Source organism: Lycium barbarum, chromosome 4 (assembly GCF_019175385.1).
Source record: "Lycium barbarum isolate Lr01 chromosome 4, ASM1917538v2, whole genome shotgun sequence".
Classification (NCBI taxonomy): domain Eukaryota; kingdom Viridiplantae; phylum Streptophyta; class Magnoliopsida; order Solanales; family Solanaceae; genus Lycium; species Lycium barbarum.
In genome coordinates this window covers 141,635,464-141,707,552 of record NC_083340.1, presented here as the reverse complement: position 1 = coordinate 141,707,552, position 72,089 = coordinate 141,635,464, and the positions used below count along the sequence as shown (strand labels likewise).

Genomic DNA, 72,089 nt, shown 5'->3' with positions numbered 1-72,089 from the left:
TATCATTTTCCCTCATGTCGCTCAGGCTTCCAGAACTATTTTGAGTTACTTCAGCATTTACTTTCATGTCAGCAAAACTCATGATACGTCCTGTTTTGATTCCATCTTCTATCATTTCCCCCATCTTAATGACCTCAATAAACGGTTTGCTCAGTGCCGGGAGCATGTGTTGATAGTATTCTTCAGTTTGGGCTTGGAGAAAAGTATCTACAACCTCACCTTCTACCATTGGAGGCTTTACTCTATCAGCTTGCTCTCTCCACCTAATGGAGAATTCCCTGAAACTTTCTGTAGATTTCTTCTGCACCTTGGTCATGGACATTTTATCTGGAGCAATGTCTATATTATACTGAAATTGTCGCACAAACTCTTGAGCCATGTCATCCCAAATGTGCCACTTAATGACGTCCTGATTAGTGAACCAATCCGAGGCTATTCTTGTTAAGCTGTCACTAAAGTAGGCCATAAGCATTTCGTCCTTACCTCCAGCTCCTCTCAATTGATTGCAATACCTCTTCAAATGGGCCACAGGATCACCATGCCCATCATACTTGTGAAACTTCGGAGTCTTAAAACCAGAGGGTAAGTGAACATTAGGAAACATGCACAAGTCTTTGTATGAAACATTCTTATGACCTTCCTGACCTTACAAGTATTTTATGGATTGCTCCAAGATTTTCATTTTTCTAGTCATTTCTCATCATCCACGGTCTTATCAAGTTTTTCGCTGTTAACGGGAGGCTCAAGGTGAGGGTTATAACCATATGGGTTAGAGACATTTTAAGTCGGTTCTAGAGTATAGGGTTGAGCATCAGGGGTTTTGAACATGGGCCCACTGTTAGATGGATCACCAGGCACAGTAAGTGGAACTCGGGTTGAGGTCGGCATATTTGGGAAAATATCGGTGAAGCCAGGAGGCGGTGGAGGAGGTGCCTGACCAATCATCCAAGCCCGATACATGTTTGTTATGTGTTGTTTTAACATTCTCACTTCTTCGGCTAACCTCGAGTTTTGGTCAACCAACGGTGTTTGAGCGCTAGCGTCAACCAACCCAGTGTCCTCGTTAGTCGCTATTGCCTTTTTGGTTTTCGACCTTGTGTTGTAAGGATGAGTTGCCAGTTTTAAAACCACAAACCAACCACCTTCTAAAATCAAACATTATGAATAAAAAATGATTGAGTTAGGGAACCGCGTGCAAGTCACATATCCACGATTATTAGTTCTAGAATGATTCTAAGGGTAACAATGTCATTTTGGCATCATCCCCATTTTCGCTCAATTTGGCCTTCCTCTCTTTCATTTTTTGCTTTCCACACCTCTCGGTTCACTCATCTTTCTTTTTCCTTTCTTTCACTACTCTTTTTTCCTTTCTCTCGCCTCTTTCACTACTCTTTTTGGATTTTTTTTTTGAAAATAATTCGATCGAACCCGACTTGGGTTGCCTACGTATCATGCTGGTGCATGAATCAGATCTTTGCGTAGTTCGGGAAGTTTCGGCAAAAAGTAATCAACAAAATTATTTCGAATTTTCTCTCTTTTTTTCTTCAAACTTAGGAAAAGAAGAAATTATAAAAACTTAGGAAAAAAAAGAAATCTTTTGGATTTTGATTGATCAAAAAGAATGAATGCTAAAGGATACATAAAAGATTTTTTTTTTGGATTTTGATTATAAAATTTCTTCCAATGAAACCCCGCTAAAACTACTACTCAAAGTAAAATATTTTTGCATTTTCCTTTTTCTTTTTGGATAGGGAGTTAAAAAGAAATCTCCCTCTTTTTTTCCTTTTTTTTTTTTAAAAAAAAGTAAAAAATAAAACTATCCCCTTTGTTTTTCGGATTTTCTAATACAAAATAAAAACACTTGTTTTTTTTTTTAAATTTTTGAATAAGGATCACCGAACCCGATATGGGCTGCCTACGTATCGTCGCCCCGAGGGACGGGAATCAGGTGTGCGTAGTTCGTCCAGACTGGACTGTTGAGTTTTCATTAGAAATAAATAAATAATAAACTCATCTCAAGCTGAACTCTTCTTTTCTTATTTTTAGCAAAAGCCAGACAAATTAGAAGTTTAAGAAAAATAGGTGCGTAAACGTCAAACGAATGCTTCTCTCTCGTCTGTCTCACTAGTTAGCATAATCATGCCTTCCAAATAATATTACAAATAGCACATAAGATTCACATATTGGCCAGATAAAAGGGTCACCTGTCCTAGACAGCCCAACCCCTGCGTCGAGTCTCACTAAGTCGAATGCAAGTGATGCAGATAAGCGGAGCCTACTAGGGATAATCATGTCTGTGTTTCAGTTCTGCTAGGTTTAAAACCTAATAGAAAAGGTGTCTAGACTGGCTCACTCGAGCGGACAACTCGAGCCAGGGAGGGGCAACACTATCGGTAGCAGTGCTATTTCGACTTCATTGCTTATCCAACTCTACCTAACATGTGTGACTAAAATCCTTCACCGGGCACCAAAATACTCCGGCTTTATCTTGACAAAAGTAGGATGCATAACTGCATTCCTGTGACTGTGTGTGAAATGTTTTCAGAGATTCAGAGGAGGTGCGCGAGAAGACAGTTTATAATACAGTTTAACAATATTAAAGCGGTAAATGAGCGGCAATTAACACACTAGGCTCAACAACACATAATAAATCCAAATAATAATAATAATAATAATAATAATAATAATAATAATAATAAAAGCCAAATATAAGGCAATATCACAAAGCTCGAATTCTGGTTAGTCCCCAGCAGAGTCGCCAGAGATGTCACACCCCTTTTTTTGGGGGTTTTAAATTTGAAGTGACGATTTTGAAAGGGGATTATTTATTTATTCAGAGTCGTCACTTGGAATTGAGTTTTGGTGTTCCAAGTCACCTAATGAATCCCTAATCAAAAGGAAATGACTCTTTTATTATGGTCCGCGAAAACAGAAGACCGAGTAAGGAATTCTGTTGACCGGGGAGAAGGTGTTAGGCATTCCCCGAGTCCCGTGGTTCTGCACAGTCGCTTTATTGACTTATACTTAGCTTAAACCAATTTTGGATATATTATGAATCTGAGCCTTGATTTGCTCATACTTTTATTGTTGAACTTTTTATTGGTCTTAACGTGGATGCGTAACCGCATCGACTTATACTTAGCTTAATCTATTTTGGATAAATTATGAATCTAAGCCATGATTTTCTCGTACTTTTAATATTGTTGAACTTTTTATTGGTCTTAACGTGGATGCCTAACCGCATTCCGGATCTTTTAAGCATCTCAAAATAAGATGCATAACTGCATTCTTACTCGAAATAAAATTAATTATTAAAACGAGTTTGGCCAAGGTGCGTAACCGCATCCTTGAGTTATTAAAAAAGGTCTCGAAATAAGATGTGTAACCGCATTCTTAATCGAAACAAACGTCTTAAAACGTGCCTAAAGCTCGTCTAGCGTTAAAGGCAATTATTTGTCTCTAAAATCCGAGACTTAAAATTATTGGTTATTATTAATATTTATTATTATTTCACTCTTTTGACAACGAGTTTTGAATAAATTCGTGACTCATCTCGCTCCCTCACAATTGGCTCTTTTCTTTTATACTTGAAAACAGGGTTTGAAATAATTCGCACCCCATCTCGTTCAACTCACATTAATTAACTAGGTAGGTCTTAAACTCTTGTCTAACCCCAAATTACTTTCAGATCTATCTACAAATTACAACCCATATTATTAGAGCACCGTTCAAGAAATTCTCGTCAGTAGAACATATAACAGACAATTTAACAATTAGCATATATATATCTATTGAACCTAAATGAACACCCAAATTAACGTAATTAAATAATGATTGAAATAAAGGATGGATCTTTTGCATAATAAAAAAAAATACTTCCCACTGCTTTCATCTTTAAATAAGCAAAAACACAACAACAAAATATTCAAGAATAACCAAGTAAAAGCATTATGATTTAACAATGGAACTTACTAGGATTTAACTCTTTCGTAGCATTATCTTTAATTCATTAGGCAAAACTTATCAGAATTAACTCAAGGACCCAGCAAGCAAATTAAACAAAAATATCAACATAGCTAGATAAGATAATTAGAGACCATAAATTTTTAACATACCAAAGCAGTAGCAATAATACAGAAACTGAAATGGCAAAGGTAAAAGAAGGACCTTTATTTGAACTTATTCACGTAGTGAAAGGAGAAATTCCAAGCCATGCTTGGTACAGCAGCAACGAACCTTTTGATTAGCAAAAAAAAAAAAAGGGGAACCACGACGGACAACCTCAGACAGAAACCTCAATAAAAACCCGACCTTTTTACTCAAATCAAAGTTAACAAGACTTTAAACTCAATGACGAGCCGGTGTAATGGTGGTTTGCAGCTGTGTTTGGTGGCTTTGCGCTGGCATTGCTGGGTTTAGAGGGTGATCTTGGATTAGTTTTAGGTTCTGTTTGGTCCTTTCAGTGGTGTTTAGTGGTTAGGTGGGTTCTACATGGTTGGTTTCTGGTGTTAACAACGTAGATTTCTAGAGCTGTGTTTTAATGGAGTTTTGGGTCCGTAAAGAAGATGGTTTCAGGTGGGTTTGAGTGGCTGCTTGTTGGTGTTGCTCGGTGTTTTTTTTCTTTTGTATCTTGCGGCTAATCTATGAATGTGTGAGTGTTATGGAAGTGGCGGCTGATCCTCTTTTTTCTAGGGTTCTGTCCAATTTATAATATGTTGGTAGGGTGTGAAAAAAAATGAAAAGGTTTTGGGTCCATGAGCCTTGGAATGGTGCACATGGATTTTATAATGTAAAGGGAATTTGTTTTTTATTCTTTTTTGTTATTTTAATAAAAAACATATATCTATAAAGGGTGCATGTGACATATGTGTGTAGGTGAGGTATTTAAAATTGAGTGGTCCCCACCCCTTTTCTTTTTATCTGTTCCTATGCGTGAAATAACATATGATTAACAAATGAGGACATAAAATATTATTCTTACTAAATTAAAATAGCAAGATTAAAATATGTACTTACTCTATATTTATTAAAACTTTTAACTTGGAAATTAAACTAAAAATAGATAACACATTTTCGGACATTTTTGTACTAATAAAAAATAAAATGAAACTAAACATATATCCTAAATTGTGACTCTATTTTTGTTATTTTTGAATATTCAAATAAGACCTACTAAACAAAAAAAAAACTAAATAAAAATGTCCAAACCATATTTAAAGGAAAATTTAGATACTAGAAGATGAAACACCTCGGGAAGGGTCAAAAATCACGTGTCTACAACTATAAAGGCACATATTTTTTAAATATTAATTTTAAATTTTTTATAATTAAATTTTATTTTTAAATTAAACTAACTATGTAATTACACTTGTGCAACCAAACAACACACTTGTAATTACATTAGGACAAACAAACACTGTAATTACATTAGGACAAACAAACAGGTCGTTGTAATTACTATATTGTGTAATTACTAGGCAGTGTAATTACTAGGGTAGTAATTACACCAATTTCAATTACCAGGTGGCTTTCCAAACAGGCTCTTAATGAAATCATTAGACCTCGACAGTGGCGTTATGATTGATAATTATGTAAGTAATTGGTTACAATGAACTAGATTAGGTATGATTATATGAAATACTATGGCATTTACATCATATTAATTTCATAAAAATTAATTAAATTTCATTTTAAGGTGATTCACGTCGGAAAAAAAAAAACAGAGAAAAACGAAAAAACCAAGAATGAAAAACTCAATTAAAATTTAAACTAATCCGACTAGTTGATGGGGTTATGTGAAATCTACTCATCATTAAATACCAAAGGGTGATTTTGCACCCTGGAAATGTCTGATCATTTACACATTTTAACTTTACGGGTGACCTCTTACCGCCCTGTTCTTGTTTGGAGTGGAGCTAATAACCCCTAGTAAATACAAAACCAACCTTGTGGAGGGTTGTTTATTGCGCGCTCCACCACATGTCAAATTAAACTTTATTCTAATGGCGGAAATGGAGGAGAAATTAAGAAGAGGTCATGAACGGGGTAGGTGCGGTAATGGTAGAAATGGTGGTTTCCTGCGAATTCAATGATAAGAAAGAAAGAGACACATGACTGAAGTTTTAGACACACATTACTGAAGTTTTAGCCAATTATTACACGTACTTCAACCATGTATGACTGAAATGCAGGCATACATGAGTTTTTTTTAAAAGAATGCTAAATTGGTTTGTTAAATTTGTTGTTGTTTTGACAAATTGATGATTGAAGTTTGTTTTTAATGATATATGAAACTTATGTTTTAGATTTGAGCTTATTTGGAGTAAATTTGTGTGTTGAATCATGTGTTAGATTGTTGAAATTCGAAGAACAATATTTTTGGTAAAACACTTCAGACACTTGTGGCTGAAATTTTAGCCAACTTATGAGTGAAGTAAAGACATACATGAAAATGTCTCTACTTAGCCTTGGGAACCTAGTAAAACTTCAGTAAAAAAATGTCCAAAGTTTGGACCTTGTGAAGTTCACAAATTCAGTAAAAAAAAAATCCGAAATTGGCCTTCGTAAGCCATATCAAACTTTAGGTAAAAATGTTTGATGTTTGGCCTTTACAAGGCCACATTTCAACAAAAATGTCTGAAGTCAGATGCGAATTTTCAATTTCAGTCGCGTATGTCTGAAGTTATTCCCAAAGCGGCTAAACTGCAAAAAATAATAATTAATAAGCGGACACAAGTTAAATAGCGGCTCCAAAAGCGAATATTTGTGCACTCCGCCCTTTCTTATGTGTAATTACTGATTGTTAGTTCCAAAAAAATCCCATTACAGACTCCTAGAAGTCCACATATTATAACCAACGTATATCTCTCAAAGTTTCACAAAGTTCTCCTCAGATTGTAGTTGACTAGAAAGCTAAAAATGGTGTATGATTTAGCCTTCTTCTACACAGCTTTGGCAGTTGGGATTTTAACACTTTATAGTATACTAAAGAGAGCAAATGGGTGGTATTATACAATCAAATTTAGTTCAAAGAAATATCACATCCCTCCTGGTGATATGGGCTGGCCATATGTTGGCAACACACTTTTTTACTTCACAAGTTTCATAAGTGACTATCCAGACTCATTCTTGTCTTACTTTTTAACTAGGTAATTAAGTTTCTCACTCATTCATTGTGGTAATTATTTGATATTCAAGGGTGTGTTTGGTATGCAGGAAAATTTTCTACGCCCGAAAAAACATTATTAATAATATATTATCTCAACTATCCAACACTGAATACAATTTAGAAACTATTCAAATGGACTCTTGGTATGAAGGAAGATTTTCTTTGTTCAGGAAAGATTTTTCAGAATATACAAATTTTGTCCCGCAATTTAACACTATGAATTTTAGAAATTATTTTGTAGGACTAATTGTCAATTTTGAGCGATGCAAAATCGATTCTTTTCTTTCTATTTCGTCTTCAAAATCTGTGTTTTGGTTTAGCTTTATGAAATTTAAAAAACTAGTAGGAAATAAATGAATAAATCATAAAAGCAGCTAAAACTGTAGAGACGAACAGAGAGGTATTTAACGAGAAAATTAGCTCACACATATTTTTGATGAAAGAAGTAGTCAATTTAGAGAGAAAGAACAACATCCATATCATAGAGATAACTTTTATTGATCTCTTCCTTTTTATGAATGGAATGCATTTCAAATGGACTCTTGGAGAAAAAAAAATACGCGAGAAAATTAATGCCCTTTTTGTCCCCCATACTTTTAATGGAAAATAATTTTAAAAAAATGTATTTCAATTTCGATTACCAGAAAATGACTTATTGTCGTACCAAACACACCCTGATGGTCAATTATTCATGATATTTTGTACTAAAGAACATTTTCATTTTTTTATTTTTTTTATTTTTTTAAAAAAGGTTTGGCCCGGGAGGAATGTACAAGGGATACATATTTGGGAAGCCAAGTATTATTGTCACAAAGCCCGAAATAACTAGGAAAATCTTGATGGATGAAGAAAATCTTGATAGAGGTATGCCTAATTATATGAAAAGGCTAGTGGGACTAACAACTTCTATCGAAGAAGACAAGTGTATTCGTCGATTAACAGCTCCAATAAAAAGCCACGGATTTTTATCGGACGCCTATTTTGATCATATGAACGAAGTCATGAAAACTTCGTTCGAGAAATGGGCTGCCATGGAAGAGCCCATTAAGTTCTTATCTGAGATGAAAAAGCCTACATTTGAGGTGTTTATGAGAATTCTTGTAGGTGGTGAGGTTGATCAAGAATTATTTGATGCTGTGTTCAAGGAGAATAATTGCATAATTAGTGGTGTTTGCAGCTTGCCTATTAATATCCCCGGATTTGCTTACAATAAGGCAATCAAGGTACGATATGTTAGAGGGACCAAAAGTGCATCACTTCAATTAATTTAAGGTTTAATGTGCTTAGCTATATAACAAAAGGATATATCATGATTTACCCGAGAGACCAAAAGTGCTATTATTCCTAATTAATATGTTTTCAACATGCTCTTTACGTGCAGGGCTAGTTCTTTTTGAATACTAACCAAATACATTGAAATTCTTTGCCTTTTTTTTAATAAAAATTGGTGACAATGCGACTATAACCTAAGACATTTTCTCTTTGTGATACCATACGTGGATAGTGTGACTATCACAAGCTAATTAAAACTGCATTTTGAGAGGGTTTATTAACATGCTATTTGTGGTTTTAAAACACAATAGAATGCACATTGCTTTGTGTTATAACATCAATTCTTTGCTTAATTTGAGTTTATATTCTTTTATTATCGTTTAGGCTCGAAGAGCACTAGCTAAGATACTTCAACAGATATTAGTAGAAAGAAGAAAAGCCATGATAGCAAAGGATTATAAAGCAATGCCTAAGTCCAACATAATTGATATGTTGCTAGATGATGATGATGATGAAGGCAAAGGATTAAATGATGAGAAGATCATCAGGATGCTAATTTTGTTTTCATTTGCTGGTTATGAACCGGTTGCTCTAATGGCTACAAAGGCAATTATGTTTTTGGAAAAACATCCCGAGTTCTTACAGAAAGCAAAAGTACGTACTCATTACTCCGTTTCATTTTATATGACGGTATTTGCAGAAAGAAAAAGTACATACTTATTACTCCGTTTTATTTTATATGTCGGTATTTGCAGAAAGAAAAAGGTATGTACTTATTACTATGTTTCATATTATATTATATGACGATATTTTAAAAAAATTCTCGCTTTACAGGAGGAGCAAGAGGATATAGTTAAGAGAAGATCATCTTCAAATGTTGGCCTTAGCTTTGGCGAGATTAGACAAATGAAGTATCTTAGTAAGGTAAAATATCTAAATCTTCTCTTACTATGTAAAATAAGGGGAAAATCCAAAAATAGCTATTTTTCGGTCTACTAATTGAAAAATAGTCACAGATTCAAAAGTCATTCAAAAATATAATAGTAGCTGATTTTTAGAATCCATGACACTATCGAATATTTCAAACTGAAAAAAGTGGAACTCCATCATAGGTCGTGGACGAAATCCAGGATACTGTCATGGGGTTTCACTTTTTTTTTTTTTTTTAAATCTGAAATGCATGAAAGTATCATGGTGTTTCCGCATCAAAAGTGGCTACTTTTCGACGAATTTTCAAATGTTGGCTATGTCTAAAGAAATCGATTTGAAAAGTGGATAGCCTGTGCAGTTTTTATGTAAAATAATAACTTCTTCCGTTTCCACATAATTTGATTGGATACAAAGTTATAAGAAAGAAATAAAAACTTTTGAAACTTGTTGGTAGTTTTAAACACGTTATAACATTTGTGTTGCAATAAGTTTCTCATTAATGTTAAAATGGGAAGTGTAAGTTGAATTGTTTCCAAATTTAAAAATGAATCATTATGCTCAGAACATACTAAAAAGAAAATAAGGTCTCACAAATTGAGATGGAGAGAGTTGTAATAAAAGTTATATATTTACACCAACAATGTGTACTTTCTCCGTCCCATAATAAGTGTCGCCTTAGTCAAAAAAATTTGTTCCATAATAAGTGTCACCTTAGGAAACCAAGACATAAATTGACTAGTTTTTTCCAATTTACCCTTAGACAATAAAGTAACATCTAAATGATGATTGGAAAAGCCACATAGTAACTTGGAATTGTTGGATTACCAATATCAAAAGGTTTACTTCTTGTGCATGCTCTAATCAAAAGGTAAAAATAATTTAAAAAATAATTTATTTTATTATATAGGGGTAATTTGGTAAACTTCACATTGCAATATTAATTTCTTAATATGCGTGTTTTTGACTAAGATGACACTTATTATGGGACGGAGGGAGTATTACTTAACTCTTTCTCTTTTATCCTTTCAAGATCAATATCAAACTCTTTTGGACTAACATACATTCTTATTTAATTTGTTCCTATATCTCTCTCAATATTGAAAGGTAATTAATGAAACACTGCGTATTGCTAGCAACCAGACAGTATTCCTTAAAGACACAAATACTCCTTATAACATAAATGGTTAGTACTCAGCATTGACTTCTTCTACTTATGAGTAGGATTTTCCTGGTTCGGTTTGAATCGATTTTTGATTAAAATTAAAATCAAATCAAATATTTAATTACTCATTTTTCAATTATTAAAACTAAAACGAAACCAAATATGATAATATTTGTCACTTTCGTTGTTATCGGCTGGTTCGACTTTTTGATTTTTAAGAAATTTAGTACTATTTGAATTATTAAATTCAAGCCAAATTAAAACAAATATCGATTTATTTAATTGGCTTAGTTCAATTTTTTATGTGAATCGATTTTTTACCGAACCATGAACACTCGACTTATATGTATATCCTCTTCAACTTCATACTTAATTAAATCCAATGATTCATTGGTTTATCTCTTGTATGTGCAGGGTACACCATACCCAGGGGATGGAAGTTTTTTGCATTGGCATGGAATATTCATATGGATCCTGATATTTATGTCAAACCTGAGGAATTTAATCCTTCAAGATGGGATGTAAGTGACATGCCTTCAATTAATTGTGTTCATGAAATTTTCTTCACTTATTTTTTTATATGAGAAATTTTCGGGAGCGCATGCTAATGGTATATATTCCCAGACCACACTTTATGACATTATACGTGGTATGTTGTTGTTGTTGTTGTTGTTGCTGCTGCTGCGTGCTAATAGTATACTCAAAATTTAATTAATGAATGATTAATGGGTTCTCTATGGGATTACACTAGGTATATTGTAGTTGAATTCGATCTTTATAGGGGTGTATTCAATGAATAAGCTCTGAGTTCTAGGTTTTCGCTTAGGCTATGCATATGTATTTAAAAATTCACTAGATATGTACAAATAATAAACTATGAACCTAATAAATTTGATGAAAGTGGTAAAATTACAAATTTGAACCTATAAAATTCAAATATTAGATTCATCTTTGGCTCTTTATCCTTCTAGAAATTTTGCCCAATTGTCTCTTTTTGGAATAGTTGTTTAGCAAATGACCTTGTTTTTATTTCTCTTGCAAACTTATGGATCATTTTAGACCATGATTTAAAGATCCTTCCTAGCAAACTGAAAATTTTATGAAAACGTAGTTTTATGATCTAAAATTTTGTAGACGAAATAAGACGATAGTCTGATGTTTTATCCGTCCGAAGGGCTATATTTTCATAACTTTTAACAATTTGAAAAAAAAAATATAAATAGTAACCTAAAAAGGATACATTCACGTAAATCCTCCCTAGCTACCCTTTTACACTTAAATATCAGACGTTGTTACTCAACGGCAGAATTTAAACCCATGACATGGCTTAACTCGTATGTCACAAGCTGCGGTCTTACCACGAAACCAAACCCTAAGGGGCATAAAAAAAAATCTTCATTTAGCCAACATCCATGTAATTATTACTCATAATTACCCTCGGGGGCATGAAATTTTCTTCAATAAGCCAATATCCATGTAATTATTACTCATTAATTAGTGATTAAGTGAAATTTTTACAGGATCTTGAAACTAAGCCAGGCTCCCTTCTTCCTTTTTCAATGGGCCCCAGAGCGTGCCCAGGATCTAACTTGGCCAAGCTTGAGATTTCAGTAATTCTTCATTACTTTCTTCTTTACTACAGGTAAATAGCTCTTAATTTACTGACATCTAAAATTCACTAATTACGATTTCTTCTTTTCAATTTACGTGACAACATTATTAATTATTTAGTTAAAAAAAAATTATTTGACCAGATTTTTTTATATTTTTTTAGATATTTTGAATTATTAAAATTTTATGTAATTTTCAAATATATTTTCATTTTTTAACTGAACATTTCCAAAGAGACTAAACTATATAAATTTTATTTGGAAAACTTAAAGACATCATTGTGAAATTTATACCCATAAATAAGTACTTTGACTCTCATACTCTGAAATTCACTATTTATTATTTCTTCTGCCCTAATTTATGTGGCAATTGAGTACTATATGTTGACTTTTTATGTAATTTTTAATTTATTTTTATTTTTATTTTTACCGAATATTTCCAAAGGAACTGAAATATATGAATTTTATTTCCTGAAATTTAAAGAATTTATTGGGAAATTTATACCAAAAAATAAATAGTTTGTCTCTCGTACGTGTAAGTCGTAACTTTGTCAATATGAATTGAGACAGAGAGAGTACATGAAACAAAAAGAAAATATCAATTACGGATTAAAATCAATTACGGATTAAATCATATCTCAATTTAATTAATTAATCGGTATGGTTCATGCAGGCTTGAGCAGGTTAATCCAGAGATTAAGACTTATCCTACCGAAAATTGTCTTGTGAGATTCAAGAAGCTCTCAGTCTAGTAATTGTAATTAATTTCAATCAACAACTCATCGCATTAGTCTTTCATTGTGATCTTGAAAACAACGAGTTTGTATCATTGAATGATCTTATCAATATTGAATAAAGTTGCAGTCTAGTTATAAACAAGAAATAATTCTAAATCTAATTAAAAATTGGATACTTGCGCTCAATGTTTAAAACATTGGTTAAACATTATGGGTGTGTTCGGTACGGAGGAAAATGTTTTTCAATTTTCTCATGTTCGTTTGGTCAAAATTTTTAAAAAATATTTTCTTTAAGAAAACAAGTTTCTTAAAAATGGAGAAATTGACTTCTTTAATCAAAGTAAGAAAAACAAGTTTACAAGTGGCATTTCACCAACCACCCTACCACCACCCCCAACCAGTCCATAACCCCACACACAACCCCTCCACCACCTCCACCCCGTGGGGTGGTGGGGTTGGGGTGGGGTTTGTAGGGCTTGAGTGGGTATTTTTCGAAAAATATTTTCTATCAACCAACCGAACATGAAAAAATAAATAAGAAATTTGCTTATTTTCCACTACCCAACATAACATGAGAAAATAAATAGAAATTCAATTATTTTCCAAGAACACATTTTCCTCCATACAGAAAATACCTTATGTGTCAGAGCAATTCTATGTCTCTTAATTTGTACATATTACGCAAAAAACTGGTGAGAGATTATGTCTGAGTTTTTTTTAAATAGTTGTTTGTGATCTCCTATATGAGCTTTCATGTGATTATAGAATCATAAATCGACTATCCAGTAATGTAAAACATAGTGGGGTCGTTTGTTTTTAGGCACAAATCAAAGTTAATATTGGTATATACTAATCGGTATTGCTTTATATTATACTATGAGATGATATACGCCCGCGCGAACTTATAAATGATCCTTTTCTAATATTTAAATATTAAAAATAACAAAAAGATATATTATATTCTTGTAAGAATTAACACACTGAGAATATTTTAACATAAAGTTTACATTGTCACATATCTCAAGGACCTTTAATGAATGTTAAATTATTAGTCTGAGATCACTTTCTTTTATCTTCTATATATTCTCAACTGTAACACATTTTTTTTTGGGGTAACTGAAAGTATTGTATTACCAAAGGAGAGTAGTTACAAACAAAACAAAAACCTCATGCTAACACCTGCCTGATCCTAAGCATCAAGCAGGAATCGCCTCTTTTACCTAGCTCTGTACATTTCAAAAACAATTACAAAAGAGGGCAAAAGTTAAGCTCTTTCAGTCTTTTAGCTAATCTAGTCCTCTTAGAATATTTATACACAACTTCCTGCATTACTTGTCTCACTATAGCTTGGTTAGTTGTCATCTTCTTTTGAAATATACTTTGGTTCCCTTCTCATTCCAGATGAAGTACACACACCCTGTCAGTGTCTTTCTATACACTTCATCCACTGCCTTCTTTGTGTTCCTGTGGTCCTCTGCCCATTGCTTCTCCAGTTGCTAGTTGAGAGATGGTCTATGGATTCCCTGCCAATGCAACAACTTGTCTCAAACTGTAACATTTATTCCTTGATATGATTGTCCTCTCAATATTAATTGATCTTTTATGATATAATCAAGCATCATTTTTTTGTATTTTCATGTACACGAAAAGTACGGAATCTTCAACTTGATAATGTACACTATACTGTCATAGTCTCATTAGCTGCCTCTGCAATTGTAAACCATATGCATATTGGTTGTAAAATTCTCTATTATATACATATAAGACCAGGGAGCTCTCAGTTAATAGAGCCTACCAACTATTTTTAACTCCGTCACATTTCGTTCTCATAGAAATAAAACTAATTTTGTTATTTACTTCCTTCATACAATACCGCCTTGAAAATAATTTTGTTGACTTCCTTCCTACAATACGGCCTTGTAATTATCTGACATTTAAAAACATACTCGAAATGAAAAAGAGAAAAGGAAAAACCCTAAAACTCAACCTCTGTTTAAAGGCAACCGTTCTCTTACTCTTACTCAACTTGAAGACGCTATAAGTGGAAGAAATGTATCCTAGAAAAAAGAAGAGGAACACAAGTAGCCACAATTTAAAAGGTTAGTAGTAAATAAAAGGATTTAGTACGGTGCCTATTATTTGTTTTTCCAATGTAGAACGGTTCTCATCATTGATAGAGCATTTTTGTTCACCATTAATAGAGCATTTGGATAAGAAGGAAAAGCAAACTTGTAGGAAACGTTTCGTGGGGAAACATTAAAAGAGAGGCATGCCATTTTATGGAAATTTTATTTTCCCAAACACGCTAGAGGAAAAATGTTGAAAAGGAAAACAAAACAGGTCTTGCACGATCAAATCTGAAAAGTAAATGGAGATGAAATTGAAACAACGGGAAGTGGGCGAAACTTAAACAAAAGGAACGGGTCTCGTTCCAGGGAATAAATGGAGTGTTTCAAAAAGGTATAACGGATACCCAATAATGAGGAAAGGAATAATTTATTTATAGTATTAATAGATAAAAAAAGGTGGAAAAAAGGGAAGCAATGCAAAAATCTAAGAAATTAATAAATAGCAATTCTTGCCTAAGAGATTGTCACGTCAGCGGACCTATGTCCTGCATTTATATATTTATATATATTTGATTTTCAACACTAAAAGTCGCATAAGAAGGTGTTGTTGTACGGAAATTTATGTATTATTTTATACATGATAGAAGGTGGAATAATGTAACACCCCGCATCTTGGAACTAAGTTTAAGCTCATATCATTAGAGTTCTAGTGGAAACACTGAAGGTTTGAACGTTTTGCGAAAATGGTTGATAGGCCTATTTCGGGCAGCGATAACTCCTTGATTGGTTTGGAATTTGGGAAAGTAACCCCAATGAGGTTGTAGTATGTAGAAATACCTTTCTAACGATGTAAGGACCAAGCCAATCAGAGATCGGAGCAAGGAGATATGATCGTCTCAATATGGCTAATAGTAAGGCACTTGAAATCCTATAGAATCGGCTAAGTTTTCGATACGTCTGCCTTCCAGTCAAATTTCATGAATATCCGTTGGGAATTTGAGAAAACTTCCTTGATGAAAGTTGTAGCCCTTTAAAATATCTTTCCAACGGTATCTTACGGGGGTCCAACGGACATCTGTGCAAAGCGTTATGCTCATTTTACTGAAGCCTGCTCGCTGGAAATTCTGTCAGCGTAACGGTGACGTTACGGGCCGTACTTCGTGTTACGGGCTGTAACAGTGGACCGTAACACACCAAAAATTTCCAGAACCTCACTGGAAATTTTCACCAAGTTACGGTCCGTCCTTTGTGTTACGGGACCGTAACAGTGACCGTACCTTGGTCCGTATGTACGTTTCGGGTCACCTGACTTCGGGAGGCCATAACCCTATCATAAATTGGGAATTTGGGAAAACTCAAAGAACGAAAGTTCTAGAGAATTGAAATACCTTTCCAACCATAGGTTGTGGGTTCACAGGAGACATCGAGATAGGGAGATATGGACGGTTTAAGACAGAAAGGTCCCAACCCGTTTTCAAGTTGGGTCAAACCCATTTCCCCTTAGTATTTAAGGAAATTGAAAACCCTAGCAGCCTCCATGTCACGACCCGTCTAGGGGCCGTGACGAGTACCCGATACTTGTACCGAGCACCCCTTGTCTATCGTTTTACCTTTACCTCTTAGCAAGCCATGTAAACAGAGCCATTTTTTTTTTAACATTAACATTAGCGGCGTCATTCTGAACATAGACTAATAAACTTCGTTATCACTTATACATCAACATTAACATGCCAAAACACCATATATCTAACTGTACTTAACTGACTGTACATAACTGTCTACGAGCCTCTAGACGTAGTACACTTATACATAGAAAGGGCTGAGTACTGCCGTGCCCGAATATATATACACAAAATAGTACCAAGGAAGTGAGGCTCCGGAATAACTGGAGCACTGTCAACACTGTTGGTAGAGCTTCTAAGTATCAAACCCGCCTGTCTGCTGACCTGCGCGGCATGAAACGCAGCGTCCATAAGAAGGGACGTCAGTACGAATAGTGTACCGAGTATGTAAGGCATGAATAGTAATATACAGAAAATATGAATCATGTATAATGACATAAGAGAGTTACAACACATGTCCTGGGATAGAAACATAACCTGTATATATATATACCCTTGGCAGGTGCTATGCGTACTTAGCTTTCCTTTAAGAATCTTTCCTTATTCATATACATATATATATAAAATAGGACATCTCATATTGCCGAGGCGTCGGCAGCCGATCCATTTAACCATAAATATACACATCCCGTGTCCGGGCATCCCGCGTCCGGGACGATATCATATCATGTAATGCCAACTGATCAGGTGGATATGCGTTCATAACGATCTGCCCTTACCTCCATTTCCCCCGTATACATATGCCTATATCATGTACATATATCAACGTCTATAGCTCTCTAGCTCTTTTATCATATACATATACGTGTGTCATGTAGGTACATCAGCGTCTATAGCACTCTAGCTCTTTCGTCATGTGCATATTTTAAAAATATATACGCATATCCTACATACATTTACATGTCTTATATGCATTTACGTATCCTATAAACATATATCTCATATGCACGCAGGAGAGCCCAAAGAAGCATCATGTAGTCATCGGAGTGACGTAAAGTCGGTAACCTCCGATTACATTATAGAATACTCGTGATCGCTTTGTCTCACCTTGAAGGAACGGGTATTTTAAGGTGAGACTATCAACGGGGAATAATATTAAAGTAAACGTAGAATGAAATCGGGGCATCATAGATGACAGTTCATAGACTTTGAAATCTTTTAGAAAATAAAGTCATAGCTAGGAAATATAAATAATATTCAAAAATTAGTTTATCATTTTCATGTTTATATAAGATACTTAACTTAGTCATCTTAGTCATAGAGTCGTTCCGGTAGTACGTATCATAGGCATATTCTCTTATCTAACATCATTGTTATCATTATCGTCATGGAAGTGCCCTCGTTAGAGGAGTCATACTATTTATCATTTGGTAACGAAATCGGGATCAAAGGTTCCCTTTGGATTCACTTCAAGTAAGTCAAGCAAGACTGTAAGGAAATATCCGAGAGTAGCGGGCCCACCTCGGGCCGGATGGGGTGACGTATATGATTTACATATATTACGTGTCATGTCATTACTTGTGAGGGTCCTAGGGTAATCGGGTCCCACTTATGCAAGTTCTAGGGGTTTAAGAGGTCTTTCCATCATTTGCACACTTTCTAGTTCAATTCTATTGAACAAAAAGTGAAAAACTTTAGGTGCGGATTCCGGGGAACCGAGTTGTCCCCGAGGCTCGTACCCAACTTATTTCAACTAAGACATGCCATAGAGAGAAGGGTGAAGCCTTACATACCTCTTTCCGCTTCTTTTTCTATTCCGAATTCACGTTGCAATCTCGTCAAAATCTGCAAATTGGTCACATTTACCCAAACTTTCATTAGGGTACTTAGAGTTAGAATCTTAAGGAACCACTTGGCTACCGAAATTTCGGCAGCACTTCCTCTGTAAATATACCATCCTCAACATTCAACATAGCCAAATTCTCATCAATCACAATCCGGGAATTCAAACCCGGCCAAACTATTAACATAATTCAACAATCACACTAAAAATTCACATATTCCATTGAAGGTGCATTCCAACACTTCAATTAACATTCTACCTCCTTCAATACTCTCCAATTCCAATGAAACAACAATAACCTTATAATACATATATTCCAACAACATCATAGTAATACCATTACATGTCTTCCATACAAAAACATTATTTTCAATTTACACAAACTTCCAATTGCCAATACTTCACCAAACTTGTCAAGTCTTTATTTGCGATATAACATCTACAACACAACGATTAAGATATTAATTACAACTCGCTCATTATTCTTTCACAACTCACCAATATACACGACTATACATCAAGTATACACGGCCACATATACCATGCACACTCACACGGCTCCAACATGTATACACCACTACAATCTCTCCAAACTCATTCAACTTCCATTTTCCACATATCATTCACAACAATAACAACTAAACACTAATTAAAATAATTGAAGCATGACTCCCACACACATATATCTATACACGGCCATATACTATATTTCTCTCCTTCATGAATTTCATCCATTTTAGCATACTACAACACATATAAACCATATATAACACATAAAACAAGATCAAAACTCACCTTTCTTCTTCAACTTCTCACTTGACTACAACTTGACAACTTGTATGATTTTGAATTTTTCTTGCTCCAACAACAACTCCACCTTGTTAATCACCCTTTACTTGGTAGAAAATGATTTTTGGAGAATTTTTGCAAATTTTTCTTGTGAAAATTGCTCTTGGCCGAAATGGCCTTAAGTTTTTCTCCTCTCTCTCTTGTTCTTGCTTTTCTTGAAATTTCTAGAACATTATGTGGAATAAGATGACTTAGTCATCTTATTTATTGACCAAATTTTATTTAATATGGGCTTGGGCCATAACCATGGCCGGTTGGGCCTCACAAATTTGGGCCTTATTATTTTTTTTGATTTTTTTTGGGTCAACTCGGTTTGGTCCCGAGTTGGGCCTAGCCCACTGACCTTTCGACCTTAAAACGTTCATATCTCCTTGTACCGACGTCACCTGGGCACCCACGACCTATGGTTGGAAAGCTAATTCAATTATCTACAACTTCTAGTTCTTGGTACTTTTCCAAATTCCAAACTTATAATACCGTTTTTCCCCCTTGAAGTCAGATCACCCGAAAACGTTTTCTTAAAATATTCGTTTGGAGGACTTCCACTTTGATTTGGCCCAAGGGTCCTTCTTGAGTTGTGTTTAACATCTCATATGTGATTCATATGAATTTTTCAGATGTCCCAAAAAAATCTCGATGTGTGGGTCCCACCTCAGCAATTAATCTGACGTTCAAAAATACGGGATGTAACATTCCCCCCCCCCCCCCCCCCCTTTAGAACATTCGTCCTCGAACGTTAAACTGGCCTCATGGTGTATCATAATACTTCGGGGAGGTCTCCTTCGTAGACATCTCACATGTCGCTTAGGTCGCTTTTATGTCGTAAGTTCATTGAGTAAGCTCTGAACGTTGGCCCCACGTTAATAAGTCCCCTTTCTGTCACGCTTTCTCCTCTTCCGTTAGTCTTGTCCGTCTCAGCCTACATGACTTTTATAGGGTTTGTAACCACTCCACACACTCTAATTTACATTGGACTACCTAGCTTCACATTCGTCTCTTGTTCCCACATTTGTGAAAATTTAGCATATTTCCCAGGGGGTCACCCATCATGGAATTGCTCCCACCTGAGCACGCTTAACCCAAAAGCTTCACTGAAATTCGGTGCCTTGATGCCGATATTTTCGTGTAAGCTTCCTCACATGACCTTTATTGCATGCTCTGGAGCAAGTCAAAGTCTTACAGTTCCCAAAACATTTTCGTAACACGTCCCTTCTTTTGTAATTACCGTTTTACCCTTTTGGTTCCCGATGTTCACCTTCCGCCTGTGTGTATGACCACCTCCTGGCTTGGGCTTCCAGATTCCCGATTATAGTAATCGCACCTTCGTCTTCATGCCAAACCCATAACCTTTCTGGAACAACGCATCTCACCTATTGCCGGTTTGCAATATTTCCTTTCCACGCGCCTTCCTGTTAGGCGTATCCATTCTTACATAATCTTCTTTACCATTCCTACTCTTCACAGTCTGTACGTAACAAATATCAATAATACTTCACAGAACATGCGGCTATATATTATATTCCCACCGTCCAGGACTTCCAGTTCCGAGTAACAGAACAATTATCCAGGCTTACCTTTGTAACTTGCCATCTCGTCACTTGTCTTCTTTCGTCACCACTAGGCGTCTACGAAAATCGACGGTTAGTATAAGGAATCTTATTTCCTATGACTGGGCTCTATCGCACGATCTGAGACAAAAAGAAGGTCAACATTTCCTAGATGCCCTCTAGCCTCCTGTATATAAGTGTGGCGCGCAACACACCCATAAACAAGACTCTACTGGACACGACTCGTAGACAAACTCCTAGGACCGAACTGTTCTGATACCACTTCTGTCACGACCCGTCTAGGGGCCGTGACGAGTACCCGATACTTGTACCGAGCACCCCTTGTCTATCGTTTTACCTTTACCTCTTAGCAAGCCATGTAAACAGAGCCATTTTTTTTTTTAACATTAACATTAGCGGCGTCATTCTGAACATAGACTAATAAACTTCGTTATCACTTATACATCAACATTAACATGCCAAAACACCATATAGCTAACTGTACTTAACTGACTGTACATAACTGTCTACGAGCCTCTAGACGTAGTACACTTATACATAGAAAGGGCTGAGTACTGCCGTGCCCGAATATATATACACAAAATAGTACCAAGGAAGTGAGGCTCCGGAATAACTGGAGCACTGTCAACACTGCTGGTAGAGCTTCTAAGTATCAAACCCGTCTGTCTGTTGACCTGCGCGGCATGAAACGCAGCGTCCCCAAGAAGGGACGTCAGTACGAATAGTGTACCGAGTATGTAAGGCATGAATAGTAATATACAGAAAATATGAATCATGTATAATGACATAAGAGAGTTACAACACATGTCCTGGGATAGAAACATAACCTGTATATATATATACCCTTGGCAGGTGCTATGCGTACTTAGCTTTCCTTTAAGAATCTTTCCTTGTTCATATACATATACATATAAAATAGGACATCTCATATTGCCGAGGCGTCGGCAGCCGATCCATTTAACCATAAATATACACATCCCGCGTCCGGGACGATATCATATCATGTAATGCCAACTGATCAGGTGGATATGCGTTCATAACGATCTGCCCTTACCTCCATTTCCCCCGTATACATATGCCTATATCATGTACATATATCAACGTCTATAGCTCTCTAGCTCTTTTATCATATACATATACGTGTGTCATGTAGGTACATCAGCGTCTATAGCGCTCTAGCTCTTTCGTCATGTGCATATTTTAAAAATATATACGCATATCCTACATACATTTACATGTCTTATATGCATTTACGTATCCTATAAACATATATCTCATATGCACGCAGGAGAGCCCAAAGAAGCATCATGTAGTCATCGGAGTGACGTAAAGTCGGTAACCTCCGATTACATTATAGAATACTCGTGATCGCTTTGTCTCACCTTGAAGGAACGGGTATTTTAAGGTGAGACTATCAACGGGGAATAATATTAAAGTAAACGTAGAATGAAATCGGGGCATCATAGATGACAGTTCATAGACTTTGAAATCTTTTAGAAAATAAAGTCATAGCTAGGAAATATAAATAATATTCAAAAATTAGTTTATCATTTTCATGTTTACATAAGATACTTAACTTAGTCATCTTAGTCATAGAGTCGTTCCGGTAGTACGTATCATAGGCATATTCTCTTATCTAACATCATTGTTATCATTATCGTCATGGAAGTGCCCTCGTTAGAGGAGTCATAGTATTTATCATTTGGTAACGAAATCGGGATCAAAGGTTCCCTTTGGATTCACTTCAAGTAAGTCAAGCAAGACTGTAAGGAAAAATCCGAGAGTAGCGGGCCCACCTCGGGCCGGATGGGGTGACGTATATGATTTACATATATTACGTGTCATGTCATTACTTGTGAGGGTCCTAGGGTAATCGGGTCCCACTTATGCAAGTTCTAGGGGTTTAAGAGGTCTTTCCATCATTTGCACACTTTCTAGTTCAATTCTATTGAACAAAAAGTGGAAAGCTTTAGGTGCGGATTCCGGGGAACCGAGTTGTCCCCGAGGCTCGTACCCAACTTATTTCAACTAAGACATGCCATAGAAAGAAGGGTGAAGCCTTACATACCTCTTTCCGCTTCTTTTTCTATTCCGAATTCACGTTGCAATCTCGTCAAAATCTGCAAATTGGTCACATTTACCCAAACTTTCATTAGGGTACTTAGAGTTAGAATCTTAAGGAACCACTTGGCTACCGAAATTTCGGCAGCACTTCCTCTGTAAATATACCATCCTCAACATTCAACATAGCCAAATTCTCATCAATCACAATCCGGGAATTCAAACCCGGCCAAACTATTAACATAATTCAACAATCACACTAAAAATTCACATATTCCATTGAAGGTGCATTCCAACACTTCAATTAACATTCTACCTCCTTCAATACTCTCCAATTCCAATGAAACAACAATAACCTTATAATACATATATTCCAACAACATCATAGTAATACCATTACATGTCTTCCATACAAAAACATTATTTTCAATTTACACAAACTTCCAATTGCCAATACTTCACCAAACTTGTCAAGTCTTTATTTGCGATATAACATCTACAACACAACGATTAAGATATTAATTACAACTCGCTCATTATTCTTTCACAACTCACCAATATACACGACTATACATCAAGTATACACGGCCACATATACCATGCACACTCACACGGCTCCAACATGTATACACCACTACAATCTCTCCAAACTCATTCAACTTCCATTTTCCACATACCATTCACAACAATAACAACTAAACACTAATTAAAATAATTGAAGCATGACTCCCACACACATATATCTATACACGGCCATATACTATATTTCTCTCCTTCATGAATTTCATCCATTTTAGCATACTACAACACATATAAACCATATATAACACATAAAACAAGATCAAAACTCACCTTTCTTCTTCAACTTCTCACTTGACTACAACTTGACAACTTGTATGATTTTGAATTTTTCTTGCTCCAACAACAACTCCACCTTGTTAATCACCCTTTACTTGGTAGAAAATGATTTTTGGAGAATTTTTGCAAATTTTTCTTGTGAAAATTGCTCTTGGCCGAAATGGCCTTAAGTTTTCCTCCTCTCTCTCTTGTTCTTGCTTTTCTTGAAATTTCTAGAACATTATGTGGAATAAGATGACTTAGTCATCTTATTTATTGACCAAATTTTATTTAATTTGGGCTTGGGCCATAACCATGGCCGGTTGGGCCTCACAAATTTGGGCCTTATTATTTTTTTTGATTTTTTTTGGGCCAACTCGGTTTGGTCCCGAGTTGGGCCTAGCCCACTGACCTTTCGACCTTAAAACGTTCATATCTCCTTGTACCGACGTCACCTGGGCACCCACGACCTATGGTTGGAAAGCTAATTCAATTATCTACAACTTCTAGTTCTTGATACTTTTCCAAATTCCAAACTTTTAATACCGTTTTTGCCCCTTGAAGTCAGATCACCCGAAAACGTTTTCTTAAAATATTCGTTTGGAGGACTTCCACTTTGATTTGGCCCAAGGGTCCTTCTTGAGTTGTGTTTAACTTCTCATATGTGATTCATATGAATTTTCAGATGTCCCAAAAAAATCTCGATGTGTGGGTCCCACCTCAGCAATTAATCTGACGTTAAAAAATACGGGATATAACACTCCATATTCACAAATTTCAGATTTTTAGAGAGAGAAAGTGAGAGAGAGGAGAGCTAGAGAGAGAAAGTAGAGAATCAACCAAGTTTAAGGCCCCGAATCCCGAAGCTCGTGAAGGATAAAGTGTAGTACAAGTTGTTGCCGTCATTCTAAGCTAAGGATCGAACTTGGGGGTGTTGATTTCGTGATTACTACTCTTGAAAGGTAATGTTTCTACTCTCTAATCATTTATGGTTGTGAATTGATGAATTCTTGGGAGAATAATAATTGGGTTTGATGAACAGAATTATATGAACTATGCAAGAGTTGTTGGATTGTTGACTTGGGATTGTTGTATTCATATGGTTGATGAAGAATGATGTTAATTACATCTAATTGAGATTGTAGAATTAGCTAGAATTAATAGAATGGGGATTGGGTGAAGAAAATACCATTAATGAGGGTTATAGAGCTTCATGCCCACTAAGTGTTTGATAAAATGCTTAGATGAACAAAACATGGATATTGTTGCTAATATAGAATCCCTATGGCTTGTATTGCTATAGATTGAAGTTGAAGGGATTGAAGGACATTGTGATACGCTCAAAAGCGGGAAGTTAAGGTATGTAGAACTTCCATCCACATGTGGGAATCTCTACGTTCTTCCCCATGATCCGTTTCGTAAAACCTATGAAGTTCAAATCCTAGAACATTAAACCCAACATATTGGTAGCCCGTAATTATGTATGTATGTACATGAATTCCGTATCTATGTTCGTTATTGTATTTCCTAATCTTCCATTACGGACATTAGGGATCCTAGCTTAATCCATGAATCATGAATTCTTCATCATGTTCATATGAAATTGTATGGTTTTATTTTACAAATCACAAGCATGTTTTCAAGTCAATTACAAATATATGATTATGAACTATTGTATTTCTCATGATCAAGTACATGTTTACAAGCTATTTCATGAAAACATGTTTACAAGTTATTTCGTGAAATCATGATTTCAAGACAAGTACAAGTAAATTCACGAAAGTCATGGGCTTTTTAGCCAACTATATTATGTTCATGTTTTTGGGAGTTGCACGAATTACCGAGAAGGCTCAGATAGCCTGAAACTATGTAGCCACCATAGGACAAGGATCGCTCCGCCCAGTTAGGATGATACCTTAATTTCACACTGAATGGTTCCATCAGGTACGTTATTACCTTATACCCTGGCAAGGTATAGGGGCTCTGCTGGTCCGGCAAGGTACCAGACTCCACGTATCCACGTGGTGATATCATGTGTCGGTTTATGAAATGCTCTCCCTACTTATCATGTTTTACTCACAGAAATAAATCTAATTTTGCTATTTATTTCCTTCATACAATACCGCCTTGAAAATAATTTTGTTGACTTCCTTCCTACAATACGGCATTCACTACTAAAAAAAACAGTGAAATTTGACCAAAATTTTCGACCACATGAGGTCGAAAAAGGCCAATTTTCGACCAAAATTTCGACCACAAGGCATGGTCGCTAACAGCTAAGGTGAAATTTTTTTCGACCTCACGTGGTCGAAAATTTTCGACCTCACGCGGTCGAAATAAGTTTTCTACCTAAATTACGAAAATAATTTTTTCGACCACCTGAGGTTGAAAAAAGTTATTTTTATTTAAATATTAATAAAAAAATTCGACCGCGCGCGGTCGAAAATATTATTTTTATATAAATATATTTTTAAAGTTTTCGACCTCTTGTGGTCGAAATATGAAAGAATATTAAAAAATAAAAAATCATAATTTCCACCACATGAGGTCGAAATTTAGCAATATTGTTGCCAGATTTCGACCTCATGTGGTCGAAATTCAAAATGTTTCCCAATTTTTTGACCTTATGCGGTCGAAATTCTAATTTCTAGGTACAATTTCGACCTCACTAGGTCGAAAATTATCAATATCTGGGTTGATTTTCGACCTAATGCGGTCGAAAATTTGGAAAAACAATTTCAGCATTCAACTGCTTTTATAACATCCCACCAGCCAATCTCATTCATCAACCAAATCAACAATGCAATTCATCAACACATCCAATTCATCAAAATACTTCTACAATCAAATTCAACCTCAAATTCCAATTTAAAGTACTTCTAATTCAAATTACAACTACATTGATACACTTAAACATCATAAATTTAAACAACCATAAACTACATTCTACAATCAAATTCACCTTCAAAGTATTCTAATTCGAATTAATACTACATTCAAACACTTAAATTTCATATACATATCCAAGAAAACATAGCAAAATTAGAATCCAAAAGTATACGAATCAAAAAGTCAACGCTGGGTGTTAGAGACATGATCCGAATCCTCCTCACTATCCTCATCCACAAAACCATGATCTACGTTGGCCTGTGACCTACATCGTCTACCATGGGAAGGTCGTCTATGTTACCCCAATTATCACACACCATCTACACAATAAAAAAAAAGGTTAGAAAAAGGGTATTATTCCTAATTCATAGAAGGACATCACATTTAGCAGACCCCAATTGGCTGGACCTAATTCCACTACTAAATACCAAACCTTCCCTGTATCTTGTTTCTTCTGGTTATTTCCTTTCTTGGATTTAATAAATTCTGCAATACACTACACACATTATGGGGACTTTGTGTTTTATGTTTTTATTGTTTCGATTTGATTTGTATTTGGACTTTAGTTGAAAACTATGGAACAGATTTTTTTCTACTTTCTTTATCTTAAGCAGAGATTGGCACCCTTCACTCTGCTCTTTGTGGCATGTTGTGGTTGGAACTTTTTAAATGCACTGCAGATCAAGATGTGAAATTTACATTTGTTTTTAAAATAACTACATATATAAAAGGTATTATACTCGAGCATAAGATAATGAGTGCGCTCAAACCTGCTGTCGAAGAAGTAGTCTCCTCAATGTAATTTGGAATTTAGGATTTTGTTGTTAAAGTACCAAATTTATTCTCAAGATAGGAGAAATAGGCTAGACAATTCATGCATCATTTGAGCCTAATATGAAAATAATTGACTAAAAGACCTTAAGAAAATAACACTACTAAAAAAAGGTTAGAAAAAATGAATTTGGGATATAGGAGCAACATGAATTTGGAACAGTCATAAATGTAGATAATGACACAACCAATCCCAAGGGAGAAGGGGACAGGGAGGATCATGCTTGAAATACAAACCCAATGTTTCTTCAATATTTAGTTATACACATATCTTTTTACAATTTTTAAAATTCCCAGGTTTTAGGTCTTATGTTTCATTATCCTATAGCTAGATCAGGACAAATTTGCATTAGCTTTATAGTCTCATAGGTGGTATAAAGACCACTTGCTCAGCTATACTAATCTTCCTTGAAGTTTATCAAACACAACTTTCTAACTATGTCCCATAAGTTAAACTAATCAGCACATGAAAGTTTTAAACAAACAGAGTACCAATCCAATATCATGACTTACAAAATCATGCTAAAATAATTTAAATAACTAAGCTGACCAACATAGATTAAGCACACCATACCATAGTTCCTTAACTATGTCATCTTAAAGTTCAGATGCTTTGATGAACAAGATTAATTGGAATTTCAACCTAAATAAAATCCATACAAATTAAAAGAAAACAACATAGTCCCTTCAACATCCATAGACTTATAGCAATCTATGATTATTATTTTTTCACCAAAGCTGGAGCTTTTACAGCACACTTAGTTAGCAAAATAAAATGTCATAAACAAGTCTTTATCACCATGACCAAATTAACCCAATGGCATAAAGTATCCCCTGATAACAATGAGGAATAATACCCTTTAAATCAAATTTCATACAGATCAAAACAAACAAAATATATATCAAGAAATGCAGATCAAACAATGTTGTACTTTAATAACAAACATAACAAGAAATAATCCAATAGTACCATTTATTAAATAACTCCAATCAGATCAGATATTATCAATCAACTTGTAAATCCTCAATGACAATAAAAAGAACTCAAATTCAAACAGATCAAGAAACCAGTGATTTGCCAACCAATCTCGATTTTTCTCCTAAAAAATAACAAGTATAAAAGCAACACTTCATTTTTCTTCTATTGCTATATTACTTCAACTTGACTAAAAAAAAAATCAAACTTTTCAACAACCAAGATCTGGTAAGCAAATGAACTGAAAAATCCCTTTATTTTCTGTACTAAATAACCAGTCCAATTTCTCGTGGAAAATGAATGAAAAATCGAAAAGGTTTAAAGATTTCAAGAAATGCTCTAATGAAAGAGCAAAAGAATGTGTTTTTTTCGTTTGAAGTTTTTTTTCCTCGTTTTTTGTTTTTTCTTTTCTTTTCTTTTACCAAAAAGCAAACAAAGAAATATTATCTAAATCATCTAATACCTAAAAGAAACATTGAACAATCAATAAAGTTAACAAATCTTCTAATTAAACTACAACTATACAAAGTAATGCAACTAATAATGATAAAATGAGATTGAAAAAAAAAAGGACTAACCCAGCTCGCTGTTCAGTCGGCGGCGGCTTGTGGCTACTCCAGTGGTTTAACTAGACGGTGTCGCCTACTTGGACAACGCCGGTGTTGGTGGGGTGGTGGGAAATTTGGGGAAGATGAGTTTAGAGAGGGTAAATGTTTTTGAAAGAGAAGAGAAAGTTTTGGGGGGAGATGAAATATTTTCATCCGCCTGTGTGGGTGTATTATTTATTGAAATTTTTCGACCGCATGTGGTCGAAAAAATTAAGCCAGATTTGAATTAAAATTTTCGACCTCATGCGGTCGAATTTTTTTTTTTTAATTTTTTAATTAATTATTTTATATTTATATAATTTACTTTTGTGCAAAATGATTTTTTTTTCATTTATTATTTGTACAAAAAAAATCGACCTCATGAGGTCGAAATCATATTTTCCCGTAAAAAAAACGACCCCATGTGGTCAAAATCCTACAGAAAATAAAATAAAAAAAATAATTTGGAAATTTCGACCTCATGTGGTCGATTTTTTTTCCACCAAAAAGTGAGGTCGAAATTTTTTGGTGGAAAAATCCCCTTTTTTTAGTAGTGCTTGTAATTATCTGACATTTAAAAACATACTCGAAATGAAAAAGAGAAAATGAAAAACCCTAAAACTCAACCTCTGTTCAAAGGCAACCGTTCATGAACCAATGTCGATGCCACCTTCGACTGCCACAAGACTTACATTGGACTTGAAAAATGCCATCCTTTCGACTTCGCCGGCGACTTGATGGCGTCATTTGCGCAGGAAACTGACGCTACGATCAGTGACGGAGCCAGGATTTATGTGCAGGAAGGGGGTCCTTACTAGGTCCGCCACCTGCTACGACTATTCATTGATCTTGATCTCATCATCATCCTGACAAAATCCTCAAATTTACAGTCAGTAAATTATTAATATTGTCATGATGAATACTCGCTTTTAATTCTTCCTTCTCTGATTCTCCGCTTCTCTTACTCTTACTCAACTTGAAGACGCTATAAGTGGAAGAAATGTATCCTAGAAAAAAGAAGAGGAACACAAGTAGCCACAATTTAAAAGGTTAGTAGTAAATAAGAGGATTTAGTACGGTGCCTATTATTTGTTTTTCCAATGTAGAACGGTTCTCATCATTGATAGAGCATTTTTGTTCACCATTAATAGAGCATTTGGATAAGAAGGAAAAGCAAACTTGTAGGAAACGTTTCGTGGGGAAACATTAAAAGAGAGGCATGCCATTTTATGGAAATTTTATTTTCCCAAACACGCTAGAGGAAAAATGTTGAAAAGGAAAACAAAACAGGTCTTGCACGATCAAATCTGAAAAGTAAATGGAGATGAAATTGAAACAACGGGAAGTGGGCGAAACTTAAACAAAAGGAACGGGTGTCGTTCCAGGGAATAAATTGGAGTGTTTCAAAAAGGTATAACGGATACCCAATAATGAGGAAAGGAATAATTTATTTATAGTATTAATAGATAAATAAGGTGGAAAAAAGGGAAGTAATGCAAAAATCTAAGAAATTAGATAAATAGTAATTGTGGTCTAAATTGTCACATCAGCAGACCTACGTCCTGCATTTATATATTTATATAGATTTGATTTTCAGAATTAAAAGTCCCATAAGAAGGTATTGTTGTACGGAAATTTATGTATTATTTTATACGTGATAGAAGGTGGAATAAGTAATTAATACATGTATCTAGTAGCGGAGCTAGAATTTTTATTTAAAGGGTGTCAAATTATAAAAAAGTAGACATACGGAAAAAAATCAAGGAAATTCAATACATAATATGTATACATAAAAAAAAATCTTTTTTACTTATCCACACAGTCAAATTTTCAGCAAAGGGATATCACTTGAATACATGTGGCAGCATGTATTAGTAGTACATGAATAAGGGTATTTAGAGAAGGGTAAAGATGCAAATATATCCCTCAATTTTGCGATTTAGAACAGATATACCTCTAGTTATAAAAGTAGTGTATATATACTCATATCATTACAAAATGATGCAAATATACCTTTATACCGATAGACTTTTAAAAAAAATCATTTAAGTTATTTTTTAATTATAAAAAATGGCACGTGACTTTAAAATAGTCTACTTATTTTTTTAGTAGACATATTTTTTTAAGCCATGGTAATTGTTTTTTGGTGTGTAAAATCAATAATGCAATGTAAAGTTTACTAAACTACCTTTATATAATAAAAATAAATTACCTTTTTCTCTTGATTAGAGCATGCATGAGTAGTCTTTTTGACGTTATGAATCTAACAATACCAAGTCATAATATGATTTTTTGTCTTGAATACATAAACTTGTCACTTTTTGTATAAAGGTGGAGTTAGAAAAAACTAATCAAATTTATATCATAATTTTCTAAAGTGACACTTATTATGAGGTAAATTTTTTTGGCTAAGGTGACGCGGAGGTAGTATTAATTTTCGTACAAAGTGCAGTGATTCGTCATTTTCTGCCTAAATAAACAACCCCACATCACTCCACCGCCACCGACGGCTACCTCTGCTACTGCTAACGACGACTACTTTCAGGTGAGTTCCATCCGTTTTCTTCTCAGCTCATTGTTCTTCTGTTTCCGAAGTTAGGGCAGAGCATTATATTGTTCTAGAAGTTTCTATCGGTGTATAGTGTTGTAAAGCTGGAAACTTCATACCATTTGCATAATTACTTAATCAGATATAAAAAAAAGTGTCTAATGCTGTTATAGACTGTATAAGCAGGGTTCAAGCCATAAGACTAGTCTAATAGGTGGAAGAGCTCGTGTGTTTTGGTACGACGGAAAATGTTTTCCAAGAATTTTTTTTTTATTAATTTTCTTGTGTTTGGTATGCACGTTGGAAAACGTCATTTTAAGATCATTTGCATATACTCAAAGCAAAAGCACTATGAAGGTTTTGAATAAAGAGTGCAACTTTTGGTGATGGGGAGTACGGGTTGGAAGGTGGGGGAGGGCTACCGGGGGAGGGGGTGGTAGTGGGGGTAAGAATTTTTTTTCCCTTTTTATAAAAGTAAAATAAAAAATTCAGAGGGGGGAGGGGTGGTGGGGCGGTGGTGGAAGGTGAGGGTGGTGGGGGTAGTGGGGCGGTGGTGGAAGGTAGGGGTGGTGGGGGTAGTGAGGTAGGTGGTGGAAGCTAGGGGTGGTGGAGGTAGTGAGGTGGGTGTTGGAAGATGGGGTAAGGGGTGGTGGGGGTAATGAGGTGGGGAGTGGGGTGTGGGGGTGGTAGGGGGAGGGGTGAGGTGGTTGGGGGGAGGTGGGGTCGAGTTTGTAGGTGTGGGGGGTGGAGTTGGGAGTGGGGCATATAGGGGTGGGTTGTGGAAATCGTTGGTGTGTTTTTATTAATCCAGAAAATATTTTCCCTCAAATTTTATGAAAAACATTTTCTCCTATTTTGAGGAAAATATTTTCCATATAAGAATATTTTTCAAGATCTTAAGTGCAACCAAACAAGAGAAAATAGGAAAACATTTTCTGTGATACCAAACACACCCATAAACCGATTAACATTTCTTTCTTTAACCGATGAGGGACAATTGACACATAACAAATGCTCCACAACTTGCTTGATTGTATTTTCCTCATTTGTTCAATGATAACTGTTAGTCCATTACTGGTTTGTTATGAGAGTTCTTACCCGAAATACGGTCATCATTACCCCCATTTCAATATATTAGATAAAAAAAGAAAAATTTCGATACACTAGGCGATTTCTTCGTCATTTGATGCTTGCTACTATGTATTGTTTCTTGTACTTCAATTATCTTATTTATCTGTGGTAGCTACTGCTTCCTTTTCTCAGACTGCTCTATCATGACTTGTTCGCTTTCTTTAGTTTTATTTTCATTTTGCTTTGAACTGCTTGTGCTTATTTGACATTTTCTTATGTTTTCTCTTGAGCCGAGGGTCTTCCGGAAACTGCCTCCCTATCTTCCGAGATAGGGGTAAGGTGTGCGTACACTTTACCCTACCCAGACCCCACATTGTGGGATTTCACTGGACATGTTGTTGTTGTTGTTGTAGGTGATTTCTTCCCGTTTGTCTAATTCTTTGTGGTCAGAGTTACCATGTACTTTGTACCTGGTAGAATAGTTGAGATGAGCGTTGGCATCGACCAGAGGCGAATTTATAGGCTAAAATAGGGGAACGTAAACCCATGTTCTTTCCGTAAATTAGGTATTTTATCTATATATTTTTTAAAATTGATATAATATTATCTACTGACACCATGCTACAACAACAACAACAACATTCCCAGTAAAATCCCACAATGTGGGGTCTGGAGAGGGTAAAGTGTACGCACACCTTACCCCTATCTCGGAAGATAGGGAGGTTGTTTCTGAAAGACCCTCGGCTCAAGAGAAAACACAACGAGAAAGGTTAGATAAGCACAAGCAGTTCAAAGCAAAATGCAAATGAAACTAAAGAAAGCGAATAAGTCAAAATAGAGCAGTCAAAAAAAGGGAGCAATAGCTACCACAGATAAATAAGATAATCGAAGTACAAGAAACAACATATAGTAGCAAGAAACAAAGGACAATAGACTATAGATCGAAACCGCGACTACCTACTAGCCTTCTATCCTAATCTGAGTCCTCCAAAACCTTCTATCTAAAGTCATGTCCTTGGTAAGCTGAACCTGCGCTATGTCCTGTCTCAGCACCTCTCCCCAATACTTTTTCGACCTACCCCTACCTCTTCTGAAATCATCCATAGCTAACCTCTCACACCTCCGCACTGGGGCATCTGTGCCTCTCCTCCTCACATGCCCAAATCATCTCAGCCTCGCTTCCCTTATTTTATCCTCCACTGATGCTACTCCAACCTTATCCCGGATATCTTCATTCCTAATCCTATCTCTCCTGGTGTGCCCATACATCCATCGCAACTTTCATCTTTTGGATGTGAGAGCTCTTGACTGCCCAGCACTCTGCCCCGTACAACAAAGTCGGTCTCACAACCACTTTGTAGAACCTGCCTTTAAGTTTTGGTGGCACCTTCTTATCACACATCACTCCTGAAGCAAGCCTCCATTTCATTCGCCCTGCACCAATACGATGTGAGACATCATCGTCAATATCCCCATTTTCTTATATAATAGACCCAAGATATTTGAAACTTCCTTTCTTTGGGATGGCCTGGGTACCAAGCCTCACTTCCACACCAGGCTCATGTGTCACGTCACTGAACTTGCACTCCATGTACTCTTTCTTGGTCCTACTCAACTTGAACCCTTTAGACTCCAGAGTTTGTCTCCAATCACTTTGCTACGTGTCTCGTCAATCAAGACTATCTCATTCGCAAATAACATACACCATGGCACCTCACCTTGAATTCGCCGCGTCAAACAGTCCATCACTAAGGCAAATAAAAATGGGCTAAGAGCTGATCCCTGGTGCAACCCCATCTCCACTGGAAAGTGTTCCGAGTCTCCTCCCACCGTCCTTACCCTGGTCTTGGCTCCCTCATACATGTCCTTGATCGACCTAATGTACGCTACAGGTACACCTCTGGCCTCCAAGCATCTGCATAAAACCTCTCTTGGCACTTTATCGTAAGCCTTTTCTAGGTCGATGAAAACCATATGCAGGTCCTTCTTCCTCTTCCTATACTGCTCCACCAGTCTCCTCACAAGATGGATGGCTTTTGTAGTCGAGCGTCCCGACATGAATCCGAACTGGTTCTCTGAAATGGAAACCCCTCTTCTCACCCTCATCTCCACCGCCCTTTCCCACACTTTCATAGTGTGGCTTTGCAGCTTGATCCCTCTATAGTTGTTGTAACTTTGAATATCACCCTTGTTCTTATACAAAGGAACCATCATACTCCACCCCATTCCTCAAGCATCTTTGCCATCTTAAAAATAATATTAAACAATCCAATCAACCACTCCAAACCTACCCTACCCGCACTCTTCCAAAACTCCCCAGGGATCTCGTCAGGATCTGTAGTTCTACCCCTGCGAATAGCACCCTTAACCTCCTGCACCTTTATACTCCTACAATACCCAAAATCACAACGCCTCTCAGAGTACTCCAAATGTCCCAACACAATGTCTCTATCACCTTCCTCGTTCAAGAGTATATGGAAGTATGACTGCCATCTACGTCTAATGAGAACTTCCTCCACCAATACTTTGTCATCCTCGTCCTTGACACATTTTACTCGTCCACCAATACTGACACCATGCTACAAGAAGCCTAATTGTGCACTTGGTTGTATGTCGAGTTATTTACCTAGAGTACTAAGGATCAATTCCCAATTATTACTACTTTTCTTTTTTTATTTTAGTGGTGCACCAATGTTCTAGAAATTCTAGATTCGCTTATGGCATTGATACCACCGAAAAAAAACTTTCTGGTAATGTCGCCCAAGACATGTGCGACTCCAAAAGCCCCAAGAACTTGAGTCTAGATGACGGTAATGGTGAAAAAAGGTGAGGTCGCTCCAGCATAGTGACTTTAGATTCTCAAATTTTTTCTTATGGCTAGTTTTTTTTTTCTTTGAGAATGGTAACATTTGTAACCTCAAAAAAGCACAAAGGCTGTTCTTTTACGACCAGTTTTTTACCTATATATTAGGAGACTCCCCTAGCTTAATGTGAGTTTAGACGGTCAATAATATCTGTAAAGATATGGTACTTGGGCTAATTCAATCCCAAAAGCTAGCTTATGAGGGGAAGATTGTCCAAATCTATAAAATCTGACCACTAGTCTATTATCCAACCAATGGGGGCTAAGCCACTCTAACGCCCCCTAATCCCGGGTACAACTGGAGCGTCGACAATATAACATGGGGTCTTAAACAGGGAAGGACCTGGCTTTGATACTACCATGTAAAGATATGACACTTGGACCTAACTTAACCCCAAAAGCTGGCTCATGAGGGGAGGATTTCCCAAGACCATATAAGCAAACCATCAGTCCATTTTCCAACCAATGTAAGATTCTAACCCACTCTAACAATAGCCAACGGCTATATAGAAGGCTCACATAAACCAAACCTTCTATAGGTAAGTTAAATATTTTTGTAACCAATGAAATATCTAGGATGGCGAATTTTAGTAATTATGAAAAAATATCGCTGCATCAATGTTTTCTGAAAAATGTCAGATGTTTATTTATATATTATTACGGCATGTATCTTATTTTTGCATTATAATAAGATTTCTATATGTACCGACTGATTATTTAAAGTTTAGCAATTTGTGTGTGCTGATTGTGTTGTAATTTGGTTGGTAGGTGTAAAAATGGCTGATATAGAACAACATGTAAGAGTTGCATTATACTGGGGTGGTAAAACAATTCATGATGCAGACACGGTTCGATATAGTTGTGGGCCTCGTGTTTTTGTTAAACTTCCGGTATCTCTAACGTATGCTCGTTTGGTTAAACTATTGCATCAAAATATGGTCTCCAGCATTGAAGACGTAAAACTTGTTATTTCTGGAAGGTTTCCATATTCAGTGGTTGGTCATAGTGTTTGTTACACAGAAATGCCTATCGTTGGCGATGAATCTTTGCAAGATTTTCTTGTGGTGCCTGATACGGTTCGATCTTTTATGGCATTAATTTTGCTTGAGATGTACATTAAAAGTGAAGTGGCGGTGGCTTCAGAACCACCCTCTAATGTGATGAATAATTTTTCGGATATTGGGTGTCATACTAAGGTTGCAACTCAAAATACACAACCACAACTTGATGTGCCATCAGGCAGCTGTGGCCAAGGCAATCAGAATGTCAGCACTAATTTTTCAGTAGGAACTTTTCCTTCATTCGGTGTTGGAGATGGTGAAGGTACTAATAGTACTGCTAAAATGGGAGATGTTCCTAAAGCATCACAAATACAAGTTCGTATGAATAGTGATCCTTGTTTGGATGGTTCGCATGATGATTCTAATGGTGACGCCCCACATGATGCAAATGAGTCGGTTGAGACAACAGATTCTGGAGGTAAAAGTGATGGTGATGAACAACAGCAAGCGGAGGATGTTTCTAACGGACCAGTTCAAATGGACGTTAACATAGGAGATGTTCCTACAGTATCACAAATACAAGATCGTGTGAATGGCTCGCATGATGATTCTGAAGGTGACGCCCCACATGAGTCACATGAGATAATAGACTCTGGAGGTAAAGGTGATGATGATGATCAACGGCAAGCGGGGGATGTTTCTAACGTACCAGTTCAAATGGACGAATTTTCATCACTCTCAGAACTTCAAGGTCGTCCTGAGGTGTTTGCTTCTACCTGTGAGTCTGAGAATCTTGAGTCTAGAGTATGGATGGACTGGAAGACAGACCTTAAGTCTGGAATGCTATTTGCAAGCAAGGAGGATTTGAAGAGCGTTGTTATATTGTGGAATTTGCAACACAACAGGGAGTTTTATGTTTTGGAATCATCGAGAAATGCTTGGAAGGTTGTTTGTGGGCAGTGGGAGTATGGATGTAGCTGGATGCTTCGAGGTAGGAAAACTCCATCAAATCTATGGAAGGTGGGATATCAATCAAAAGAAGATCTATGGAAGATTGGAAAATACGACGGGCCGCACAGTTGCCAAATGCAGGAGCCGTCTGAGATGGTTTATAATAGATCATTTAGTCGTCAAGCAGAAAGAATGAAAACTACCCATATTCGATACGCAATGGACATAGGTCATTCAACTTATCCTAATTCATGTGGAATTTGTAAAGAGACTGGGCATCACTGGCATAGTCACCGGTAAGATTTCGTTTTTTCTTTATATGTTTCGTTAATTAAAATCATTCTGATATATTGCAGTTATTATATATGAATGAAAAAGATTGATTTCTGCTATGCTTGGCTTATAATTGTTTATATGGTCTTGATGTTCTTTAGTTTGTTGTAATCATTTTACTTCAGTTAATTGCTATCATTTAGATGATAATTGGTAATTACACCAGCACGACATTATTTAAAGTACCATTATTTTAAGTTAACACATTAAGTGATGCATAATTTGAAGTACCATCATATCATATAAATCAATAAACTATCCAATGCATAATAATATACATAAAATATTAAAATTGCTCATTAGGCATTTTGTCCTCAAAAGATATATAATCTTCATTCTTTGTATATAAAAGGAAACTATGCCTCCGAAGTTTTGGTCTAGTGGTAAGAGCATAATGCATGATGTGCAGATTAGGCACATGTCACGGGTTTGAACCCTACCGTAGGCAAAAGCCTGATATTTTAGTGGAGGAGGGTGGAGAGGCAGACCTATTATTCATTAAGTTTCAAACCTTTCGCCATGGCTTTCGAGGATTTTTCGGTTATAAAAATTGAAGTAGTGAGATGGAAAAGCTAATATTACATGCTTTAGAAGACGTCAACTACTTTCAAGGTGAAGAAGAAGATTATTGAAATATTTTGGGAAATGTATAACCTTATTATGATTCTACTTTTCCATTGTATCTCACTATTGAGAGTGGCAAGGCAGACATAAGTTCTTGCCTGAAGAGTTGGATTCTGGAGTTGGACCAGTTTCTTGTGATAACAATCTTAGTAGTATTTTTAATGATAGTAGTAAATACTCCGAGTTCTTTTCTCCACCCAGTTTTTTTCGCCAGTTCAATTCAGTATCCAGAAGTTTAAAACATTGTCCTGAAATGAGGGGAAAGATGAATTGGCTTGAAGTGTGTATTGAAATTTGACTGAAGCTTATGAATGTTGGTAGATATGTAAATACAGTGACAGTGTTGGAAGAATATGCTTTATATTGATGAAAAGAGAGGAATAGGAGATATTTCTCATGGCTAACTCATGAACTAGTAATAATCAAGTTACTTGTTAGTTATTGAAAGAACTACTGAGATGCTCTTTGGAAATTTCATGAACTTAAGACTTAACTGTTGAAACTGTCCATCTTTTACATAAGGTCCTTTACTCCTTTTTGAGTAAATAATCCGTGTCAATCTTGTATAATACTTCTAATTGATTGGTCTTGTATCATTGCGATTTGCAGCACAGCTTATCAAATGTCAAGAAAGTTTTGGTCGTGACTGCACCAACTAAATCATTTAGTAAAGAATTTTCACCATCTTGGGGACTCATGTGCCTGTTTTCATGGACTCTGACCATATATGTGTTGCATCCTTTAAAGAAGATATGATGTATCTTGTTCAATCCATGAGACTAACTGGATGTCTATTTTTCCTTCTCCAGGCTAGAATTTAAGAAGAAAAAACTGAGAAAGTTTTCCGTATCAGCGCTACAAATAAATGATCAGTTGCATTCAAGTTAGTGTCGTCGCCTAATTCATTAGCTGCAGCCTGCAGGGGATATGCCAGGCATGAAGTTCCTCGCACGTTTTAGATCTTTACGCGTCTGAATAGATATTCATGGAATTACAGGGCCACTGCAATCTCGTTCATTTCAACCTGATTTTATTCCCCCACTGGCCTTTTTATCGATCTGTCAGCCATCTGCAACCTCATGGTAGTAGGCCTTGGCATTCCTAATCCTGATCTCTTGAAAATTTCCAGGGGCATAAGATTTATGCTAGCCCCGTTATCACACAAAGCCCTGGCAAAATCCTGCTGCCCTATGGTGCATGGAATCGTGAATGCTCCAGGATCTTCCCTTTTTTGCATTGTGGTCTTGGAAAGAATAGCACTAACCCGATGAGTGATACCTACAGTGTCGTGTTTCAATGGCTTTTTCTTCTTTGTTAAGAGATCCTTCAAATACTTAGCAAAGCCAGGCATTTCTTGGACAACGTCTAGGAAAGGAATGTTCATCGTCAACTGCTTGAGTTGATCATAAAATTGCAAGCACTTGTCATCTTCTGTTTTTCTCACTAGTATTTGAGGAAAAGACGGTGAAGATTTGAACAATTGGCTCAAAGGGCGAAGAGCGCCAGAAAGTTTTGCCTTCCCCCTTTCCTGTTTTTCTCCTTGTGCCTTGAGATTTTCAAGATTCTGCTCCTCTTCAGCTACAATAGGAACTTCTTCCTCTGCTTCTTCCTCCATAATATCATCAGATACATCAGGTTGCGCTTCTTCTACAACAATTGACTCAAGATCAATCACCTTTTTATTAGCACTTTGAAGTATTTTTCCACTTCTGGTGCTAACAGCAGCTACATGCTCCACAGAGTTTTCCCCACTACCTTTTGGATTTGGAACTATATCACTTGGTAGTTGTCCACGTTGAGGAGTATACACTTCTCTGGAAAGGTCTCTGAATCGCGATTCAAGTTTCTGAATGGAAGCTGAATGAGATAGTTGAACCTGAGACATTCCCTTGATTGTGCTCTCTGTTCTATCCTGATTCATTAGCATTTTCTGCATCATACTTTTCAGTTCCGCAGAATCATTAGACGTGTTACCAGCAGAGTTGCTAGCTGAATTATCTCTCCATTGTTGGGAATTGGATGCTTGCCCCCTAGGTGGAATGTAGGGGTTCGAGCTCTTGTTGCCATAATTATTGTAGTTGTAATTCCCTTGATTTGGATTACCCTAATCATTTCTGCTATAATTTTTCCCTTGAAATTGTTGTTGAGGCTTTTGCCATGGGTGATTACCCGGACCTTGATAATTTTGCCGTTGATAATCCCCTTGCGAGTTGTTGACATAATTAGCATCTTCATATTGTGGCTGCCTCTCTAGATAAGCTTTTTCAGAGACTTGGTACATTCCGGGAGCATGAGGTGGCATCTCCTCGACAACATTAACACCTTTGGCTTCTTTCTCCGTAAGCCTCTTCGATAATAAATCCACGGTGGTTTGTAATTGAGCAAAGGCATGATCTCGCTCATGATTTTCTTTGGCCACCGCGGCAGCAGAGGGACTACCATATGACAAAACTTCACTGTCACTCGAGTGCCAAGCTTGATTGTGGGTAGTAAGCTTATCGAGCAACCTGGTGATGTTGACAAATGATTTGTCCATGAAGCATCCCCCTGCTGCAGTGTTCACAGCAATTTGATTCACGGTAACCCCTTGTAGAACTTCTCGGTGAGGATAGCATCCGGAAATCCATGAGTCTGAGATTGAGCTAGATAGTATTTGAAACGCTCCCATGTTGCATATAATTGTTCCCCCGGAAGTTTTTTGAACTCAAAGATCTTGTCCCGAAGCTCGGCCTTTTTGCTTGGTGGGAACCACTTTTTCAAAAATATGTTGGCTAACTTGTTCCAGGTATGAATAATATTGCTGGGGAGCTTTTCATACCATTCCCTTGCTTGGCCAGCCAAGGAATATTTGAAAACCCGTAACCACAGTGCATCAACAGGAACAACACCTTGGGATTGTTAAGAACATACATGCAGGAAGTTCTTCAAGTGTCGGAGTGGACAATCCTCCGAAGAATTTCGAAAATAGCCTTCAAGTTTCAATAGCTGATAGATGGAGCTATCAATTTTGAAATTAGCATTTCCAGTTCTAGGAGGAACCACGACCGAAGCATAATCAGCTTCATTGATGAATTCCGCAAATACATTCTCATCCTCTTCCTCTTCTGGTGCAGGAGGGTTCACTTGGAGCCCCCCTTGGTTTCCTTGATTGTGATTGGGTCTTCTGGCCATGTTCACCTGGTTCACTACAACAGCAAACAAGGTGTGATGGAATAGAAAAAGTTTTAAAGAAGAGTACACAACAATTAGTAATTTCTAAACTGTATTCCCCGGCAGCGGCGCCCAAATTTGATACGCTCAAATTACACCTATTAATGGCGTAAAGCGGGCGTTGTCAAATATAGTAACCCAACAAGGTTGGGGTCGAATTACACAGGGAATATGGAGAGCAAAGGATACTAATCCTATGCGATACTAGTCTTTAAAGGCTTTAATCCTATTCCTGATAGTTTGAAATATTTGTTGAATAATGTAATTAAATATTTTGACAGGAATTGTATTTAATGCGAGATAGAGACTAAGGTTGTGTTCCCCAATTTGATTAGATATTATGCTTCAGGTTTCAATGTGATATATTTCTAATGGTTGTTCTATGAATATGCACTTGATCTCTTAAGGACTTCCTAATGTTTCCCAACAGTTAAGTCGTATTTCCTCTTTATGATTCTTTCGAATATAAAAGAGTTGCAATCGAAGAGTGACCAATAATGCCAATTTAGACTTGTTTTTATCCCTAAGTTAGTCTATTAAACGAGGGTTAACGCCTCGAGTCATTGTTATTCAATCTTACCAATACTAACTCTCTTTCCCAAGAAAAGTCAATATAATGGCTTAGGCTAATGCTTGCAATCATCACCCAACGCTAAATCACAAAGACAGAATAAATACTAACAACCATTATGCATATATCAATAATAGAAACCCATTCACATAATATCCATCATGGGACTCACAACCTTAGCTTTAAAATTAGCTACTCATAATTTTGGCTAATAAAGAAAGCTTAAAAGTTGACATAATGTACATACGATGCGAATCCAATGTGGAATGGAAGTGAAGTTGTTGCTTTAAATGCTCCAACCACTTCTAATATGAAAGACCTAAAGTTAATGCTCCCAAAAGAAATCTGACTGCTGAAATAAAACCCTACTTTAAGTATTTATAGAGTCAAAAATCGCGCCAAGTTTCTGGACAAAAACACCCTTACGCGGCATCGGTACGGACCGTAACACAGGTTACGGTCCGTCCTTCGGTTCGTCCTTTGTCAGCTTGCTGTTACGGCCATCATGCGACGGACCGTAACCTGTGTTATGGACCGTCCTTCTAAGGCGTAACGTGTGACATTACTTAGCAACTCTCTGGAAATTTGGCTGATGTTACGGTGAGATGTTACAGACCGTAACATGAGTTACGAGCCGTAACACCGATGGTTTCCATGAAAACTTTCTAGAAATTTTGGTCCTGTTACGGTTCAATGTTACTGACTGTAACAGGACTTACGGACCGTCCTTCATAGCGGCACGTATCCTTTCTGGTACGGATCACGTTACGGTCCGTAACATGAGTTACGGATCACGTTACGGTCCGCAACATGAGTTACGGACCGACATTTAGCTCCAATTTGTCCGTTTTTTCAGCATTTCATCTCATTTACGATCCTTAGTCAACCAACCCTATAAGACACAAAAATAATATAAGAAACACTATAAAAACACTTAAAAACAAGCAACACTTCTAGTTGCAAAGGCATAAAATGTGCCGAAATTCACAGCACATCAATCACCGACTGCATAAGGTGGAATGAGGTAGCTATAAAGAAATACGTGTGGAACATAGCCTAAAAAACAGACAACCTCTGGGTAAAATGGGTCCACAATGTTTACATAAAGGACAAAGGATGGTGGCAATATATACACCCCCAGACTGCTGTTGGTACTGGCGGAAATTATGTCATATCAGAGACAAATTTGCTACGAGTTATGTACAAGATGGGTGGCTAACTCTGACAGGGAAATACTCCATTGGCAGCGGATACAAATGGAGTAAGGGAGTGCAAAATCAATGGCCATAGAGTAGGTGGATATGGAGAAGAGGAATCCTACCTAAACACAACATCATCAACTGGCTAGCATTACATAGAAGATTATTAACCAAAGATCGACTAATGAAGATGGGAATAAGCCAGGATGACAGGTGTGTACTTTGTGGAACCGAGAGAGAAACCATCGAGCATTTATTCTATGGATGTGAATTTTCCAACAGATGCCTAGGGGAATTATTACAATGGCTTTAGAAAAGAACCCAGGTACTGGATTTCAACGGTATATGGAGAAGACTAGACATGTCAACACATGGAAAAGGGTGCAGGGAAATGGTATTGGGGGCCCTAGCAGCTCTAACATACAGAATATGGAAGGCAAGGAACTCAGCCGTATGGGACTCCAAAGTCCCAAGACCTCACATCCTATTGACTCAAGTTCAACAAGAATGCAAGGACCGCAAATACTACTTTCTCAGTAGAAGACAAAAGCAGGAACATAAGGAATGGATAGAGGAGCTACTGAGATAGAAAATACACTTGTACATGAAAAGTTTTATTTGCATACTCTAAATAGGGACTAAACTGGAAGATACAATGTAAATGTTGGTTCGTGAGGATTAATAAAAGTTTTTCTTCACCAAAAGTATTCAATCCAATGAATATATACACAATCTAACTAATCATAACTAACTAATTAATCACCTAGCCTAATGATCATTAACTGACCAAGGTACACGGCTTAACTAACATTTGAATAGTTAGTTACTAAGTTCCAATCTAGACAGTTTAGTCCCTAAGTTTATATACTTTGTACTCCAACAGTAGTCATTACTTATTAGTGACAACAACCCATGCAGGCTTTTGAGGGCTATATATCCCAAAACTCCCGTCATAATGCTCCCTTCGTCTCAAAATTATCTGTGATTTTCTTTTACACACCCTTTAGAAAACATAAATTAGGAGAGATTTTTTACTTACTCTTATTTATGTTTTAAAATATAATTTATCTTCATTGAATATATACTTTACTATTTATGTGCCATCTACATCAATTGAGGTGTTTGTAGTCTTTAAAAATAATTACTAATAAGGTAAAAATTAATTTTGTCTTGAATTTCTACAATGACAAATAATTTGAGAAAACGTTTAGCAGACCACGTCATGCTCAATCAAATAATGGACATTGACTACGATTGGATTATCTCCCCAACTCATGGAAAGACAACCTCATTACACTTCATCAAAATTGCAAATCATGACAGATAATTTGAGACAGAAGGAGTAATATTTATGCTAATATTCTCAAACACTGCGCTATATATTAAAGACGACGGAGGAAGCTATAGGTGCATTTGATTAAAAGGAGGCACAAATTCCAAATGCATGGTTGCCATCACTTTTTTTATGTTATACATGTAAACAAATCTGTGTATAGATGCAGGTGTTTTGAAGCTAGTGGGCTTGCATGCATGCAAGTTTATTACACGTAGTATATGTGCATGTAATCATCAGATTTTACAAGCCAAGTTTGTTTCTTTCAGTAGTCATCAGTAACAACAACCCATGCATGCATCTGACGCCAATATTCTCAGAAACTGCTCCATTATATTAATGAAGACGGAGGAAGCTAGGTGCATTTGATAAAAAAGAGGCACATATTATGCAAAGAGACAAAATTGCTTATCGATGAGTTAACATCTGTTAGACGTCCAGTTTACCTTCCCGATCACAATATTTACATATTTAAAAGTGTTCGTAGTGAATTTAAAGACATCATTGATAGAGAGAAGGTAGAGTCCGATCCATATTAGTTCAGAATGTTGACATATTTAAAAGTGTTCGTAGTGAATTCAAAGACATCATTGATAGAGAGAATGTAGAGTTCAATCCATATTAGTTTAGAATTCAAATATTGACATAATTTACAATTATTTATATTAATATATAGGAATATTTTGGAGTCCTAACTAAATAAAGAAGGCATTTCTATATATATATATATATAATAAAGTCATTCTCACGTATAGAAACAAGAAAGAGAAAACATAAAGAGTTGTGTTTTTATACTCAATATTGCTCTATAATCTTCTTCAATTATAACCACTCTTGTCGTTAGCTATTTCACCATCGTCGATGCGGAATTAGCATGCTAGCGAATTTCAGACCACGTGATTCTCTGAACAAGCGCCAACACAACCTGAATAATTACATATGCTTAGCTCCTTCATGGGTTAGCCTAAGAAACATCACATTTTAACTAAAGCACCAAGATCTTTTATTTCTTCCTAGATGCTATTTAATATTTTATGTCAAAATTTTAATATTTTCTATGTGTCTACGTAGAGTATCCGCTGCGATTAATGGGTGCTCAAGCACCAAAAATTAGTATATGTGTCCGCCCCTGGAACTGAGATAAAGGAGGAAATCGTGAAGGCAAATATTCGTCCACTGAAAATCAATGATCCTCTGGCTCGTGCTGTCAATCTGTAATGGTGTGAATCATCTCGCACCAAACCGTTCTCAGCGATATAATAACATGATTAACCTGGCAAAAGAACGTCAAATCATGTGTTACAGTCGATTGGGCGGGATCGTTTGTCATACTTGATCATATGGTAACTTAAATAAAGAATAATGTCAGTGCTAAATGGTACTCCTCAATAAGAAAAACTTTATGCTTCGAACGGTTCGAAGTTATGTTAAGATTTTGTCAAGAATTGTTTCAATGTTAAAGTATAGATGTTTTAAATATGCTTTTTATGTTCTCGTGCTTTTAAGAATTTATACATAATGCATTAATTCATGTTTCTTTAAATCTCGTTCTAGATTGAGACTCACTAAGTATCATTGTGGTGTACTTCGTTCCACTTATTTGGAACCTAAATTGACATATGTCTACGCAGGCCCATGATTTGCAGACGAGCAAGTTGTTGGGATCGAAATAACAGGGCGTCATGCAGAAGCTAATAATTTACAAACCTTGAACGATAATAAATCGGACAACAAAGAAAATATATTAAAAAACATAATATTGTAATATGGTTTGATCAAGTGACCTACATCTTAAAAAACCTAATTTAAAAGAAAGCATTAAAAACTATGGAGAGAATAATCTCTCCATAAACAAAACTCTTTAGTGACTACATTGTGGATGCTATTGTGTTTTTAGTTGTGGGAAGAATGTCTTCAATTTATAGATGTACAAAAATTTTCCTCCAAGACAAGGATTAGCCAAATATGGAAGAGAGTTATATTTTTCTTTCAAGAAAAATAAAAACAATTATGATAATACTTTGACTTTCCTTCAAAAGAAAAGTAAAACTCAAATTTGGTTAGAAAATCAAGGCAAAAAACCCCAACACTAAGTTACATGCTAGGACCTTCCCTTACTCCAAGAATTTTTGATAAGCTCCGCTTAATTTCATGAAGTCTTTCCTTTGTGTTCTTAGTCCGTATTTAGAGCCTGTTTGGATGGGCTTATGCCTATAAGCTGCAAACAGTTTATAAGCCAAAAAAAATAAGTTGGGGTAGTTTAACTTATTTTTTTTTTTTTGAATTATAAGCTGTTTTCAGTTTATAAGCTGCTTTAGATAAGCTAAGTTAAATGGGCCCAATTATTTTTTTTGAGCTTATTTTAAGCATAAAATGACTTTAAGCTAGTTAGTCAAACACTCAGAAAAGCTGAAAACAACTTATAAGCAACTTATAAGCCAATCCAAACGGGCTCTTAATAAGAAAGAGAAAATGAAGATGGTTAGTTCGCGCCGTTAAAATAAGGCACCGATTCCAATCACAGTTTGATAAAAAACCAGATCGTGACACTACCAGTATAGTATCAAATCTTAAGCATTAATTTAGGAGATTTACAAATTTCTCCTTCGGGAAAATCAGGTAAAGACTCTGCCAACATATAAAGAAAATTATTACTCCCTCAGTTCATTTTTACTTGTCCTGTATACTTAAAATAATATCCATTTTTACTTGTTCAGTCTGAAAAATCAAGAGATAATTTACCATTTTCTACTTATTTTACCCTTATTATTAATTGTTGAGTTGGAAACTTCAAGGAATTATTAATGGTTGCACAACTTTTAAAGTATATGTTTGATGAATTTGACATTAGATGACTTAATAATAATTAGAGGTGATACAATATAAAACAAGGTAAAAATACATATCATTATACAATAAGGTCTTTTGGCCACACTATTTTGGCCACAATGACCCAAATGAGGTAAATTCATATAATTATTTAGGATAAATTTAACAATTTATGCTTACTTAATGTCATTTCCATCCTTTTTTCTCAAAGTTTAATTTAAAATTATACAATAAAAGTTATGGTAATTTTTATATAAATATGACCAAATCTGGATCAAATTGGTGTGGCCATTTAGCAACTCTCATCATTATATTATGGAGAACAGGTTGTTTGAATCACCCTTGTTTCATGCAACAAATTCCACTGCATTAAATTGTTCCAAGTTCCAACTACCTTCGTGCAATCATTTCCATTGCATTGAATTGTTCCAGCTAGATTCCTTCAATTTCCATGCATAAGTTGTTATCTCAATTAAAACGCGCCACATATCCCACCACTAAATTTACTATTGTACTCTCTCCGTCCACTTTTACTTATTCTGTATTAACTTGACACATCTATTAAAACACTTTAAATAGAATAACAATTTTACTTAGTTAACTAAATATAAAAAGATTAGTTGATTATAAATACCCAATAAGTATTTGTCCAAAAATATAGTGCCTATTTTTCCCACAAGACCCCTTTCATCATAAATACACTCAATAAACAGAATTAGAAGTTTAGAACCAGAGTCCAGCAGATTATTGTCTGGTAAAATTGAAAACAACAGCAAAAATCAAACCACAAACCCGGTAAAATCGGCAACATCTATATTAATTTACTTGTTTTGATTGTAATATTTGAAACTCAATTTAGTTAGTAGGCCATTGTATATTGTGATTTCAAACCAGCGTTTGTTTATACAATTTGCAAAAAAATTTCAACGTCAATTTCATATCATGATTTCAAATTTCAAATCATCCAAAAAGGCATGATTTGAGATTGAAATCATGATTTCAAATTTTTTAAATGTAAAACTTGACCCATAAATTTATATTTTGTATAAAAAAAAATCCATAAGTTTGTAGATATATTGACCAACCATGTTTACCAATTATTTATATCAAATATTAAAAGATCTGTGAGTTGATAGTATGTTTATAACAAGTTTACTCTTACCAAATATTAAAGAGTAGTTATATTACAACTCATGTTCAATTTTCCTTTTTATTGAACTAAAGTTTGATCAATTGATGTTGTATTTTTAGAAAGGTCTTCTAGTAGTATATTAATTTTATTTATGAACTATGATTTGCTCTGATTGTATAAGTATTGAGAAAGTTTTGACGATTTTCATAACTTGTGGGATTTTTATCTATATGAGAAAAAATATAACCAGAGGAATCCAAATTGCATGTCCAAACAAAACTTCATCTTCAAATCATCATGATTTCAAATCATGTCCAAACGGCTCCTTAGTTTAGTTTTCTTTAAGAAAAAAATTGAATCAAACAACACCACGGACAACCCCCCCTACATGCACATATTTAACTTACACACTTATAATTAACCCAAAATTAATTAATACTACACATTCTAACGGAAAATATTTCAAATTTTGTTGCACGGATTTTAGCAATGACCTTAAAATAATACTCGTACAAAATATCTTAAATGCCTAGTCATACTATTAGTTATATAGATTGAGTTATATAGAAGCAGCAGGCATCCTTGTACTAGGTTATGATTAGGAATAATTTGGACCTATATAAGTTGAGCAGTGTCCAAATAGTACAAGGTTGTTCTGAATTTACATGCTCCGCAATAATTATTTTATCAACTGATTTTGAGTCGAAGGGGGTTGTCGTTTCTATTTGAAAAAGTAAAGAAAGTATTGTTTCTCAATCACTAAAGTGTGAGGATAGGGGTGTATAAAGAAAACCGATCAACGACACTCAAAAAAAAAAAGGATTCATATATTATGTTAGACGCCTTGAAACACAAATTAAAGGTTGATTGGGGGAACTGGTCGAACGTGTTGCTTAATCTTTCTACTCGAATGTCATGACATATGTTCGAATCTTCGTATTCCCTGGCATTGAACATGCATATGTACGAAATTGATATCTTGCACGACCAAATAACACTCTTGGGTTATTTCTGATTTTCGCCTAGATGATGGACTAGGTTACTTTATTTGTTCCTAAGTTCAGCTTGCGGAGTAATGATAAAACAGAAAAGTAACGATACAGTATTTTTATGTGAAATCACCCGGCTCATAAAGGTGAAAAACCACGACCTACACCTCTGCAAGATTTGTCCTAAACTTCACTACAACTGTGAGCCTTAAAAATTTCAGATTACAAAGCTTGCAACCTAGAAACTAACTCTAATCCCTAACTCAACAATCTACCGAGACTATTGAGTCCTCTCCAAGTTGCCCTCAACTTGGAGCTGAATTTGACCATAGTTTATACCTATTACAATGCTTCTAAGAAAGCTGAAAAGGTACATCTCGATAAACAATCCCAATACAAAATACTAGATTTGAAGACTGTAAAGCATCACACTATGAAACTGGTTTTTCAATCTGGTCCTTCATATCAGGTCTCACTTTAGTAGCCAATCAAATCTCTCAAAATTTCTTTTGCTTATTTGCTCGATTTCCGCTTTTCTCTCTATTTGAGCATGTAACCTTCTTCAGTAGAAGACTTGAAAATATATAGCAGCATGTAAGTTGCAATTCGGCTTAACATAAACACCTTCTAGGATAAGGACTTTGAGGAGAGATCGTGTTTGAGATGGAGTCAACCTCCTGCTTATCACACGGCTTGAGATATGGTTTGTAGGATAATTCTTTCAAGGATTCCTATATCTTGTTCGTAAGTCCGTACCTTGAGATCTCTTTATTCCAAGAGTCTTGCCACATTTGGACTCTACGATGGAACATACCAGTTGACCTGTTAATCATCAAAACATGCAAGGCCCAACAGAAATTATTCAATTAATTACATTATTCATTTTGGCAATTAAAAGGGAATTATTACCAAAAGAAAATATGTATTGTGTTGGTGTGGCAACCAAGCAGTTGTCTAAGCTGGCATCTATTACATCAAATTACTACGTATAGTACGTGCTACTGGAATTTTACTATTAGATAAGGTAATTTTTCAAAACTACAGTAAAATAAATCAACTGAGATAACGTCTTCGACATTGTAGGATCAACTAGTGAGAAAGATTCTAATTGAGATACTACTGACTTATGCATGGAATTGCAGGAAGTAAAGCTAGAACAATTCAATGCAATGGAAAACATTGTACCAGGAAGCAAGCCAGAACAATTCAATGTCCTTCCACCAGCAAGAATTGTGGTGGTGGAGTGGTAAGTACTTCAATCTTAATCAAAATTTTGAAATTCCAACTGAAAAATGTTTAGTGGCTATTCCCATTGAATGTCGGTGGGAAAACCTAAATACCTGTGTTTTCACACGGAAAAATTAGGAAGTTTTCCAGTTCCACCATGTGTTTTACGAGTGAGCTGGTTCGGTGAGAACGATTAAAAAAATCATGTTTTATAACAGAAATTTCCACTGAACTTCAGTGGGAAAAACCTCTGTTTCCAATAGTGATGAGACTTTTCGAGACGAATTCTAATTTATTTGGCCCCAATACTTATGCTAAACAACTGACGAGAAACCTAAAAAGAAATTGATTTGTTAGATTTGTTATTTTTTTGATAAATTGATGAATAGAGGCTTGTTCTTTATTATATATATGAAACTTTTTTTTTTTTTTAAATTTAAGCCATCACCATTAGGTTGTGAGCCTATGGTGTGGTGGGGGCAGGGGGAGGGGGGGGGGGGGGGGGGGAGGAGTTCGGCTTGGACCCCTACCATGTTAATTTATGTAAGTAACTTACAATGACTAGAGGGGCATATAGAACCTTGCCTCAAGTCGACAAAAGAGATTGCAAAACAATCTAAGGAAAAGATTAGTCTATACATTTTTTTTTCTTTAGCCTATACAAAGTCCTTTCCCAAAATAACAAAGAAAGTTATACAAAAAATTTACATTTCTTATATTTCCTTCTTAAAGTAGGGTGTTTGCCATTTGTCAAGTTGAAGTGGCCCCTTTGCCTCTCTAGAAGATCTTGAAGAGAGTGATACAAGGTCTTGTTTCCACTTGTAGATTTCATCTTAATTAGCCAATAAGTTAACTACTTGATTTGCTTCTCTAAAACAATGATAGATGACATGATTAGCACTGGTGAGCATACTTGAAAAGTACAATAGCTAGAGATGACATATACATGGAACTTATGTTTCAAATTTGAGCTTTTTTGAAGTTATTGGGAGTTGAATCGTGTGTTGGATTATTGAAATTCGAAGAACAATTTTCTTGGGCAAAAACACTTTAGACACATATGACTGAAATTTTAGCCTATTATATTTATGACTGACGTACAGACATACATGAAAATGTCTCTACAACTTTAGTAAGAAATATCTAAAGTTTGATTTTGTCAAGGCTGCAACTTCAGTAAAAAAAATATTTGAAGTTAGCCTTGGCAAGCCATCAGTCAAAAAGTCCGAAGTTTAGCCTTGTGAAGTCCACAACTTCAATAAAAAGTATCCGAAATTGGCCTTTGTAAGCCATACCGAACTTCAAGCAAAAATGCCTAATGTTTGGCATTCACAAGGCCATATTTCAGACAAAAATGTCTGAAGTCAGGCGCGGATTTTCAATATCAGTCGCAGACGTCTGAAGTTATTCCTAAAGCGACTAAACTTGCAAAAAATAATAATAATAATAATAATAATAATAATAATAATAATAATAATGATAAGCGGACACAAGTTAAATAGCGCCCCAAAAGCAAATACTTGCGCACTTCCCCTTTCTTATATGTAATTACTGATTGGGAGTTCCAAAAAATCCCATTATAGACTCCTAGATTGTAGTTGACTAGAAAAAGCTAACAATGGGGTATGATTTAGCCTTCTTCTGCACAGCTTTGGCAGTTGGGATTTTAACACTTTATAGCATACTAAAGAGAGCAAATGGGTGGTATTATACAATCAAATTTAGTTCAAAGAAATATCACATCCCTGCTGGCGATATGGGCTGGCCATATGTTGGCAACACACTTTTTTACTTCACAAGTTCCATAAGTGGTGATCCAGACTCGTTCTTATCTTACTTTTTAACTAGGTAAATTAAGTTTCTCACTCATTCATTGTGGTACTTATTTGATATTCAAGGGTGTGTTTGGTATGAAGGAAAATTTTCTTTGTTCAGGAAAGATTTTTCAGAATACACAAACTTTGCCCCCCAATTACATTTAACACTATGAATTTTAGAAATTATTTTGTAGGATTAATTGTCAATTTTGAGCGATGCAAAATCGGTTGTTTTCTTTCTATGTCGTCTTCAAAATCTATGTTTGTTTTAGCTTTCTGAAATTTAAAAAAACTAGTAGGAAATAAATGAATAAATCATAGAAGCAGCTAAAATGGTAGAGAAGATCAGAGAGGCATTTAACGAGAAAATTAGCTCTCACATATTTTTGATGAAAGAAGTCGTAAATTTAGAGAGAGAACAAAATGCATGTCATAGAGATAACTTTTATTGATCTCTTCCTTTTTATGAATGGAATGCATTTCAAATGGACTCTTGGAGAAAAAACATACGCGAGAAAATTAATATCCCTTTTGTCCCCCTTACTTTTAATGAAAAATAATTTCAAAAAAAATATATTTCAATTTCGATTACCATAATATGACTTATTGTCGTACCAAACACACCCTGATGGTCAATTATTCATCATATTCTGTACTAAACAACATTTTCGTTTTTTTATTTTTTTTTAAAAAAAAGGTATGGCCCGGGAGAAATGTACAAGGGATACATATTTGGGAAGCCGAGTAGTATTGTCACAAAGCCTGAAATAACTAGGAGAATCTTGATGGATGAAGAAAATCTAAATCGAGGTATGCCTAATTATATGAAAAAGCTAGTGGGACTAACAACTTCTATTGAAGAAGACAAGCATATTCGTCGATTAACAGCTCCAATAAAAAGCCAGGGATTTTTATCCGACACCTATTTTGATTGTAGGAACGAAGTTGTGAAAACTTCGTTCGAGAAATGGGCTGCGATGGAAGAGCCCATTGAGTTCTTATCTGAGATGAAAAAGCCTACATTTGAGGTGTTTATGAGAATTTTTGTAGGTGGTGAGGTTGATCAAGAATTATTTGATGCTGTGTTCAAGGAGAATAATTGCATAATTAGTGGTGTTTGCAGCTTGCCTATTAATATCCCCGGATTTGCTTACAATAAGGCAATCAAGGTACGATATGTTAGAGGGACCAAAAGTGAATCACTTCAATTAATTTAAGCTTTAATGTGCTTAGCTATATAACAAAAGGATATATCATGATTTACCCGATCGAGAGACCAAAAGTGCTAATATTCCTAATTAATATGTTTTCAACATGCTCTTTACGTGCAGGGCTAGTTCTTTTTGAATACTGACCAAATACATTGAAATTCTTTGTCTTTTTTTTAAATAAAAATTGGTGACAATGCGACTATAACCCAAGACATTTTCTCTTTGTGATACCATACGTGGATAGTGTGACTATCACAAGCTAATTAAAACTGCATTTTGAGAGGGTTTATTAACATGCTATTTGTGGTTTTAAAACACAATAAAATGCACATTGCTTTGTGTTATAACATCAATTCTTTGCTTAATTTGAGTTTATATTCTTTTATTATCGTTTCAGGCTCGAAGAGCACTAGCTAAGATACTTCAACAGATATTAGTAGAAAGAAGAAGAGCCATGATAGCAAAGGATTATAAAGCAATGCCTAAGTCCAACATAATTGATATGTTGCTAGATGATGATGATGATGAAGGCAAAGGATTAAATGATGAGAAGATAATCAGGATGCTAATTTTGTTTTCATTTGCTGGTTATGAACCGGTTGCTCTAATGGCTACAAAGGCAATTATGTTTTTGGAAAAACATCCCGAGTTCTTACAGAAAGCAAAAGTACGTACTCATTACTCCATTTCATTTTATATGATGGTATTTGCAGAAAGGAAAAGTACATACTTATTACTCCGTTTTATTTTATATGTCGGTATTTGCAGAAAGAAAAAGGTATGTACTTATTACTATGTTTCATATTATATTATATGACGATATTTTAAAAGGTATGTACTTATTTTATATGTCGGTATTTGCAGAAAGAAAAAGGTATGTACTTATTACTATGTTTCATATTATATTATATGACGATATTTTAAAAAAATTCTCGCTTTACAGGAGGAGCAAGAGGATATAGTTAAGAGAAGATCATCTTCAAATGTTGGCCTTAGTTTTGGCGAGATTAGACAAATGAAGTATCTTAGTAAGGTAAAATATCTAAATCTTCTCTTACTATGTAAAATAAGGGGAAGATCCAAAAATAGCTATTTTTCGGTCTACTAATTAAAAAATAGTCACAGATTCAAAAATCATTCAAAAATATAATAGCAGCTGATTTTTAGAATCCATGACACTATCGAATATTTCAAACTGAAAAAAGTGGAACTCCATCATAGTACTTGGACGAAATCCAGGATACTGTCATGGGGTTTCACTTTCGTTCTTTTTTAAATCTGAAATGCATGACAGTATCATGGTGTTTCCACATCAAAAGTGGCTACTTTTCGACGAATTTTCAAATGTTGGCTATCTCTAAAGAAATAGATTTGAAAAGTGGATAGCTTGTGCAGTTTTTATGTAAAATTAACTTCTTCCGTTTCCATATAATTTGATTGGATACAAAGTTATAAGAAAGAAATAAAAACTTTTGAAACTTGTTGGTAGTTTTAAACACGTTATAACATTTGTGTTGCAATAAGTTTCTCATTAATGTTAAAATGGGAAGTGTAAGTTGAATTGTTTCCAAATTTAAAAATGAATCATTATGCTCGGAACATACTAAAAAGAAAATAAGGTCTCACAAATTGAGATGGAGAGAGTTTTAATAAAAGTTATATATTTACACCAACAATGTGTACTTTCTCCGTCCCATAATAAGTGTCGCCTTAGCCAAAAAAAATTGTTCCATAATAAGTGTCACCTTAGGAAATCAAGACATAAATTGACTAGTTTTTTCCAAGTTACCCTTAGACAATAAAGTAGCATCTAAATGATGATTGGAAAAGCCATATAGTAACTTGGAATTGTTGGATTACCAATATCAAAAGGTTTACTTCTTGTGCATGCTCTAATCAAAAGGTAAAAATAATTTATTTTATTATATAGGGGTAATTTGGTAAACTTCACATTGCATTATTAATTTCTTAATATACGTGTTTTTGGCTAAGATGACACTTATTATGGGACGGAGGGAGTATTACTTAACTCTTTCTCTTTTATCCTTTCAAGATCAATATCAAACTCTTTTGGACTAACATGCATTCTTATTTAATTTGTTCCTATATCTCTCTCAATATTGAAAGGTTATTAATGAAACACTGCGTATTGCTAGCAACCAGACAGTATTCTTTAAAGACACAAATACTCCTTATAACATAAATGGTTAGTACTCAGCATTGACTTCTTCTACTTATGAGTAGGATTTTCATGGTTCGGTTTGAATCGATTTTTTATTAAAATTAAAATCAAATCAAATATTTACTCATTTTTCAATTATTAAAACTAAAACGAAACCAAATATGATAATATTTTCACTTTCGTTGTTATCGGCTGGTTCGACTTTTGATTTTTAAGAATTTAGTACTATTTGAATTATTAAATTCAAGCCAAATTAAAACAAATATCGATTTATTTAATTGGCTTAGTTCAATTTTTTATGTGAATCGATTTTTTACCGAACCATGAACACTCGACTTATATGTATATCCTCTTCAACTTCATACTTAATTAAATCCAATGATTCATTGGTTTATCTCTTGTATGTGCAGGGTACACCATACCCAAGGGGTGGAAGTTTTTGCATTGGCATGGACTATTCATATGGATCCTGATATTTATGTCAAACCTGAGGAATTTAATCCTTCAAGATGGGATGTAAGTGACATGCCCTAAATTAATTGTGTTCATGAAATTTTCTTCACTAATTTTTTTATATGAGAAATTTTCGAGAGCGCGTGCTAATGGTATATATTCCCAGACCACACTTTATGACATTATACGGGGTATGTTGTTGTTGTTGCTGCTGCTGCTGCTGCTGCTACTGCGTGCTAATGGTATACTCAAAATTTAATTAATGAATGATTAATGGGTTTTTTATGGGATTATACTAGGTATATTGTTGTTGAATTCGGTCTTTATAGGGGTGTATTCAATGAATAAGCTTTGAGTTCTAGGTTTTCGCTTAGGCTATGCATATGTCTTTAAAAATTCACTAGATATGTACAAATAATAAACTATGAACCTAATAAATTTGATGAAAGTGGTAAAATTATAAATTTGAACCTATAAAATTCAAATATTAGATTCATCTTTGGCTCTTTATCCTTCTAGAAATTTTGCCCAATTGTCTCTTTTTGGAATAGTTGTTTAGCAAATGACCCTGTTTTTATTTCTCTTGCAAACTTATGGATCATTTTAGACCATGATTTAAAGATCCTTCCTAGCAAACTGAAAATCTTATGAAAATGTAGTTTTATGATCTAAAATTTTGTAGACGAAATAAGACGATAGTCTGATGTTTTATCCGTCCGAAGGGCTATATTTTCATAACTTTTAACAATTTGAAAAAAAAATATAAATAGTGACCTAAAAAGGATATATTCACATAAATCCTCCCTAGCTACCCTTTTACACTTAAATATCAGACGTTGTTACTCAACGGCAGAATTTAAACCCATGACATGGCTTAACTCGTATGTCACAAGCTGCGGTCTTACCACGAAACCAAACCCTAAGGGGCATAAAAAAAATTCTTCATTTAGCCAACATCCATGTAATTATTACTCATAATTACCCTCGGGGGCATGAAATTTTCTTCAATAAGCCAATATCCATGTAATTATTACTCATTAATTAGTGATTAAGTGAAATTTTTACAGGATCTTGAAACTAAGCCAGGCTCCCTTCTTCCTTTTTCAATGGGCCCCAGAGCGTGCCCAGGATCTAACTTGGCCAAGCTTGAGATTGCAGTAATTCTTCATTACTTTCTTCTTTACTACAGGTAAATAGCTCTTAATTTACTGATCATCTAAAATTCACTAATTATGATTTCTTCTTTTCAATTTACGTGACAACATTATTAATTATTTAGCTAAAAAGTTTTTATTTGACCAGATTTTTTTATAATTTTTTTGATATTTTGAATTATTAAATTTTTATGTAATTTTCAAATATATTTTCATTTTTTAACTGAACATTTCCAAAGAGACTAAACTATATAAATTTTATTTGGAAAACTTGAAGACATCATTGTGAAATTTATACCCATAAATAAGTACTTTGACTCTCATACTCTGAGATTCACCATTTATTATTTCTTCTGCCCTAATTTATGTGGCAATTGAGTACTATATGTTGACTTTTTATGTAATTTTTATTTTTTTATTTTTTTTTATTTTTATTTTTACCGAATATTTCCAAAGGAAATGAAATATATGAATTTTATTTCCAAAAATTTAAAGAACTTATTGGGAAATTTATACCAAAAAATAAATAGTTTGTCTCTCGTACGTGTAAGTCGTAACTTTGTCAATATGAATTGAGACAGAGAGAGTCTATGAAACAAAAAGAAAATATCAATTACGGATTAAATCATATCTCAATTTAATTAATTAATCGGTATGGTTCATGCAGGCTTGAGCAGGTTAATCCAGAGATTAAGACTTATCGTACTGAAAATTGTCTTGTGAGATTCAAGAAGCTCTCAGTCTAGTAATTGTAATTAATTTCAATCAACAACTCATCGCATTAGTCTTTCATTGTGATCTTGAAAACAACGAGTTTGTATCATTGAATGATCTTATTAATCGGAGATCGAAAAAGTGTCTAATGCTGTTATAGACTAATTAAGGAGAGTCCAACCCTAAAGACTAGTGTGATAGGTGGAAGAGCTCGTGTGTTTTGGTAGGACGGGAAATGTTTTCCTTCCAAGAAAATATTTTCTTGGAAAATAAGTGGGTTTTTCTATTGATTTTCTTGTGTTTGGTACGCACGTTGGAAAACGTCATTTTAAGAGCATTTGCATGTACTCAAAGCAAAAGCACTATGAAGTTTTTGAATAAAGAGTGCAACTTTTGGTGGTGGGGAGTACGGGTTGGAAGGTGGGGTAGGGCTACCGGGGGAGGGGGGTGGTAGTGGGGGTAAGAATTTTTTTTCCCTTTTTATAAAAGTAAAATAAAAAATACAGAGGGGGAGGGGTGGTGGGGGTAGTGGGGCAGTGGTGGGGGTAGTGAGGTGGGTGGTGGAAGCTAGGGGTGGTGGAGGTAGTGAGGTGGGTGTTGGAAGGTGGGGTGAGGGGTGGTGGGGGTAATGAGGTGAGGAGTGGGGTGTGGGGGTGGTGGGGGGAGGGGTGAGGTGGTTGGGGGGAGGTGGGGTCGAGTTTGTGGGTGTGGGGGGTGGAGTTGGGGGTGGGGCATACAGGGGTGGGTTGTGGAAATCGTTGGTGTGTTTTTATTAATCCAGAAAATATTTTCTCTCAAATTTTATGAAAAACATTTTCTCCTATTTTGAGGAAAATATTTTCCATATAAGAATATTTTTCAAGATCTTAAGTGCAACCAAACAAAAGAAAATAAGAAAATATTTTCTGTGATACCAAACACACCCATAAACCGATTAACATTTCTTTCTTTAACCGATGAGGGACAATTTGCACATAACAAATGCGCCACAACTTGCTTGATTGTATTTTCCTCATTTGTTCAATGATAACTGTTAGTCCATTACCGGTTTGTTACGAGAGTTCTTACCCGAAATACGGTCATCATTACCCCCATTTCAATATATTAGATAAAAAAAGAAAAATTTCGATACACTAGGCGATTTCTTCATCATTTGATGCTTGCTACTATGTGTTGTTTCTTGTACTTCAATTATCTTATTTATCTGTGGTAGCTAATGCTTCCTTTTCTCTGACTGCTCTATCATGACTTGTTCGCTTTCTTTAGTTTCATTTTCATTTTGCTTTGAACTGCTTGTGCTTATTTGACCTTTTCTTATGTTTTCTCTTGAGCCGAGGGTCTTCCGGAAATTACCTCTCTATCTTCCGAGATAGGGGTAAGGTTTGCGTACACTTTACCCTCCCCAGACCCCACATTGTGGGATTTCACTGGGCATGTTGTTGTTGTTGTTGTAGGTGATTTCTTCCCGTTTGTCTAATTCTTTGTGGTCAGAGTTACCATGTACTTTGTACCTGGTAGAATAGTTGAGATGAGCGTTGGCATCGACCAGAGGCGAATTTATAGGCTAAAATAAGGGCACGTAAACCCATGTTATTTCCGTAAATTAGGTATTTTATGTATATATTTTCTAAAATTGATATAATATTATCTACTGACACCATGCTACAACAACAACATACCCAGTGAAATTCCACAATGTGGGGTTTGGAGAGGGTAAAGTGTACACACACCTTACCCCTATCTCGAAAGATAGGGAGGCTGTTTCCGAAAGACTCTCGGCTCAAGAGAAAACACAACGAGAAAGGTTAGATAAGCACAAGCAGTTCAAAGCAAAATGCAAATGAAACTAAAGAAAGCGAATAAGTCAAAATAAAGCAGTCAAAAAAAGGGAGCAGTAGCTACCACAAATAAATAAGATAATCGAAGTACAAGAAACAACATATAGTACCAAGAAACAAATGACAACAGACTATAGATCGAAATCGCGACTACTTACTAGCTTTCTATCCTAATCTGAGTCCTCTAAAACCTCTTATCTAAGGTCATGTCCTCGGTAAGCTGAACCTGCGCCATGTCCTGTCTCAGCACCTCTCCCCAATACTTTTTCGACCTACCCCTACCTCTTCTGAAATCATCCATAGCTAACCTCTCACACCTCCGCACTGGGACATCTGTGCCTCTCCTCCTCACATTCCCAAACCATCTCAACCTCGCTTCCCTTATTTTATCCTTCACTGATGCTACTCCAACCTTATATCGGATATCTTCATTCCTAATCCTATCTCGCCTGGTGTGCCCACACATCCATCGTAACATTCTCATTTCCGCAACTTTCATCTTTTGGATGTGAGAGCTCTTGACTGCCCAGCACTCTGCTCCGTACAACAAAGTCAGTCTCACAACCACTTTGTAGAACTTGCCTTTAAGTTTTGGTGGCTCTTTCTTCTCACACATCACTCCTGAAGCAAGCCTCCATTACATTCACCCTGCACCAATGCGATGTGAGACATCATCGTCAATATCCCCATTTTCTTGTATAATAGACCCAAGATTTTTGAAACTTCCTTTCTTTGGGATGGGCTAGGTACCAAGCCTCACTTCCACGCCAGGCTCATGTGTCACGTCACTGAACTTGCACTCCATGTACTCTGTCTTGGTCCTACTCAACTTGAACCCTTTAGACTCTAGAGTTTGTCTCCAATCACTTCGCTGCGTGTCTCGTCAATCAAGACTATGTCATCCGCAAATAACATACACCATGGCACCTCACCTTGAATTCGCCGCGTCAAACAGTCCATCACTAAGGCAAATAAAAATGGGCTAAGAGCTGATCCCTGGTGCAACCCCATCTCCACTGGAAAGTGTTCCGAGTTTCCTCCCACCGTCCTTACCCTCTTCTTGGCTCTCTCATACATGTCTTTGATCGCCCTAATGTACGCTACAGGTACACCTCTGGCCCTCAAGCTTCTCCATAAAACCTCTCTTGGCACTTTATCGTAAGCCTTTTCTAGGTCGATGAAAACCATATGTAGGTCCTTCTTCCTCTTCCTATATTGCTCCACCAGTCTCCTCACAAGATGGATGGCTTCTGTAGTCGAGCGCCCCGACATGAATCCGAACTGGTTCTCTGAAATGGACACGCCTCTTCTCACCCTCATCTCCACCGCCCTTTCCCACACTTTCATAGTGTGGCTTAGCAGCTTGATCCCTCTATAGTTGTTGTAACTTTGAATATCACCCTTGTTCTTATACAAAGGAACCATCATACTCCACCTTCATTCCTCAGGCATCTTTGCCGTCTTAAAAATAACATTAAATAATTCTGTCAACCACTCCAAACCTACCCTGCCCGTACTCTTCCAAAACTCCCCAGGGATCTCGTCAGGATCTGTAGCTCTTCCCCTGCACATCCTGCGAACAGCACCCTTAACCTCCTGCACCTTTATACTCCTACAATACCCAAAATCGCAACGCCTCTCAGAGTACTCCAAATCTCCCAACACAATGTCTCTATCACCTTCCTCGTTCAAGAGTTTATGGAAGTATGACTGCCATCTTCGTCTAATGAGAGCTTCCTCCACCAATACTTTGCCATCCTCGTCCTTGACACATTTTATTCGTCCACCAATACTGACACCATACTACAAGAAGGCTAATTGTGCACTTGGTTGAATGTCGAGTTATTTACCTAGAGTACTAAGGATCAATTCCCCAATTATTACTACTTTTCTTTTTTTATTTTAGTGGTGCACCAATGTTCTAGAAATTCTAGATTCGCTTATGGCATTGATACCACCGAAAAAAAGATGAACTTTCTGGCAATGTCGCCCGAGACTTGTGCGACTGCAAAAGCCCCAAGAACCTGAGTCTAGATGACGGTAATGGTGAAAAAAGGTGAGGTCGCTCCAGCATAGTGTGACTTTAGATTCTCAAATTTTTTCTTATGGCTAGTTTTTTTTTTTCTTTGAGAATGGTAACATTTGTAACCTCAAAAAAGCACAAAGGTTGTTCTTTTACGACCAATTTTTTACATATATATTAGGAGACTCCCCTAGCTTAATGTGAGTTTAGACGGTCAATAATATCTGTAAAGATATGGTACTTGGGATAATTCAATCCCAAAAGCTAGCTTATGAGGGGAAGATTGTCCAAGTCTATATAATCTGACCACTAGTCTATTATCCAACCAATGGGGGCTAAGCCACTCTAACGCCCCCTAATCCCGGGTACAACTGGAGCGTCGACAATATAACATGGGGTCTCAAACAGGGAAGGACCTGGCTTTGATACTACCATGTAAAGATATGACACGTGGACCTAACTTAACCCCAAAAACTGGCTCATGAGGGGAGGATTTCCCAAGACCATATAAGCAAACCATCAGTCCATTTTCCAACCAATGTAAGATTCTAACCCACTCTAACAATATCCAACGGCTATATAGAAGGCTCATATAAACCAAACCTTCTATAGGTAAGTTAAATATTTTTGTAACCAATGAAATATCTAGGATGGCGAATTTTAGTAATTATGAAAAAATATCCCTGCATCAATGTTTTCTGAAAAATGTCAGATGTTTATTTATATATTATTACGGCATGTATCTTATTTTTGCATTATAATAAGATTTCTATAATGTACCGACTGATTATTTAAAGTTTAGCAATTCGCGTGTGCTGATTGTGTTGTAATTTGGTTGGTAGGTGTAAAAATGGCTGATATAGAACAACATGTAAGAGTTGCATTATACTGGGGTGGTAAAACAATTCATGATGCAGACACGGTTCGATATAGTTGTGGGCCTCGTGTTTTTGTTAAACTTCCGGTATCTCTAACGTATGCTCGTTTGGTTAAACTATTGCATCAAAATATGGTCTCCAGCATTGAAGACGTAAAACTTGTTATTTCTGGAAGGTTTCCATATTCAGTGGTTGGTCAGAGTGTTTGTTACACAGAAATGCCTATCGTTGGCGATGAATCTTTGCAAGATTTTCTTGTGGTGCCTGATACGGTTCGATCTTTTATGGCCTTAATTTTGCTTGAGATGTACATTAAAAGTGAAGTGGCGGTGGCTTCAGAACCACCCTCTAATGTGATGAATAATTTTTCGGATATTGGGTGTCATACTAAGGTTGCAACTCAAAATACACAACCACAACTTGATGTGCCATCAGGCAGCTGTGGCCAAGGCAATCAGAATGTCAGCACTAATTTTTCAGTAGGAACTTTTCCTTCATTCGGTGTTGGAGATGGTGAAGGTACTAATAGTACTGCTAAAATGGGAGATGTTCCTAAAGCATCACAAATACAAGTTCGTATGAATAGTGATCCTTGTTTGGATGGTTCGCATGATGATTCTAATGGTGACGCCCCACATGATGCAAATGAGTCGGTTGAGACAACAGATTCTGGAGGTAAAAGTGATGGTGATGATCAACAGCAAGCGGAGGATGTTTCTAACGGACCAGTTCAAATGGACGTTAACATAGGAGATGTTCCTACAGTATCACAAATACAAGATCGTGTGAATGGCTCGCATGGTGATTCTGAAGGTGACGCCCCACATGAGTCACATGAGATAATAGACTCTGGAGGTAAAAGTGATGATGATGATCAACGGCAAGCGGGGGATGTTTCTAACGTACCAGTTCAAATGGACGAATTTTCATCACTCTCAGAACTTCAAGGTCGTCCTGAGGTGTTTGCTTCTACCTGTGAGTCTGAGAATCTTGAGTCTAGAGTATGGATGGACTGGAAGACAGACCTTAAGTCTGGAATGCTATTTGCAAGCAAGGAGGATTTGAAGAGCGCTGTTATATTGTGGAATTTGCAACACAACAGGGAGTTTTATGTTTTGGAATCATCGAGAAATGCTTGGAAGGTTGTTTGTGGGCAGTGGGAGTATGGATGTAGTTGGATGCTTCGAGGTAGGAAAACTCCATCAAATCTATGGAAGGTGGGATATCAATCAAAAGAAGATCTATGGAAGATTGGAAAATACGACGGGCCGCACAGTTGCCAAATGCAGGAGCCGTCTGAGATGGTTTATAATAGATCATTTATTCGTCAAGCAGAAAGAATGAAAACTACCCATATTCGATACGCAATGGACATAGGTCATTCAACTTATCCTAATTCATGTGGAATTTGTAAAGAGACTGGGCATCACTGGCATAGTCACCGGTAAGATTTCGTTTTTGCTTTATATGTTTCGTTAATTAAAATCATTCTGATATATTGCAGTTATTATATATGAATGAAAAAGATTGATTTCTGCTATGCTTGGCTTATAATTGTTTAGATGGTCTTGATGTTCTTTAGTTTGTTGTAATCATTTTACTTCAGTTAATTGCTATCATTTAGACGATAATTGGTAATTACACCAGCACGATATTATTTAAAGTGCCATTATTTTAAGTTAACACATTAAGTGATGCATAATTTGAAGTACCATCATATCATATAAATCAATAAACTATCCAATGCATAATAATATACATAAAATATTAAAATTGCTCATTAGGCATTTTGTCCTCAAAAGATATATAATCTTTCATTCTTTGTATATAAAAGGAAACTATGCCTCCGAAGTTTTGGTCTAGTGGTAACAGCATAATGCATGATGTGCAGATTAGGCACATGTCACGGGTTTGAACCCTACCGTAGGCAAAAGCCTGATATTTTAGTGGAGGAGGGTGGAGAGGCAGACCTATTATTCATTAAGTTTCAAACTTTTCGCCATGGCTTTCGAGGATTTTTCAGTTATAAAAATTGAAGTAGTGAGATGGAAAAGCTAATATTACATGCTTTAGAAGACGTCAACTACTTTCAAGGTGAAGAAGAAGATTATTGAAATATTTTGGGAAATGTATAACCTTATTATGATTCTACTTTTCCATTGTATCTAACTATTGAGAGTGGCAAGGCAGACATAAGTTCTTGCCTGAAGAGTTGGATTCTGGAGTTGGACCAGTTTCTTGTGATAACAATCTTAGTAATATTTTTAATGATAGTAGTAAATACGCCGAGTTCTTTTCTCTACCCAGTTTTTTTCGCCAGTTCAATTCAGTATCCAGAAGTTTAAAACACTGTCCTGAAATGAGGGGAAAGATGAATTGGCTTGAGGTGTGTATTGAAATTTGACTGAAGCTTATGAATGTTGGTAGATATGTAAATACAGTGACAGAGTTGGAAGAATGTGCTTTAAATTGATGAAAAGAGAGGAATAGGAGATATTTCTCATGGTTAACTCATGAACTAGTAAAAATCAAGTTACTTGTTAGTTGTTGAAAGAAATACTGAGATGCTCTTTGGAAATTTCATGAACTTAAGACTTAACTGTTGAAACTGTCCATCTTTTACATAAGGTCTTTTACTCCTTTTTGAGTAAATAATCAGTGTCAAGCTTGTATAATACTTCTAATTGATTGGCCTTGTATCATTGCGATTTGCGGCACAGCTTATCAAATGTCAAGAAAGTTTTGGTCATGACTGCACCAACTAAATCATTTAGTAAAGAATTTTCACCATCTTGGGGACTCATGTGCCTGTTTTCATGGACTCTGACCATACATGTGTTGCATCCTTTAAAGAAGATATGTGTATCTTGTTCAATCCATGAGACTAACTGGATGTCTATTTTTCCTTCTCCAGGCCAGAATTTAAGAAGAAAAAACTGAGAAAGTTTTCAAGTTAGCATCATCGCCTAATTCATTAGCTGCAGGGGATATGCCAGGCATGATGATCCTCACACGTTTTAGATCTTTACGCATCTGAACAGATATTCATGGAATGACAGGGCCACTTCTATCTCGTTCATTTAAACCTGATTTTATTCCCAGATAGAACCCAATGCCAAGCTTAACAGATACAAATACCTTCGGAGAAAGATTATTCAACTGGCTGAACAAATTGCTGGAGAAAAGCATTTGCCTATTTATATAACGAATAGCCACAAATTGGGAGAATTTATACCTATATTAAATTTTCGAGGGCATGCAAAAAGCGAGCGTACTCCCCATTCGTTAGATCTAGAAGATCATCAAGATTTTATGATTCGCTGCCGGATTTATTCCAATTCCAAGGAAGCAGATCAGGGAGGCATCACCAATGCCAGGAAGGTCTCAATGGGAATCCGTCTTTTTGTAATATTACATTGGCAATTAACACTAGCAATGGCCAAATCTCTAGTAATAGCTAAACTTTTTTTGTGTATGCTAACAATAGTATTGCTGCTGATACTATGATGTACTCTACTGGAGCAACTTATGAATCCTTTTGTACACCAAGTTTAATCCAAGTCTAACGTAAGCATCTAAGCCAAAAAAAAAAAAAAAAAAAAGTACTACCTTGGTTGTCCTAATTATATAATGCATTTTCCTTTTTAATTTGCTCGGAAAAAAAAATCATACTTTTTACTAATAGTTGTAATCACACAAATATCTCTGATTTATTTTAGATCATAAGTTTCAAAAATACATCCTTTTTCCTTAAATTCTGCGCTCCATATATCAAAGACAACTGATTTAACACTCAACAACTGAGTAGGTAATGGTAAGACAAGTGTGTAGATGGTTTAAGGCATTTTGCCAATAATATTATGTTTGAATAAGGCAAAGACAATAGGCGTCACTGAACTAGGTACTTTCCGACCATTTGCCCAAACTCCAGATGGGAATGAGAGATACAAAAGGCGATTTGCTAATTAGATTTCTGCTCCTAGAAAGCATGAACTTTGTACTTAATTGCTAACAGTTTCAACTAGATTCTTTTATCCTTAATCAAATAGCTCATGTTTGAATCTTGAATATGAAAATCTGTTGGTAGAAAACGTTTTACTATTTTAGTGAGCCTACCTTGTGCGAATCTAGATTGGTTGACGGTAAACTTTAGATACTTTATGGTTAAACTAAAGTGAGGAAAAAGCGGATAAGTGTATTTACCTAACCAAAAGAACCATAAATTGTACTAACATCATTAAGGAAGCAAAAAAAATTCAATCAATGTCATCTCTTAATACTATGTAGTAATTAATGGAAATCTAGAGTAAGCTGAAAATAAGCTAAATTTTTTGCTGTCATAGTTTCCAGTTTTTCCAAATCTATATATAATATAAAGCTAGGCATAAAAGAGGTGATGTGGCATGCCTCTAAAGCCAAGAATGACATTTATCTTTTTTCTCCTTTTTTTGACCTTTTTCTTCCCAATTCCTCCTTTTTTGCCTTTTCTTCTAATATATTTCTCTATTTAATCCAATTGTAAGAATTAAAGTCATTAAAACCTAATAATTATAACTCCTCCGTTTCTCCCGTTCATGAACGGAATTCATTTCCTATTTATTATTCTATTCTAATGTGTCATATAATTGATTCTCTCCCTATTCCCCACTAATTAATGGTCCCTAAACATCTTCCATTTACGTATAATAATCCCTATCATGTGAAGCTTTTGTCATTTTAGCATACGAAGGGTGAGAAAGAAAATGAAGAAAAGGTTAATCAAATCATATGGTTGCTTTCACGTATAAGAATCATGGTTGGCAAAGCTGCAAAGAATCTAAGGGTAGGAATGTTTCTTTTAATTTTCTAAATTAAACTCCTTTCGTTTTAATTTATATGGTTTTTTTATTTTTTCGAGAGTCAATTATTTTAGTAATCTTTGTAGCTACATTGTATTGTTTTAACTCAAAAATTATACGGAAAGTATTACAAGTTGCATTTCTTTTCATGTTAATACAATGAAAAAAATACACATTAATATTAACATGTTGATAGAAGTTACATAGTTTAAAATGTTTGTGTGACATTTTTTGGTCTTCCAAAAGTCAATTTGACTTTGAGCTAACTTGTACTACATTAATTCAATATTTTAAAATTAAAATTTATATATTCAAAAACTATACGAGAAGTACTACAAGTTGCATTTCTTCTCATGTCAACACGATGAAAAAGTACATGTTAAAATGTTGATCGATAGATTGAAATTCGAAAAGCGAAAAGTGTCACATAAATTGAGACTGAGAAAATAGATGTCTTTGATCTGATATACTCAACAAAATTTGTTTATTTTCTATTTATGAAGAGTTTCTTGTGCTTTTACAACCTATCACGACCAACAAAATCACAATGCCAAATTATCTACCAAGGTATGATTACTTAAACTGTAAACAGTTTTTCTCTTCTTTTTTTTTTTGGGGGGGGGGGGGGGGGGGGGGAGGTGTCACTTTAAAGTTTCAAAATCTGATATCAGGTGTTTAAGGTGAAATATCCATTTAAGCTTTTCAGAGTAAGTAACAACTTCTTATAAGTATATTCCTGATTTGGACAGTAACAACTACTTATAATTATATTCCTGATTTGTGCTTGTAGGGATGAAGAAGAAAGCTGAGATAGAGGAAGACAGAAAAGCAAAGAAAATTGAGCAAATTCAGAAGAAGATGGTGTAGAGTCTATGATTAAATTATTATTACCGTAATTTTTTCTCTTTGGCTAACCCTCCCTCTTCCTTAGTTTCTCTATTTATGTACTCTATTGAAGAACTTAAAAAATGCTTTTTTAAATTCTTTTAATTACACCTCCCTGCTTCCTGTTGTAAAATCATTCTAAAAGAGTTAATACAATATACCAAAAGATGAAGCAAGAACAATAAAGAGATAAAGAGAGAAAAAAGAGATGAGAGCTTTCTTATTCATCCAAGTATGTTCAAGTGTGTACAACTATTACATACAACCCAACTATATATAGGAATACATTGAGAACACCAGAGGGTGTGTCATAAACATGGGTAGTAACTATTTGGGGGTTATAGAAATAAAGGGTGGGAGTAGTGGTCATAAAGTAATGGGGGTTATTTCTACAAATATGAACATGAAGTAGTGGGAGTTATGTGTAGAGATGTAATGGACATCCACACATTAATATTTTCGTAACACTCCCCCTTGGATGTCTATTCTTAGATAATATGTCTCGTTAAAATCTTACTCGAAAAAACCCAGTGGGAAAAAATCTAGTAAAAGAAAAAGAGTACACATATCTTGTAATACGCATTATTTGCTGCCTCGTTAAAAACCTTGCCAGGAAAATCCAGTGGGACAAAACCTCGACTAAGGGAAAAAGAGTGCAACGCGCATTTTACTCCCCCTGATAATAACATCATTTGACATTTCGGAGATGACGCATTCAAACCTTGTATATCAGTTTCTCAAATGTTGAGGTTGACCATGTTGTTGTAACAAATCTGCTAAATTGTCACTTGAATTTCTTGAATATCTTTTCACTATTCCTTTAAAGATCGTGCGTTAAAATAACTTTCAACGAGACGTGTTTTATTTTATTCCACCTTCAACGTATCAATTCTTTTAGATGATGCCTTCCAATGATCTTATATATCGGCTTTCCAAGTGTTGATACTAGTCATGTCTTTGTGACCAACTCACGATGTTACATCCTTGAGCTCATCCCGAGATCAATATGTCATTTGCTTGCTTTACGACCATTGTTATCCTTGCATGATTTGTGTAAATAGCAAATAATTGACTTTAGAAGAACAACATAAATATGGCAGCACCCATATATAAATAAAGAACTTGCGTGCCACCGGATGTTACATAAAAGCATATAATCTTCCTTCCAACACATTAATAAAAATATTATCTCATGAATTATAAGAGTAAGAAATTTAAGTGCACCAATTACACAAATACATGGTACTTTCTGACCATTTTCATGAGATCGAAATTGATCTTTCTTAATGTTAAGCAATGTCATGGCCATTGGGGTACTCAATGGAATCGCTTTAAAACCTTTTAAATCCTTGAAAGATTTTCATATAAACTTCATTGTCTAGCTAGACATGACAACAATTCATTATATGCATTCAAATTTTTCATGTATTGCCAGACTGGTAAGAAACCTCATTGCATCCACCACGGGAGAACTTATCTCCATACAATAATGCCAGGATTCGCGAAAAACCTTTATGTCACATGGCACAAGTCGTACTTTATACCTTACGACTTTATTATTCATTTTACTTTTCGCAGAAGAATCCATTTGTACCCCACTGACATTATACCTTGAGGTCCTTGGACTATAGGTCCAAAACATCACTATTTCAAGTGGAAAAAAAATACTTTAACTGCGTATTTTATTTGGCCAATCATTATATCTGTCCACATTCTTTGACAGATTTGAATTCAAGATCCTCGTCACCATTATAATGTTGAGCGCTATGTTATTTCAAAGATACCGTCGATGGTCATTTGATATCGGTTCCAATGTGACATAATTTATCGAGATCTCTTCATTTTTCATCAATTTCAGGTACCTGAACCTTTCTCAAGGTTGTATGAAATATTATGTCGTGGTGCTATTTTAAAGCACTTGCCTCATTAGTATGACCATCTTGATCATTTGCTCATCTCCTTCTTCAAGGAGTTTTATCTTTGGAACTGATTGGTCTATTGCCAAAGACTCTGTCCATCAAGGACTTTAATTCTAATTGGAATTGGAGCATTTGCAGCTGGAATATAATATTCACTTTTTGATTAGCAAATGTGTCTGGCAATCGACTTGAATTATCTTTCAAACGAGAATCATACTAGCAATAGTTCATTACATATACCTTATTTTTCAGCCGCTTACCATCCCTCCCCCTAATGTTAGGAAATCTAACATTTACCTCCCAACCTTATTTGAGAACCCATCTTTGTGCGTTGTGGTAGAGCAATTAAATCATATACCGCACATTCAAATTTCTAGACGGAAATTACTTGGTTCCTGACCCTGAACCAACCTCGAGGAGAGAATCATAACTTGTTGGCTTGATGCTTACAAGTGCTGCTACATATTAAATAACCTATCTCAAATCAAATTTCCTTTTGGGGGATTTGTTCTCATAACCAATTGTTTAGCTATAATTGGAGGCATACAATTTCTGCTAAACCAACTTGGATATAAACCAGCATATCAACATAATTTTCATAGTTTGGAACTGTGCTCCTAATTTAATAATTTGAGCAAACAATATTGCAATAACCAAATCACAAATTGATACCAAATGCACATGTGATCACAACGCCATATAATAGTAAACCGGTCTACATGGTAGGTGACTGGGCCCATACATATATCACCTTTTATACGTTCCAAAATCATGGGATACAATCCCAACATTAGCTGGTAAATTAACCAATTTGTTATCATGAGAACAAACAGCACAAGAGAATTCTTGAAGAATATTTTATTTCTTCAATATATAACCACATGAATTCTCAATTATTTTCGCATTAGATCTGAACCGAGATAGCCAACCGGTCATGTCAACCTCCATAGCATGTGATTCCATCATGCTTATATTTATATGGTACAAATTCAAAGGAAAAATGGGCAACATTTCACATACATTTTGTTCCCCTGCTATAGTTGTAGTAATATGAAGATATTAAAACTTCCCATAACTTATAGTCTCGATGTAATTCATTTCTGGCCAATGTCTTTGAAACTTAAAAAGTTTTTTTTGAGACTTACTACAACACCAATATTATGGACAATTTCATTCCTCCGGGTAGTAACATATTAGCTTTTCCAGAGCTCCGAATTAATTATGTACACATATTTCATAATACCATCTATATGGTGAACATCTCCTTTTAGGGAGTAATTGTCATTATAGTCATGGCCAAAATCTTTATAAGCAAAATTTATTTCTTGCCTTCACCCTTTGGTAA

At 35.6% G+C, this 72,089-nt stretch overlaps 2 protein-coding genes, 1 long non-coding RNA gene and 1 pseudogene across 5 annotated transcripts; 3 read left to right on the top strand and 1 right to left on the bottom strand.

Moving 5' to 3' along the window:
* Nucleotides 1-6,787: 6,787 nt before the first annotated feature.
* LOC132638748 (beta-amyrin 11-oxidase-like) lies at nt 6,788-13,082 on the top strand. 3 transcript variants are annotated; one of them, XM_060355525.1, is made up of 9 exons: nt 6,788-7,148; nt 7,920-8,032; nt 8,273-8,391; nt 8,825-9,094; nt 9,275-9,364; nt 10,475-10,553; nt 10,947-11,053; nt 12,053-12,174; nt 12,816-13,082. In XM_060355525.1, exons 1-9 carry the CDS (start codon nt 6,919-6,921, stop codon nt 12,892-12,894), a joined length of 1,209 nt encoding a protein of 402 aa, XP_060211508.1. In that variant the 5' UTR covers nt 6,788-6,918; the 3' UTR covers nt 12,895-13,082. The 3 variants fall into 3 exon arrangements, with proteins under 3 accessions (XP_060211508.1, XP_060211506.1, XP_060211507.1); XM_060355523.1 differs by having other exon boundaries at nt 7,920-8,391; nt 12,816-13,072; XM_060355524.1 differs by lacking the exon at nt 10,475-10,553 and having other exon boundaries at nt 7,920-8,391; nt 12,816-12,966.
* Nucleotides 13,083-26,469: 13,387 nt separating this feature from the next.
* LOC132638747 (uncharacterized) lies at nt 26,470-30,280 on the bottom strand. The gene is made up of 2 exons (XR_009581873.1): nt 28,943-30,280; nt 26,470-26,877 (listed from the first exon to the last, which is right to left on the bottom strand). It is a non-coding gene; the product is annotated as an uncharacterized LOC132638747 (long non-coding RNA).
* A 1,088-nt stretch (nt 30,281-31,368) lies between these two features.
* LOC132637940 (uncharacterized) lies at nt 31,369-37,685 on the top strand. The gene is made up of 2 exons (XM_060354951.1): nt 31,369-31,496; nt 36,202-37,685. The coding sequence occupies exon 2, from the start codon at nt 36,210-36,212 to the stop codon at nt 37,683-37,685; it is 1,476 nt and encodes a 491-aa protein (XP_060210934.1). The 5' UTR covers nt 31,369-31,496; nt 36,202-36,209.
* Nucleotides 37,686-52,371: 14,686 nt separating this feature from the next.
* LOC132636718 (beta-amyrin 11-oxidase-like) lies at nt 52,372-58,762 on the top strand (annotated as a pseudogene).
* The last annotated feature ends 13,327 nt before the right edge of the window (nt 58,763-72,089 follow it).

Coding starts and splice junctions, on each gene's coding strand:
- LOC132638748 (XM_060355523.1), top strand. CDS start 6,919: ATGGTGTATGATTTAGCCTTCTTCTACACAGCTTTGGCAGTTGGGATT. Junction 8,392..8,824: donor CTTACAATAAGGCAATCAAG/GTACGATATGTT, acceptor ATTATCGTTTAG/GCTCGAAGAGCACTAGCTAA. Junction 9,095..9,274: donor AGTTCTTACAGAAAGCAAAA/GTACGTACTCAT, acceptor CTCGCTTTACAG/GAGGAGCAAGAGGATATAGT.
- LOC132637940 (XM_060354951.1), top strand. CDS start 36,210: ATGGCTGATATAGAACAACATGTAAGAGTTGCATTATACTGGGGTGGT.